Below are 71,358 nucleotides of genomic sequence, written 5' to 3'. Positions count from 1 at the left end.
CTCCTAGTGTTAGAAACAACGTCTTCCATTACGCCAGTTTTTCCAAAATTCTTAATGAACTTCAGTGCAAAGAAAAACCTACGAACCAAATTTAAAACAAAACATAAGTTTAAACCATTAAATATAGAACTAGAAGCAGAGCATGAAAAAAAAAGAAAAAGCTTTCTGAAATAAACAAAGGACGAAACAATTAAAAGCATTACCAAAATGCCACATCTTTGGGCCAAAAAAATACACGATCTAATTAAACTAACAACTTTTTATATTCTTACAAATTAGATACAGCTAATATCATTGATACAACATCTCCACAAAGCAATTCATTATTTCCATAAAAAAAAAATTAAAAAAAAACTTTAAAGTAAACAGATCTTTGATTAGACAATATCATCATTCATTACAGCATCACAGAGGAAAACAACAAAGAGATGCAATCCAAAAAGAAGACATAGGAAATAAATTCACTAAATGACCCTTTTCCTGAAATAAATTATAGGCATCCCAAACCATAATAATCAAGCAAAATCAGAACATGATAATTGAAAAATGAAAATTTTGATGTCAAATGAGTGGAAAAAAAGAAAAATTAATTACACTAAAAAAAATAATTGAACCCCAAAAGAACCATTGGCACTCATTAAATAAAACTCCCCAAAATTCAATTTTTCATGATTCTTCACTCAATTACTTGTGCCAATTTCTATCAGCCTTCATAATAATAAAAAAGTGTAATTGTAATTATAATTCTCACGCATCAGATCTCGAAAGATTGAAAATCCAAAAACAAAAAAAAATCAAAATTAAACATGTCGATGTTTAATTACCACCAACTTCTTGATCAACCAAATTACAGAAAGAAGAAATGAAAGAAAACAATTATTGGAGACTCAAAAAAGAATGGGTCGGTCATTTTATACGGAGATCTAATCCCAGAGACATCAATTTTCTATCTTTTAGAAATGAACTCAGATATGAATGAAAGTGCATGCATGTTTGTGTATTATGATTGGTCTTGTGTGAACAAAGAGAGAGAGAACCTTCAGAACCCACGAGAAGTGTGCGGGGTGGACGATGATGTGGTCGTTGTCGAGTGGAAGCGTTGATGAACCAGAGGTTTTGATATGTCTGTCTCGTACTTTGGTTCAATTCTTTTTTTTTTAATTAATACTAATTAATAATAATTAAGGAGCTTATACGGGTTTTCATACATTTATTCTTTAAATTAATAATTATTAATTAAAGAATTTTTTGTCGTCTTTTCAATTTAAAAAAAAAAATATTTCTTACAAAAAATATCATTACCTATTTATATTTTATAGTATAAATATTTAATATTTTTATGAGTAATAAAAAAAAATTTAAAAATAAAATGTTATTTTATTAACATTTTTAATAAATAATATTTATTTATTATATCAAATTTACTTATACAAATTGAATTTATTCACGATGTACAGAAAAAATTCTTTAATAATTACTATTAATATGATTTTATTACGATGGAAATCAAGTGAGGGAGTGGAGATGGACAGGGACAAAGACAAAGATGCCGATTTGAAGGGGGTATCTTCGGAATTGTGGAACGAGGCTTCCCTTAAAGGCTTCGACACCGTTTTGTTTTCGATTCCTTTCTTCCTAACTCATCTCATGTCCACTGTCATATTTACTATATTTATTTTATATTATTATTGAAATTAAAATATTAATAATTATTTTTCACTAATAGTTATTATTTATTATATTTTAATTAATTTAATTAAAGTTTAATAATCATATAATGCTGGCGTAGAATAATTTTGCACCGAAGAATTCAAGTATAAATTAATTTTATAACTACAATTTAAAGATAACTGTTAAATACTATAATTTGATAAACATTAAAATAATAAAATATATACCAACAGTGTATATCTTATTTTTTATTCGATTATTTTATCAATTACTATTCATTAAGATATTTTTATTAGAGAAAAAATAATTTATATTATCGTTACAAATTAATTTTATACATATATTTAATAAAAAAATTATTGATTAACTAATTATTTGTTAAATTTTTATTTATAAATAAAATTCATTTTATTATTAAAATTAATATAATTAATTATTTTTTAATAACCATAATTAAGTTAAATGAAATACTAATACTTATAATAATGATATGGAGAGACAAAAGTGTTGGCGGTTTCAAAGTTTATTTTGGTTAAACAGTTTTCATGTTGACTGCTCACATTAACAGCACGCCAGCCTTATGACCCGTACCTTGTTTGCCTATTGGCAAAAATATTCACATGTAGTGCTTACTACTATTAGTTGGGATTTTTTATTTTTTTTGTTTGAGAGTTAATGAAATCATTTTCATTGTCTTACTATGCTCAATGTTAATTTTTGTCCATTATTAAGTTTTAGATTAATTGATAAAATACTAATTATATTAGGTTCAACATTATATCTTATATTCAAATCTAAAATCTTGCAGTTGTATGTAATTTTTAGTGTCATTTAGAAACAAAATAAATTAGTTTTCTTTATTTTTTTATATTCGATTCTTACATTATTAGTGTCATCTAATTAAATATAATACATTTTTTAGGGAAAATTTCCTATAATAAGAATACATGTTTACAATTGCACTTCTATTTCAAAAAAAAAAATTATATTATATTAAAATTTAGCATTTCAACCACTTGAAGTTCGATTATTCTTACATTCTTGAGTAATTGTAGTGGTCCTCGTTTATCTTGTTTTGTTGCTTAATTTAAATAATAGACCGAATAATATTAACGGTTAATAAATAAATTAATGTTGATATTATATTTATATGTACAATCAATTATAAGTGATTATAATATTAGTTTATAATTATTTTTATTAGCTTCTAATTTTAATTGAATTAAATCAATTAGTCCTTTATCAACCATGCAAAAATTGACTGTGTTCTTTATTTTATTTTTGGTTTATTTACATTTTTAATCCTTTTATTTTATTCACGTTTGTAATGAATTAAACATTTTTCGGAACATTTTTGCTCTTTTCTTTACAATCACCAATAAAAAAACTTATAGCTTCCGGGCTTATTAGGTTTAGGATTATATTCTTGATTTATCATAGAGATGGATTATATAGATATCCAATAATAATATTATTTTTTGGGGTTACAGGATGATAATATCTTTAAAATGTCAAAGAATTTATAAACAATATCGTATGCTCTTTAAATTATCATTTACTTGTTGATATTAATTACATAAATTAATAAAAAATGTATTAAATCGGTTTTTGTGAAGGAGAAGTGAGGAGGCCAAGAAAATTCACCAAGTTAAATGAAATTTGGTGTGTCTTAGTCGTGACTTGGGTGGCTTAGGGTGCATAACATGCGAGCATTTATTATTGCTTTGTTATGAAAATGAAAGTGGAGGTTAAGGGTAAAAAAAAAGGTTTCTAGTATAAAGTTTTATCGCACAAATATGGTTTAGTTGAGGGCAAGATGGTGTGTCTAGAGCTGGTAAAGTGTCGTTGTGTGAAAGAATATTCAACATATTTGTGAGAATTCAGATGGTGGATCTAAGAATTGGTTTTCGATTAATCTTGTTCTAGTGGTGGGTAATGGTAGGTCTACTGCCTTCAATAAAGCCGTGACTGGTATTGAGGATGGATGAGGTAGGTAGAGATGGAAATAAGCTAGGCCGTCCGTTAAGAGCATATGGCCTGACCTATTTATGGATTGGTCTGGCCTAGCCTATTTAATAAAAATATTAGGCTCAGACTATTTTTAAAGCATATTTATTTAAATAGGTCAGACACAGCTTATAAAAAGCCTATTAGGCCTGACAGGCCGGTCTATATATATTTTATTATTTATTAATGTTATTTTTTATTATTATTTGTTGATAATATTATTTCTTATTTTAAAATTTATCAATTAGACAATCATTCATTAGTCGCTTCATATTCTGTAGACATTTCATATTCGGTAGCGATTCTATATTCGGTAGTGGTTTTATATCCGATAGTCGTTCAATTAAACAATCATTCAGTAGTCGTTCCATATTTGTTTGAGATGTAACAATTGGCGCGTTTGTTTCAGGAAAAAAAAATATTTTTTGAAACCAAAAATCATTTTTTAAGGTTTAAAGGGGGTTTGTTTCAGATTTTTTATATAAAGACATAGTTTAGCATATTTAAAAAAAATATAAAATATAACATTTAAATGTTTTCATGTGAATAAGACTTTTAAATAGACTTTCAGGTCAGACAAAACTTTTAAAAAGACCATGTCAAGCCGGAAAAAAAAAAACCTTATGATAGGCCGTAGTCCAGGCTTAGGCCTAAAAAATTAATTGTAGGTCAGGCTCAGGCCTTTCAACATTTATTTGTAGATTGTCCCTTTTTTGTGAATTGTCCCGTCACAACATTTATTTGTAGATTGTCCCTTTTTTGTGAAAGTGTGGTCAATGATTTTGAATTTGTTTGTGTTTTATGCTTCTTTCCCTGATCATATTAGCTCTCATACCTATTTTTCTTTGACTTATTCAATAGGGTAAAAAACTTTGAGATTGCTTGATTGTGGTGTGGCTAGCTAGTTTTTGAAGTATTTGTTTGATCATAATGTGGCTAGCTAGCCTATTGTACATTCTTGTAGATCATATTAAGTTGTTTTGGTTGTCTCCAATACAATGTCTCAAAGGTTTTCAAGTGGATTTGCACCAATGATGGATCAATCTCCTTTATATGTTATTTTCTTATTTGGGTCACATAATATAGTCTAAGTTTTAAAATTTAAAAAAATAATAAGGTATAATGAAATAAAAACAAATAATTAATATTTCATACATAGTAAAACACATGTAATATGATATTTGAGAGAATAAATAATATTATACCTATGGAAAAAAAATATCGAGCATCGAATAATCAAAGCATAGACGCAATTTCAAAAGTATAAACAAAGTAGGAAGCAAAGCAAATAATTTCTCCACCTCTATCTTTTTTATCATAGAATAGAAAAAGGACAATTTGATGTCATTTTTTTGTCTCAAATCACTTTTCTATGTTACTTTTCTTTTATTCTTTTATTTAAATAAATGATTTTTCAACAGATCTATTTGATTTTCCCTCCTTATTATAGTGTTCATTTTGTTCAAATTAATAGATTAGCTTTGATCGAGTGAAGACAGATTCAACCAATGACTTTAACGTTGAAGATCTAGATACATGGGCATTCAGGCTATTTTAATTGTCAAATTCGTAGATACTTTTCTGTTTTATGTTATTAACCTAAATGTATTACGTTTGTTTATACTCTTGAATGAAGGAATATTTTTTAGTAAAAAAACAAAACAAGGTAGGAAGGAGGCAAAGAAGCAAAAATTGGAAGGCTTAACTTCAAAGCATATACAAAAATGTTGATCAAAATATTATCTACATTATACAACACTAGAGGAGACCTTCTGAACCCTGCATTGACAAACTGCATGTCATCTCACTTATACAAACTACATTGACCTGTTAAAGAACAAGATAAATCAAGAGTTATGATGAAAATTTTGAAGCAACTGCTATCAGCAAGAACAAACCAATTAGTCAATGACTTTAATATAATTAAAAATGATAATATTATGCAATATTGGACAAGAATTCTGATGGTAAATATAATATGCAGATAATATATTACAAGTAAAAAAAATGAGTCAGAGATTTAAACTGCCTATCTTGTCACAACAATAGGAAAATAACTGACATATTAGTATATGATGATGAGATCAAAGAAGTAATTACAAGTGAGATACAAACATAGAGAAAGTATTGGCTCTTTTATAAAATATGGAAAGAAAAGAAAAGGGGGAAGGAGGTACTTCACCTGCTAATTAATGATTTTGCAATGCTTCTAGCATTCTCTAAAAGTTGAAAGCTTTTTGCATGGTCATCATCTAATATTGCAGCTTTTAAGTTTGAATAGAATTCCTTATATGCTCTACCAAATTCTTGACGTGGACAGTCATGTGGTTCTTGATCTTCATCAATAACAGGTGCATCCAACAACAACTCCTTTCCTGATCTACCATGTATTCTATTGTTTACTAGTGCTTCTAGTTTAGAAGCCATGACAATAGCTCGGCTAATGCAATGTGACGGTAACTGAAAAACACGGTGTTTACAATAATCTTTAATTAGAATCAATATATTAGAATCCAACAATTAAGGGTCATCTTACCTTGTAAAAATATTTTTTATTTTCATTTTTTAAAATTTGTGTTAATACTTTATTTGTTAACAATAAGATAAGAGAGAGACACTCGAAATGAATAATTGTATGCCTTTCCAAAAACACTAAAAATATCAAAAAAGAACTGTTTTCATTATTTCCGAAAAAGCATCACTGGTTGTAAACAAACTTCCTAGCCATAATGTTTGTTTGTAACGAATGAAGTGTCTTTAGGAGGGAAATCAGCTTTGACAAAATCAACCAATTGCTTTAGAAGCAGTACAAAGTACTTCGTGTGTCCCAAAGTAAGTGTCTTTTTAGGAAAGAAAAATTATCTCAAAACAATCATTTTATTTTATCAATGTTATATTAACTACTTTATTTCAACTTTACCCCAAAATTAGTATTGAATGCATCACTCCCAAATTTTATAATTCATTATACATCCATGACAATGGTTACTACCCAATAGGTGATAAGCATAATTTTATAAAATTATTACACAAACTCATTCAATTCTTTTTTTCTTAATCTACGTGAAAAAACTTTATATGAATCTTATTATGGGACAGAGGGAATACTATATAATGTTGTGAACTTACCTGTGCAAGTTGAGCAACCTTAAAACCAAAACTCCTTTCCGACACCCCAGGTACAAGCTTGTATAGATAAGTGACGTCTTCATGATTGTTGGAGTTTTTACTCGCATCATCGTGTGAGGTCAGATGTGACACATGATATGCTGCTACAGAGCCGGGAAATTCAGTTTCCAGACATGCAATCTTTGGATAATGAGTGACAAATAGGACCAAACTTTTCTTCTGCTTCAGAAGATAATGTAATGTCGCATAAGCAATGGCCATGCCATCATGTGTACTTGTACCTCTCCCAAGTTCATCAAGGATAACCAGTGAACGCCCCGTACATCGATGAAGTATATGTGAAGTCTCACTCAATTCTTCTAGGAAGGTGCTTCTCCCCTGCTGAATGCTGTCAGAAGCACCCATCCGGGTGTAAATCCCGTCCAGGACATGCAGTTTTGCTGATGAGGCTGGTACAAAGGAACCAACCTAGAGAGATCAGGACATGTTTCAATAAAGCAACAAACATAAGGGACACAGTTGTCAAATAAAAGCAGTAGGTTAAATATTTCGGACATGGAAATCATTCGACAACTTTGATGGTACTCAATTTCAACAAGAAACCTTTCCCGTAAAGGATAATTTCCCTTCAGACTAACGCAAAGAAGCAACGTAGCAGGCAGTGGGTTGATCCTACCTGAGCCATGAGAGCGATTAGAGCCACTTGGCGAACATAGCAACTTTTCCCCCCCATATTGGGTCCAGTGACAATCTGGCAGTACTCTCTATCGCCATGCATGCTTGTATCATTTGGGACAAAATTATTTTGTAAAGTAGTCTCCAAAACCTGATGACAAATGACTTACCATAATGAGCCTTTCGTTACTAATTAGTGAGAAATTTGAATCAAACACAAATCAGTGACAACCATTTGCAGGAAATAAATACAAATGACGGTGTGCACTAAATACACAAACAAGAACGATAGCAAGCATTTGCAGCTCAAATACATTCAAGTACACAACAACGTGAATTACATACAAAATATCAAACCGTGAAATTCATACCGGATGTCTACCAGAACAAATTTGTATCTGAATAGGCTCATAATCGTCTACAAAAACAGGGCGGACATAACCCTGCCACAGAAAGTAGAGAACCATGTTACAAAATGTGAAAAATATTTGGAGGCACTTGAAAAACCCTTCTAGAATAAACCTTATTTCTTGAAAGAATGGCAAGTGAATGGAGACAATCTAAAGCAGCTAGTGCTTGAACAGAAGCTTGGAACTCAGCATAGTGTTTACTGAAATCCCTCAGAAAGCTATCCCATGCAGCTCGGCAGGCAACAGTAAGCTTATCTTTCGCTAATGATAACCCATCCAATGCCGTCACTACTTCAGGAGGGTGATACCGAATTGTTTTCTTTGTGCTATTTACCTTAACCCAATTTGGAGGCACTTTTACATCAGTTGATAACTGCAGCCAAAATGAATAACAATTATAACTTCTTCACAACCAACCATTAATTCTGTATAAATATATGATGGTTTTGAACTCAATTGTTGAATTAGAGTTCCCGACGAGAAACAGATAATTGGAATTAATTTTGAAGTTTACTGTAGAAATGAAAACAAATTTTAGACACTTGGTAATAACTTAATATTTAGAATCAGTCAAACAATCAACAACCAAAAGATAGAGCATGTAAAAGAGAAGCATGACCTTAATTTTCCTTAAAACCAATATTTCAATTTTTCAGTTTGCACATGTTCGGAGCATTACAAATATCATAACGGCACAGCATGCATGCAAATGTTTCATATCAAACAGAAAAGTAAATGCCAAAAAGGCGGCAACTAAAATATGAGCAACAATGTAAAAAGAGCTAGAATACTAGAAGGTACTTTGTAACCATATTTCCAGCATCTGTAATGTTAGTATTAAAAAAATTACAATTACATGTCTCAGTTAAACTACCTCTATCAAGTGAGTTACACCAGAAACACACATATATTCCAAATTTTGCATTCCAAGCCGTTTGCGGTACAAGTCAATCAATGAATCTAATTGTTCCACTGCCATCTGAAAATCCTTTTGAGCTGTAATTACCTATTCATAGTCATATTTTCAACATAAATCAGATTTTAAGCAGAGAGTATTAAATGAAGCCCAAAAAGAAGCAAATTATAATGCGTAATTTTTTTACACAGAAGCATAGACAAACCTCTGGAAATTGTCCCTCAGTTGCAATTATCATATTTGTTAGATCTCCTTGATCAGCAGAGTCTTTATTTAAAGATGACAACATTTTTGCAGCATTACCAATAACACTTGCAGAGGAAGCAGTTGAAATTAACTTCTTTAGCAAATCAGAGCGCAATTTATTATTATCATCCCCCTCTCCTATGTTAAGTTGCTGAAGTCGTTTTCCAGCAGACAAAATAGCTTGAATAATGGCAACAAACTGTAAAAAGACAGCATGATTGAAGCAATCAATAGCTAGAAGATTCTGGTCAATTAAAATTTTTGAAGTGAACTCATACCAATTTAATATGATCTATTAAGAATCTGAATGACTATGAGTACAACTGTTCCGAAATAGCAATATTCTTGATCATTACTTCACTCTGCATCTAAACTCTATAGCCCTATGTAAGCAAGCTACCTTTTTTCTAAAAGACAAAATCACCCATAAAATATTGAATGGATGAGCACTCAAATCCTATAGCGAGTCTTGATATAGTCTCTTAAGTCCTTTCCACAATTCCTAATTTTAATCTCCATCGACCCATCCAATCTAATTCACCACTCAGTCAGTAGACACTACACTGGTAGGGTAGTCAGTTATGTAATTAGTAATTTAGAAACCAAAAACAATTAATCAAAAGGAGGAAGGATTTACAGTCCTTTAGAAAAACTTTTTGAATCCAAGATTTCCCAAGATGATCCTATTGGCATAGCGCAAACAACGGCGGGATCTCGGTGCCTTTCTCTTGCTTTTGAAATAATATAAGTTGAGTTTGAGTTGTTATCATGCATGCCAGATCAGAAAAGTAAAAAGACATACTAAGAGCCAGTGGGCCTGCTCACGGGATTCAGGTCTGTTCCCGGTCTGTTCTATAGTGGGCAGACGTAGCCAGGGCCATCTGAAAGAATTTAGGAAAAAGAGCCGCTGGATAAAATCAATTATGCCAAGTTCGCAATTCTATGGAGTATGTAGTGAGTTTGAACTTACCTGGTTAGCTACTCAAACAGTAAAAACATTTTCACCTAAAGAAATAAATTTATGACAGTTGATCACTTTCTTAACTTAACCCAGAAAAACTCAAACACGGCTTGAAAACAGTCTTGATCTTCATTTTGAATATCTTATACAAATTACTATACTGCCTATATTTTAGATACATTTTTGTTAGATAAGCACTATATTTTAGATACTTGAAATATACAAAGGGACAGTGCTAGGAACTAAAGAAGAAGAAAGAATGAAACATTTTTATTCTGTAGGTGAACAAAACAAGATAGTAAATCACCTTACAAGATATTCTGTAGGTGAACAGAACAAGACAGTAAATCACCTTACAAGGTATTCCCCTTACAACTGATTTTTCTCAGTTACTCAAATGCAATCTTCCACACCCCTTAACTAACCCCTAACTCCCTAACCTATATATTAAGCACTTGTACAAAAAAAAAAAACTCATATTTTAGGCACCTAGGCCTCATCTATGCCACATTCTTGTTGTGCATGTCGACACACTTGTACAACTTGGATGGGTTTTTAATCCTGCTTTTATCCGTGGCTGCTCTAACTCAGAATCAAACTATGTAATGTAAAAGCACTAACAACGTCCAGGCATGCTTATTATTCTTAAATTGAAGATGGACCAAGCACTCACATCAAACAGTTGAAATATAGGCATGCCCAAGCAGAGAATTTTGCCACTAAGTTAGTAGAATATGTTTAGCTAGGACAGTTGATTAAATTACATAATGTAGTGAAATATGTGAACATCCAACAAAAAGATATTTATCACCTCAGATGGGGTAGCAGTGCAATGGAAAATTCTTGTAATCCCGCGTTGTATATCAGATGCTCGGCCCAGGGCTGTCAAAACCGAAGAAAGTATGTACGCTAACCCAGGCTGCACAATTGCTACGTCAGAATCTTCTTCAAAACATCCAAGATTCTTCATGCTATTACAAGATCCCAAGGACTCTGCGATTTCAGATACAGCATTAAGACGAGCAGAAATCAAGGTTTGATCACACAATGGGTGTGATACCTGTATCATGCACAAGAACAATAATCAAACAAAGAATTTTTTCGGCTGGTAAAGGGAAGATAATAGAGAATTTAACACTCAATATCAGGAACGAAAGCATCCCATACCCAATGCCTAAGAAGCCTAGAACCAAATATTGTAAGAGTGCGATTCATAATTTGCAGCAAGGAACCACTCTCAGACCCATCACTGTTATTTTGTAAAACCTGAAAAATATAAGAAACACTCCTTAGCAGCAAGAATCTGAAAGAGAATTTTAAGCTGGCACAAGGGGGAAAAAAAGAATACTAGCTTATACAAGAACACAATATAGAATAAACTTTATAATAAGTTGTAAAAGAAATAGTGTATGATTAGGGAGTTTATACATGCCGCTGTCACCAGCCAACAAAGAAGTCGTGATCTTTAATTACTATACTTTAAATATTTTATATGAATCTACAAGAACTAAACTTGAACCAGAGAAAGAAAGGGCAGTTTAAGTGTATGACTAGATTGATAAATAGTGAAATTTATACATGTTCCACAGGAATGCCAAAACCAAATTATTGGTCCGAGACATGTTAACAGGATTAGTAATTAGTGGAGACTCTTCTGACACAGTTAATGAGGCAATTTCACTGGATATTTAGGCTTATCTAACTTAGTTATGACCACCTTTCTGATGAACTTGATAAAACTTTTTGCAGCTTATTATCATCACAAAATGATCGTGTGAACCATTTCCATCCACTACACATGATGGTTTATAATTGTCACACTGTCAAACAGAAAGAAAAAATTGAAACATCCACCATGGAGGTGTAAAGTATGTTTGTCTTTTTTTTAAAAAAAAAAGCTAAGTATATTTTGTCCTTAGTCCTTACTAACTAATCTCAAAAATGGAAATATAGCTTATAATTACCTCCAGTTGTTGAAGTGCATTGGCTGACAGAGTCATTTCCGTATTGCTTACGAAGGGCCTTAAAGCACCTGAGCACAGAATTCTTTCAAAACCGAATCCTTTTAAATGGCGAATGGTTAAGGCCAAAGCTTCGACAGCCAGATCTGGCAGGTCCATCACCTCCTTGATAATCAAAAGAGTAGAGATAGAACAAAGTGTGTAATCAATAGATATTGCAACAAAAATTAATGTAAAGCTATAATCTTCAAAGTAAAATTAAATTTGCAGGCATATGATTTTCTTGGGAAGAATTTTTTTAACCAATAAGACTTAATTAGAAAAGATAATATTTAAAACTTAGCAATTGATTACACTATCATAAATTACAATCCACTACAACAACAACAACATCCAATCCTTTTTGGAGTTCATTACCTGAATCAAGAGACTTGTTAATTGAGTTTGAAGATAAATCATTTACCTCTAAATCTCTCTTAATGGTCCAACATAGTTTTCTTTGGTCTGTCTCTACCTCTGACTAATGGAGTATCATCCATCTATTCTAGTCAACTATCTTTCCTGGTGCTTCTACACACCCATGCTTTTCCAGGTCTTCTTCACACATATCCAAATCACTTAATATGAGACTCTACGTCTCTACTTTCTCCTCTACAATGGGAGCTACCCTTACTTTTTCTCTAATGATTTAGTTTGTAATCATGTCTGTAGTAACCACTTATTCCTCTTAACATTTTCATCTTTGCAACACTAAGCATACATTTTTGTTGGTTTTTTACAGCCCAACAATAAGTGTCATACAGCATTATAAATAATAGCTGTGCGGTATAATTTTACTCTAAGCTTGACTGATGATTCAATATTACAAGTCACAACCAATCCAAAGCATTCCTCCCTTTTATCCGCCTATCTTTGATCTTATGGCTGATGTCTCCCTTTGTATCCTTTTCCTTTATCCACCAAGTTACTTAAACACAGGATTTATGGCATTGTAGGTTATCCAATTTTCACCTTTAAGTTATGATTTGTTTGTCCCTTACTAAACTTGTATTACATATTCCATTTTACTCCTACTTAGGCAAAGGTAAAACAGATTTTGATTCAAACTATACTGCACTATAATAACAAATTCCCATGACATAATGCATACTCATAATAATAATGATTTTAAACTTTTTGAAGCTTGCTGTAAGGATATCAAGTACTATAAATATTTAAATATCAGTAGTTGGTACCTTGGCTACTGTTTGCTGACTTCTATGTTCAACCAATTCATTGCTGTGCATTGAATCTGATGGACTGTCAACACACATGTTCTCATACAAGGTCATAACTTCAGCAAAAGCACCTCCATCAGTAAAGCAATCTCGTGAGGCATGCTCCACACGAGCATTTGATGAGGGTCCAGCAAAAGCCAATAATAACTAATAATAGATCAAATCACACGATTGGATCTTAGGGTTAGAGAATTTATATTGATAATTTATCAACTTCAGCTTTTGATCACTGTAAGTAATTTATGAGAACATGTCTCGTTGTAAGGATTATTACATGCTTTAACATAGGCATAAAATTTTCATTGAATAATATTAATTAACAAGAACAGGAATTATCTTACGGATTAAGAAATAAGCTTTCCAAGCATTAAATGATTTCTACATTCTTTAAATGGCAATGTATTGAATTACAAGAAAACTGAGAATGTTGTGAGGACAAACATGCACAATGCATATGGTAAGAAATTAAGAATAAATACTGAAATTGTTCATTTAAACATACATGGGATATGACGCTGGCCCTTCAATGAGTTGACATCAATTTGGTTAATTTAATATTTAAATAGACAAATAGATCTTGGGACATCAATTTAGTCCTAAGCTTATGCTTATTTATACTATGAAGGATTAAAATTGATGTTCAAAATTTTTTGTGACCCAATTTAAGTATTAAATCAAAGTTTGGATTAATTCATACCTACCATAATGAAAATACCCATGCATTAAATTGTGTTGATACATTGCTCTAATCAAAACATCCATTTCAATTTTCTAGCAACTCTGTCCCCTGTTCAGATAGTTCAAAATCTATTGTATTACAAGCTATATCAGAATTTCACACCAACTATCTGAATTCTGAACGAAGATAAGGGATTTGTATTGTATATTTTCCAAGCTTAAAATTTATGATAGATACATAGACCTGGACTACAGATCTAATCTTAGATGGTCTATGTACTATGATGTATGATAGATACACCATCCACTGCAGTATCAAGCATCAACATTCCAACAATCAAAATCGTTTCACCTAGATTCTAGCAAGTAGTAGCAACTACAATCTGAAGTTCTATTTATAACATAATGAAACAACATTACAATTCTTGAAATGTGTGGCAAGAATATACAAACGTTTCATCACTTGTTAGATTAGTAACTAAAATCATGGCAGATAAAACAAAAAACCAAAAACTACCTTCTCTGTTTGTTTGGAAAGAGGTTTTCCAAGAAGCAACTCGGCAGGAGACAAACTCACAACAACAGCCTCAAGTTCACTCCTCAAAAAATTATCATTAAACTCTCCATAAACAACATCACCGGTTGATATCTCCACACCAACAATTCCAATCCTCACATCAAAACCACCTTCCACCCCACAACTACTTTTCTCTCCCAAAATGCTCTTCTCCACAACACAAAGCAAGTAGTTACTCCTAGTCCCACACTCATCTTCCTCTCCTCCCAAATCCTGAGCCGCCTCGAGTGTGGCCTTGGTGTACAACGCGGACAAACCTCGACAAAATGGGCCGGACCGGTTCAAACCATGGGCCTTAATGGCAGCAGTCTCAGTCTGCTTAACAACACCAACTTTGTACCCTGCACTCACAAGTCTCCTCACATGGACATTTAATCGAAAAGTTGGTATGCTAGCAGTTAAAAAGTTATGATCCATGTGTGCATATATACCCAAAACTCTAGCAGCATTCTCAGCATCTTGGCCGAAAAAACGATACTTGTAACCAACTTCGATCATTAAAAGAACATCAGGATATTTGGCTTTGAGTTCCACTACTTGGTGTTCTAAAGGAGTGAACTTTACCGGTTTGGAAGAGGAAGGAAGCTGTGGGTGTGTGGGTTCGAGAAGCTTATGGAGGAAGCGGTTGTGGAGGGAAGGATTGGGTGGAGAGGGTACAGGGTTGTTGGTGTGTGGGGAGAGTTTGGGTTGTTTGTTAGGAGATGTTAAGTGAGAGATTAGGCGGCGTTTGGATGGAGAGAAAGTGACGGTGGAAGAGATTTTAGGAGTGGAAGAAGAAGGAGGTGAAGCGGTGGTTGATGAAGGTGTTTTGGGTTTTGGGGCGAAGAAACGAGAAATGACTTGTTGCTTTTGCTTTCCCATGTTTGCGGTGGTGGAGGGAGTTTCTCCGGTGTAAAGTTACGAAGATTTGGCGCGCTTTACTACTACTACCAAGTTACCATGATAAATCAACACCAACATATTAGAACAAGAAAAGAAACCCTTTATGTTTGGTAAATTAGGCAAATTATATAGTTGGTACATCGAGTAACGTATTTAAATGTCACTCCAAATTCTAACCACTAATCACAATAAATTATTACATATATGGTCAAAAGGTAAATTTTTAGACATACATTCATTTCTTCTAATTTTATTGAATTTATTGTTACAGTCATAAAATCAAAAAAATCGTGTCTTCAATTTTATGTGACTTTTAACCATTTAACATTGATTTATAGTTTTTTTTTTTTACAACATCCTAACTTTCATTTTTAGTTTTATAAAAAGATTCTACAAATTTTGAATCTTTCAAATTTTCAATTACTAATTTCAATATTTTTTTTACAAAAGTTCATATATAATATTTTAATTAATATTTTTTATGATATACTATTGTTCTGACTTATATCATTAATTTAATTGTTTAATTATTTAATCTTTAATTTAATAATTTAATTTTTAATTTAAAATTATAGATAAATTAATAAAAATTCAAGACTAAATAATTAAATTTTTAAACTAATTAAAATTTAAAATTTTATAAATAATATATTTTCAAAATATGTTAATTGAAACATGCGACATAATTTTTATTAAAAAAATATAAACTAAAATTGATAATAAAAAAATTAGAACGACCAAAATTAAAAAAAAAAAGATTAAAAAAAAAACTAAAATAAAAATATGATATTTAAAAGACAAAATATATTTCACTATTTTAAATATTTATGTTATGTATTTAATTTCAATCAAAATCACCCGTATATCATTTTCTTTCTTTCAACCGTATCATATTCTCTGCCTCCTATATTTATTCTTAAAAAACAATTATGGACTTATCATTAATTAGAAAACGAAACAAATATAATAAAAAAATACACACATATTTTTCGTTCTCTCAATTTATTGTTGGCTTAATTGCAGTTTTGGTCCTCCTATTTTAGTTGAATCGCGAAAGTAGTCCCCCATTTTGTTTCTCCCTAGTTTTGGTCTCCCAAACAGAATTTTGGTCTAAGATTTAATGAAATCTCATTTTTTAAAGTCGTACTACACCATCTATGATCATATATTTCAGGTACAATTTTTGCAAATGAGATCTTGAGGCATGGTGTGACTTAAATAAATGCAAAAAAAATGAAATTTCATCAAGTTTTGGACCAAAATTATGTTTGAGGGACCAAAATTGAAGAGAAATATAATGAATGAACTACTTTTGTGATTCAGTTAAAATAGAAGAATCAAAACTGCAATTAAGCATTTATTGTTTCATTTTCAAGTTTGAGATACTCCCCTGTGACATTATTAATTTTACATCATTAAATTATATTATTTAATGCTTGAAGAGTCTCATAATTTAAAATTCTTATGAATATTTTATAATTATACAAAAATTAACTTTTTTTTTATATTAAAAAAATTTGTCTGAAATCAGAGATGAAATCATACTATTTCTTCTTCTTTTCTAAATGAACACCGACATCGTAGAATTTCTTTTTTTTCAGACAGATACTAATACTTTGATGTTGTAAAATTTATTGATTGAATACAGCAAAAACAACCAACCATTTTATAGTAAAAAAATAATAATTTCAAGACGCATAAATATTTATATTTATTTATTACGTTATGTAAAATTGTATCTATTTTGCATTATAAATACCCACCTTTTTTTCAATTGGTATCAAATAATTATATTTTCTTAAAACATCTTAAATTTGTTTTGCATGCTCTTCCAACCTTGATTTTCAACCTCTAAAGTGAGACATAGGTGAAATGAGTGGATCAATGGTTGACATTATAATCATTTATAATTAATCGGTTGACATTATAATCATTTATAATTAATCATCTATGTGTACAAAATAACAATATTTTATCTAATGATCAATGATTAACATTATTTATTTTATTCTTTTAATTGAATTGTTCACTTTAAATTAGTCAATTTATTTCTACAAATACTTTCACGTTTTATTTTATATTATAAATTACATATGTTTGTCTAGATACTCTTTTCGAGTTTACACTAAAAATAAGTATCAACTATCGACCTTAGTATACTATCTCACGTCAAAAGTACTACATTTTGGAAAAATGGGTACTGTGTCACCACAATTCTAAGCTTTAAGTAGTTCTAAACTCCACTTTCGGAACAATTTTGAGTTATCCCTTAAGTGTTTTTAAAATTCAATTAATGTACAACTTCGTAATGTACGTTGATACTAACTTATATAACAGCAATGGGGTACATTTAAGTGTGATGTTGCAAGTTGTGTCAGTTGGCTAGGAGCTAATACTCAAGGTACTACAAGCATACTTCTCCAAGGTGACTTCATAAATCAAAACTTTAAATGTTCCTATAATCAAATCCTATGATTTCTATGGTTGATCTTACTCATTCATATACTTAAAAATTTATATAACTATGCACGAACTGTACCAAACAAGAAGAGGCTTAAAGAATTCTAACATTCACTTTCATTTCGAGTCAATGGTTTAAAGAATGCTTAAAGAAGGCTCTTGGTCATTGGATGTCTAACTGTTTTCCTAATTGTTCTGTCAATATTCGGAAAAAACATAAGGGACAAACTATTATGAAATATCCTAGTAGATTTAGAGTACAACACTTAAGGATAAAAAAAATTCATACTCATAACTTGGCATCAGCAACCAACACCTATGTGTACCTTATCCAACTATTATAGGTTCATATTTGAATCAAATTCATGCATGGCAGTAACCATAAACAATTTTTCCAACCACGTCCTGCACTCACATAGTCATAGAGTTGATACATGCAATTTTCTTCAACTCTACTTCCATATATTCCACCAGATCCCAATTTGCTTCTTACTATCCGTCTTCATCCATCATTAGTTCACCATACCAGAATTTATTCCCCTCCGGAACCAAATAAAAAAATATGGCATACACAGTAACATCTAGAAACAGTCATAAGGAAAGACAAATTACAAGCTCAAAACATAACTTGACTACTAACAAACAGGTATATACCATTTCTTTGGCACATATATAGCTTTTCAAACATTCCTCAAGTACCTAAAATACTTTTTTATCAGAACTTAACATTTCATGACAGTGACTATTTTCTTAAAAAAATGATTAGATTAAAATCAAATGTAGTTTTAGCACCCTTACATGCCATCAACTAGCAGTTTTTCTTTCTTCAAATTTTAAGTGATTGATCGATATTAAACAATCACTCAAAGACTATTATAGCAAAACCTCTTATCATACAGCAACCCTCTTAAGTCTTAACATATATTGATACACAAACTAGGCAGATATAACAAGGAAGTTTGAAAAATAAACAAAACAAATTGTGTAACATTGACCTATTTTTCATTCAAATACTGCAAGTTCAATAAAATCTTGAATAACAAGCTGTAAGGATTAATCAAACAACCATTACATCAGCCCAGAAGCGAACTTTCAAATTAAAATCCATTCCTGATGTGAGCCTCCGCACATTTTCTTTAAGTTTTACCGGGAAAGAACTACAAAATTTTGGCACTGAAATGGTACGTAAAAAAAACCTTTTACATACTATTCAAAAGCAAAACTAACAGAAAAATAAGGAAAGACTACAAACGATTTCTTATTGAGCTATCTCTTAAAACATGCCTTTTGTGACCTGATGCATGTCTTTCATAATTATTATTACTATTCATCTATCTAGCAGCTCCCAGCTTGGTTTTAATGTTTCTCTTTTTATTCAAACCCCCACACAACAATGTTGCTTCTTTGATCAAATACACATAACAAGTCAGCACGTACAATGCCACTCCATCGAGAAGCATAGAAAAATCCAATTTGGGAATCTACAAGTCTCTGGCAATGGTTAACACAATAAGTTAGATATCAGCAGTACAAGATCAAGTAAGCTGAAGCAAATTTGGCAACCAAATTGTTTTAGACATATGTATAATATATTCACAGGCTACAGATAAGAAAAGCGGTGCCATACTTGTAGGGAATTTCAGCCATGAAATTCACATAAAATAAAGGAAACCTAGCTAATTCACAAACCATAAAAAATTCTTAAACTGCACATTGGATACCGGAAGAATTTTTAATAAGCTTGGAACATAAATGAATGAAGTATATGAATTTTGGTGAGGAGTGAGGACAGCAACACCTTGGAGATTTGGTTTTCGAGAATAACAATATGACATCCTCAGACAACAAGTAGCATCGATTAGTGATAACAAATAAAATAAGTATTAGAAACGGCATTTCTTTCTTTCATGTATCTCCATTTTTTCTGGTTTGGATGAGGATGGAGATTGGGGGCGGGGCAGTTGTAGCCTTGTAGAAGCCACATCACATAAGCAAGAAAAAGTAAACTGAATTGTAACTCGGTATACTTGACAAGTTTGTAGTATGGTAAAAAAAATTGTTATTTTAAAGCACACATATCCTGTTAATTTAACAGAGTCCACTAATCTATTTGCTCCGGAAAGGAGATCCATTCAAAATTCAAGAAACAGTCAGAGATCAAAAAGTGCTTTGCATCATCACGGCCAACACAGATTATAAACATTTCCTTTGTTTCCTTGAGCAAAGATTCAAGACAAATGAATATTGTCCAAAGGTTTCAATTGATGCAACTGTGATATGAAAAGCTATATTTTGGGGACTATAACATCATCAATCACTATGACCATGAAATAAAACACAAGCGATCTATGAGTATGATAGAAATAGAACATATCTACCTACCTACTCACAAGCTACAACGAAATCAAAGGTGATCGCTACTAATAAGTCTAGCACCGACGCGATCGAGCTGCTTGACATTAGCAGAAGCCTTCAAGTTTCCTTCCTTATGAAAAGCCTGAATCATCTGTTTGGCAATGAGATGACCCTTTTGCTCATCATCTGTGATAGCAACAGCTGTAGGTCCGGCACCGCTGATGGTGCAGCCAAATGCTCCAGCTTCAATGGCTGCCTTCTTAACAGCATCCATCCCTGGAATCAACGGTGCACGTCTCGGCTCAACAATCTTATCCGACGACAAGGCTTTCCCCAATCCAACTACATCCCCATTCAACACAGATGCCACCAAAGCACCTGCCTGACTACAATTCCACACATGGTGTGGCATCCCTATCTCCAAAGGCAATGCAGCCCTCATCTTCTTCGTCGGAGCTTCGAATTCAGGTGTTACAAGTACAAAAAAAAGCTCTTTTTCAGAAGGGAATTTCAGCCTCAACAATTCCAACGGTTCATAATTGCTTATGAGAACGAAACCACCCATGATCGATGGTGCAACATTGTCAGCATGGTAACCTGAAACCTTCTCTTCTGATTTCAACGAAGCTAAAACGAGGTCGTCAACGGTTAATCTTTTACCGAATAACTCGTTGACTGCAACTGCGGCTGCAGCTGCGCTTGCCGCACTAGACCCCAACCCACTCCCTAAAGGTAAACCCTTATACAGTGAAAGTGAAAGACCAACGGATCGAATACCTAGCATTTTCATCGCTTCGATTGCGGCGATACCGGCGCAATTCCAGAGAGGGTTTTTGCTGAGTTTGCTGATGTTAGGTGAAATTTCAGAGATGGATATCTCGCCAGGGTGAACATTAGGATCAACCCTAATTGAAACTGTGTCGCCAATACCATCAACTGCGCAACCTAGGAAATCGAAACCTGGTCCTAGATTCGCTACAGTCGCCGGAGCAAAGGCTTTGACGGATGAAAACACTGGTTGTGGCTCATTTGTGAAGGTGAGTGTGACGGGGCTCTGTGCGTTGCTGCATCTGATTCTGAAAGTTGATGAAATCGTTGCTCTGTTTTTGCTGATGCCTTTTGAATTTGAATGGAGTGAAGTTGGGAACCGTGTTGTTGTTATTGCAGCCATTGTATTGAGACGATAGAGGTGGCAGTTAGAGGATCGGTTGTTGGAGGTAGAGCTCGACGATGGGGAAAAAATACGGTGGCGCTGGTGGACTGCTTGTGTGTGTACAAGAAGGAAGGAGTTCAAAGACGGAATAAATAAATGAAAAACAAAATAGAAAAAGAACTAATTAAATTATATACTATATTTGTTAAATACTCAAATGATATATATATTTTGTGTGTGTACGGTGTCCCCAAATAATTTTTAAGTATTTCAATGATATATAGGTTTGAACTATTTTATTACCATAATTTAACTAATATAAATTATTGGATAAGAAAATACAAAAAATGAATAAACTTAAGTTTGTTGGTCAAATATTTTTATTAAAATTATTTACGTGATAATATATTTTTTATTTTACAATTACATGTTTTTAAGTTTTGATAGAAAGGTCAAAGCTAGAGAATTAAAATTACAATTTTAAAATAAGGGGTAGAATTGCCGAATTGTGTAACTTAAAGATTCAAAATATATTTTAACTTAAAATATTATATCAAACATTAATTGAATGAATGAGTCACATCAACACCAACAACTATCCTCCAATTGGAAATTGGATTTAATGCAGTTGGTGCTCTTGCATTTACTACGATAAGGATGTTGGTGATTCTCAGATCTTGATCCGATGGTATGAAAAAATATTTTTATTTTTATTTTATAATTTAAAAACCGAGCTTAAATATAAAACGTTGGATCAACATCGAACGATAGACAATCACTAGTGTCCAACTATATAAATGCATGGCATTTTGACTTCTGCAAATCAGGATCCCCTCCAATTTGACATTATTATTTGATTTAATTCACAAATAATACATGGGATTTTCTTTTTCTTTTGGTTGGGCAAAACCAAAACAAAATAGTACAAATATTCTTCCTCTTTTCGTCGTTTTCAATTATTTTCATTCTTTTTCATTTTTTGAGGAGACACACCAAATTCGATTCTTATCTGCTCCGTTAATTTCAATTATAAAGTAGTAAATGACAATTATTTGAATTTGACATTAAATGGGAAAAAATGTAACTTTTTTTCCCAATAAATGCTAGTTTTAAGTGTGCAAGTCCATAGCTCATAGTAGTCAGGGGTGAAAACCCAGGAGGTCAGCTTGAAAGACTGAAATATGGTTATGATTAATTTTTTATGTCTAAATATAATATATAAAAGTGGCCTGAAAATATATTTAAAAATTTTATTCACGTTAATGATTTTTCTAACAAAATGATTTTTTAAAATCTAAAACAAACACTCTCTTAAACACTAAAAAATGATTTTTTGGTTCAAAAAATGAATTTTTTCCTGAAACAAACCTATCTATTATTGTCTCTGAAATAAATCATCTCAAACAAACTCGGACATATTCAATAATAATATAATTAATATTATTATCAACTTTAAAATACTTCTAAAGGGACTGCACCTATTTTATGCATTTTTTTATTTTACTTTTTTTTACAAATTCACATATATTGTTTTGATTTAAAATTTATTTTTATTTATAAAATCTAAAATTAGTAAAACTTCAATGAAGTTTCTAGAAGATTTTTAAGAGATTTTACAAAGACCTTTACTAAAGAAATACAAAGATAAAAGAAGAAAAAAAGATTTTGAAATAGTAAATATGAAATGTTACATATATAATAATATGAACGATTCAACTTAATAAAAAAATAGAGCAAAAAATAACGGAGAGAATATGGAAAGACTGAACTTAATAAAGAAAGGGAGAAGAAAAGAACATGATGAATAAGGAAATGTTGTTGAATATTAAACCACGAATGATTGATAGTCTAATAGATAGACTTTAAAATAGAAAATAATATTATTGATAAATAATAATAATAATAATAATAATAAATAAAATTAATAAATAATAATAAATAGATTTAATAATATATATATATATCGATCTGTCAAGCCTAATAAGTTTTTTTTATAAGCATGAGTCTAGCCTATTTAAATAAATAGATTTTAAAAATATTATGAGTCTAACTTTTTTATTAAACAGGTTATATCAGCCCATAAGTAGGTCATGTTATAGGTCATGACGGACGGTCTAACTTATTTTCATCCCTAATAGTAAAGAGTTTTGAAGTGAAAACAGTAACAATCATAGTAAATAAAAATTTGAAATGTATCCGTTTTTAAATTTAGACTTAAAATACTTTTCTAAATATAAACTTGGAAATTTAGGGATTGAATATTTTTTTTGTTTTACTAACATGGGCCAAGTTGATTCACAACATACATCTTTTTTCCCCTTTTATTAGTCTGATGTAAGATTCCACTTGAGAAGTTATCACCTAAAAGTTATATACGTAGTTAGAAGAATGTTTGCATCGAAGTATATGATCGTCTAAAATATTTTTGGGATCATATTTTAATCTCAAAAGTTGTTGAGCCTCTAATAAAAAGAAAATATAATTTTAATAATTAAAAAAATAGTAAACTAAATTTTAGTCTCTATAATATTTCATAATTTTATTTTTAATTTTTATAAAAGAATTATAAACTTTTTATTTACTACAAAAATGTACTTATTTAGTCTATATTTAAAAAAAAAATTGTAAAAAATAATAGTTTTAGTCCTTATAAAATCAAAATAAAGACTTGAATCATATTAAAAAAATTATACACAAAATATAAAGGTCATAATTTTGTAGAGATTAAAAATATATTTAATCCAAAAAAATTCACTATCATTTTATTATATTATAAAAATTAAAATATTTTTAGACCCGCACCAATTGAGATTCATGTGCTAATGGACTACTTGCACTGTCCAATAGTTGACCTTGTAGAAGTAGTTGTCTAAAGTTTTATCAAAAACTATTTATTCAAATAAATTATTTTCATCGTATATCGTTAATTGTATTCAATATTTTTATGCGTTGATTTAAGTGTTAGTCGATGTCTAGCTTACAATATCTTAGACGTTGTTCCACGTAGCTAGTTTGGTTGGTAAGTTAAAAAACATCGTAAGAATATTAAAAAAGAGGATTCAAGTTTAAATCCAAAAAGCTAACGTAACCACTAATTTATAACAATTGTTTATCATTTCCTTATGTTATTAGTTTGTTCTATCCATCAAACTATATATTATAAAATTTTATTATATTATATGGTCAATAACATAATAAGTGATGCTTTGTACATATAGCAAAAAGTATACATATAATTTAAATTTATGTTACGAATAATAATCTGTATAAAATAGATTGGTGTTAGAGTTTACAGTAACAATAAAACTCTCAAATAGTTTCAAGAGTCCCAAATTTAAATTTTTATTTTTATTTGTTTTGAGGGTTGAGGATTCAAGTTTAAATCCAAAAAACCAACGTAACCACTAATTTATAAAAATTGCTTATCATTCCCTTATGTTATTCCTTCTTAAGGTTGTTTTTATTTCAAAATCTAGTGAAAATTGTGGTGATCATTGTGATATGCACGTGTAGTTACAATATTTGTTGTTGTCACACACAAGAATACTATAAATTCAACTAACAAGACAAATAATTAGAAAATCTATTGAAATTTTAACATCATTCATTGTGAAAAATGATGCACAAATGTAGATAGATGGAACAAGTAATATAAAACTTGTTTGAGTCACACATATAATTTGGTAGTTAGAAACAGTACAAGAATATTTGGTCTTCGAAGCTCCCTGACGGTGTGTAACTCTGGGCAAGCTCGCAAATGTCAAAATATAAATTTGTGAACTATTACAGTAACCATAACCCTCATAATGGTCATATTTGTTCCTTCGAGCATCATAGCCCTCATAATTCTTTGATGCTTTAAGGCAAGAAATAAAATTTGGGTTCTTCCTAATGCTATGGCACTAGGTACAGACATGGGTGAGTTCCGATGGTTTAATTTAAATGTTGAAAAATTAAGAAATATAATTCAAAAATTTATTTTAAAATTAATTTCAAAAGCGGAAAAATCATTTAGTCAAGGATTACGTAAATAGAAATTTTTACTATAAGAGTTCATGTGATTACTTCTTGAAATGTTGATGAGACACATCACAACACGGAATATTTATCTTCAAGCATGTTTTAACTTTGATCACAAACACGAAAATTATTAGTGTCTCTACAAAGTCCATGCAATCACAAATCGAAATGCGGTACTAGTCATGCTATGAGGGTAATGGCATCAGGATTAACGTAGATGTGTTATTCTTCTATTTATAGAGAATGAGCTACTAAACTCTAATACTCCTATTTTGGACGCAATCTAAAATAATTTTTAAATTATTATATTTTAAATTAAACTCTTTTGATTCAATAAAAACAATTAATTAACTTAAATCACATTTAATTAAATTAATTGTCGACTATCTTTTATTGAATAAAATCAAGTTCAATTAAATAAATTATAAATATGTTAACGTACTAAATCATATTTAATAAGATCAACATCTAATTAAACAAAAACTTATATAATTTAATGATTTGTTCCGCTTTCAATAGTATTTGCATCTAACTCTTATGGATTCTCACTAAAATGATAATAATTTTAAATATTATATATAATTTGTATAATATAAAATATTATAAACAATTATTGACATATTAAGATGCATAATTGCTATCCAAATCATGAGAAAAAGATGATACGATTTAAACCTCATTGCGACCAATATTTATCGTACAATAATTGTCTTTTTGTTCAAATGTCTAATTGGACATAAGTCACAATATGTTTCATCCTTACAATGTTCGATTCTTTATATCCTGATCCTATAGTAGACATATAAAACCAATGGACCCAATATCACATATTGATTCATTTTAGCATGATCATGCATTTCCACAATCTCACTATATCAATTAGCCCAAGACATAACTCCCATTATGTATTATGTCGGATTCTAGCACGAGCATCCATTTCCACGGGCTTACTCTATCGAGTGGCCTAAGACATAACTCTTATTATGTATTATGTAGGAGAGACAAATTTTATCTACATTGCTTGTATCCTTCCACATTATTTATTACAAACTCAATAACCACTTTTATGATTGTCTTGTTATAGATAGTATTTGATGACCTTAAAGCCTACAACTCCCCATGTAAGAATCACAATGACTTCAAGTCAAATGATTACTCACTATGGTTGCACGAAAATCACTAATGACACTTACACAACAATTATGTAGCATTCTTGTGGTGGGTCAGTCCAGTATAATTATTATTTGTAATATTTATATCTATATGAATATTTGATATCTTATATCTATGACACGTGATACATGGTTATCAGTCTACTCACACAATAGTATCAATGTATTATTGTTGTCATAATTGAAAAAATATTTTGACTACGAATACATAAAGAATAATGTTTTAATGTACAATAGGGACTCACGATGAAATTACACTTGATGTTCTATCCAACAAACTATATATTATAAAATTTTATTATATTATATGGTCAATAACATAATAAGTGATGCTTTGTACATATAGCAAAAAATAGATATATGATTTAAATTCATGTTACGAATAATAATTTGTATAAAATAGATTGGTGTTAGAGTTTACACTAACAATAAAACTCTCGAATAATTTCAAGAGTGCCAAATTCAATTTTATTTATTTATTTGTTTTGAGGGTTTTGGTACTCTACATAGACACATGCTTTTACATATACTTATGTGAATTGACTTTATATAAAACTACTCTTTGGTGAAACATTAACCCCTTTAGAGTATTGCAATTTAGTGGTTAAAAAAGTATTATAAAGTGATTAATGTCATGCTCATACACCGTAGTGGAGAATTCTAGTTCAAACCTAAGCCACTGCATATCAATATCTTTAAAGCTACGGAGCTACCATATGAACTATACACAATTTTTTATAAAATATTAGCTATTAAATAAAATACTTAATTGAAGTTTTGGTCTCTCTATTACTACCAATTTACATAACTGATCACCCTATTTTAAAAGTCGACAATTTTGATATATCTTTTAGATTTTTGAACTAAACAAATAATAGTTTAACATATTTTTAATGATGTGACATGCAATTATATGATATAGAATCATTCAGATGCATTAATTATTCATATGCCATAAATTAAATTAAAAAATGAAAATTGTCCGATGTTGAAAGCTAAATTTTTATGATATTTTATTATAATTTCACGAGTGTTAATCATTTTATATCATCGTATCATATGTCGCGTTATTTAAAACATATTCCATATAATTATTTTGTAGTTAATTTTTTTTAGGGAGACATCAAAACTTTCGACATTTGAAATAGAAAGATCAATTTAATAAATCAATAAAAATAGAAAGACTAAAATTATAATTAAATATAAATTAACGTGATTTTTATTTTTTCATTGCAAGGTCCAATAGTTTGTATAGATTATGTATAAGATATTTGTGGATATCTCGTGTCTATGTCAAAAGCTGTATTTAATAATACAATTTTTATGTTCTATGGTTGAATTTATAATTTTTTGACTCTTGAATAAAATTTTGTTACGACTCGCATAGACGAGATCAGTCATTTATTTTGCAAGAAGAAGAGGAAAGTTGTCTTTTGTACCCCCAATTAACTCTATACCCCCACAATTTGTGTTTTCATGAAAAGTGAGTTCTGTTTAAATTTTGTTTTTACCGGAAATTTAAAGAGGAATCAAATTTCCGGTAGTAATAAATCAATACCAAAAATTTGAAATTTCCGATATTTGTTTTCAATATCAGAAATTTCAAATTTCCGATGGAACTCCCAAAAATTAAAAAAAATGAAATTTTCGGTATTGATTTATTACTACCAAAAATTTGAAATTTCCGGTATTGATTTATTACTACCGAAAATTTGAAATTTCCGGGATGTTCACCTTATTCACAACCAATAATTAATTTTAAAATTTTTGGTATTGATTTATATTTTCCACCTCTATCACAACTAAGAATTAATTTTGACTTCATTCCTCTCTTTCCAGTCTCTACGTCAGATCGAGTAAATGATAACTGTTACTCGATTTTGTCGGTCGACCTCTCTTGCCCATAATATAATAACTTCTCGTGATTCAAAAATTTGATCAATTATGAATGTTTTAGTCAAATCTATACACATTGGTTGTATTTTTTCTATCCCTATTTCAGAAATATCAGAAATTTAAAATTTTTGAAATATCCAGTAGTTACATTTTCTTTACTGGAAATTTCAAATTATTGAAATATCCGGTAATTATTATACTTAATCGAAAATTTCAAAAATCTGGTGTGTTATTTACATAATAATAATAATAATAATAATAATAATAATAATAATAATTATTATTATTATTATTATTATTTTTATTATTATTATTATGTAAATAACACACCAGATTTTTGAAATTTTCGATTAAGTATAATAATTACCGGATATTTCAATAATTTGAAATTTCCAGTAAAGAAAATGTAACTACTGGATATTTCAAAAATTTTAAATTTCTGATAAAAAAAATATAACTATCGAAAAATACTAAATTTTGGTATTGCACCAGATTTTAATGTAAAAATGTTTCGTGCCAGAAATTTGATCGAGAGAGTGAGATTTTGAAGTAGTTTTTTTTACTACTTAATCAATAAAAAATTTAAGAATAATAAATTTAAGAATAATTTTAAATTTTTAACAAATTAAAGAATATAAAGTTAATTGGAGGTATAAAAGGCAACTTTCAAAGAAGAGTTAGGATGGGGGAGTGGGCTCCCGGCCCATATAGAGCATGAATTTTGTTAAGTCCAATGAGTGATCGACTGTGTGGGACGGACAGACAGTGATTCATTTCACCTCAAATCAAATCAACTCAACACAACCAAACTCTTTCTGCTTCTCTTCCGTTCCCCATTTCTTCTTCACTTGGGTTTGGTTAGTTCCCTCAAATTAATACAACCCTAAAGAAGAGAAGAGAAGAGAGTTCCCTAAAAAATGGTATCGGCTCAGTCTCAGGTTGTAAATACATATCCGTTGTCAAGCTACACTTTCGGTACTAAGGAGCCCAAGATGGAGAAGGATACCTCCGTTGCTGACCGTCTCGCCCGCATGAAACTCAAGTTCGTATCTCTCTTTTTCATTTTTCTTGAACCCTTTTATTTATTTATTTATTTAAAGGAGGATAATTCACTCTACATCAACCCATAAACCCTAGAAATCCCCAAATCCCAATTATACTCTACTCTTTCAATATCAAATCTATTATTATTATTATAATTATTATTGTTATTATTACATGTACCGATATCAAATGTCACCAAAAACTACTAAAAGCACAATTTTCCAAAAAAAAAATGTAAGGACTTGGGTATATCAGGGATTGAAATGCAGAGAGTGCATTAGTAAGCCGAAATGGCATTACTAAGAACTTATAAAATGTTCCCAATCCACCCTGAAAGCTGTTTTCATGTGGATTTGGTTGTGTCCTGATTTTGATTAAGCTTAAGAAAAACTGCGGCTTCCTCTAACTCAGTTCATCAATTATAGATACTCAGATTTTCTCTGATTTGATTGAAGCAGCTGTTTTAGAACTTTATGGTGTCGTTTGATCTATGTAGCTGACCCTACTTAGTGGGATAAGGCTTAGGTGGTTTGGGCACGTGGAGAAGAGACATGTAGATTTTGTAGTGAGGAGAGTAGATCAAACGTAGGATAGTCAAATAGCTAGAGGTAGGGGAAAACCTAGGAAAACTATTAGGAAAGATATAGAGATTAATGAGCTTGAAAGAGATATGTTATATGACAGAATGTTATGGCGTCATTTGATCCATGTAGCTGACTCTACTTAGTTGGATAAGGCTTGGTTGTTGTTGTTGAATAAATCAGCTGATTTAGCCATGGCTGGTTCTCTTGATAATATTATTGTTGCCTTTCCTCTAACTTCCATCAACCGATCTGAGATCTCCCCCAACCTACCCGGTCAGCCATTCCACTCATAACACAACCTCTGTCACCAACTCCTATTCAAACCAGAAAAATCCTGTCGAACCAGCAATATTTTCAAATGCATCTTGACTCCCTTACATATCTCTTGGTCACTGGTTTTGTGTCTACCCCTAACTTCCAACAATACTCGGGGGTTTCTTGAACTGCTGAGCTTAATTCTTGGACAAGCTTGCCGTGCATGAAGTTGTGAAATGATCCATTTTCAACAAAAACCATCACCTTCCTTCCATCGATACTCTCCCACAACTGTAAAGAACCCTAATATCCAACATTTTTATACAATGAAATTTATAAAGATTACAGCATGTGTGCCTCCATGTGCTCCGTTGAGTCTTTTTCCTCTTATTTTTTATTGCAAATATGGCGGTTCTGGTTCCTGCTGTACAAAACAAACCGTTTTCCCTTATATCTTACAACTCAGCACCCCTCTCCATGCATATTATTTGAGCTGCTTCTATCTGAATTACTTTCCACACTCCTTTTCTGACCTTGAACCTGGTTGTTTCCTTCATATGTAGTTTTCCTGGCAGAAGCATAATCCCTTAATATTACTCCTATCTTTCCTGCTCAGCAAAATTTGTTACGGTTTTTGCTTCTTGGAAGGTTGGAGCTGCTGGTGCCGAATTACAGCAATACAAATAAATCTTGCCAAGATTGATTCGACATACTAGCTTCTGTACCCCAATGTATCTTTCCTTCCTATTTTCCTTCTCTTTCTTTCTTTTTATTCCTTGGTCCCCCAAAACTAACTCTCCCTCTGACACCTAACTCTTGAGTGCCTCTGTCGTAGTTATTTATGACAGCTGTCATTCTTAAAATACCAAGATAAACTCCTATCCCTATATCTCCCTTTAGGATGTCAAAGGTACACATTTTTAATCAAAGGGTGACATTCTGAATCCTCTAGGAAATTAGTAGTGAGTGGACTGTTTTTTTTTATTAAGTACTATTCTCTTGTAAGTATACATTTGAAGAACATTAAAATGTTCCATACAAATAAAATAAAATTTCACTTTCAAGAATGGCACTGGGAATGAAGAAGTAATTTTTTAAGATATGAGAATGCTTTTTTTGAATGTGTAATTTGTCATATAGACGTGGCTTGTTCTATGCGCTGCTCAAATTCATTATATACACTACTCAAATATTTCTGAAATATAATTATTTCCTTTGTTTCTAAACTTCAGTTACATGAAAGAAGGAATGAGGACCAGTGTCGAAGGAATTTTACTGGTATGTTAACTGATTGCTCTATTCCCCCTCCCCCCATTGTCTAAAGGTTAAAACTTAAAAATTTAATTTCGTTTCTGATACACAACAATCAAAGTCTTTTCTCATTGCGCGGTATCATGCATCAAATGACATCTTATTGCTTGTATCCAATCTGGGGCATCTTAGTGGTGGGAGCCTAGTGTATTGTGATGCCCATTTTGTGAGGGAGGGTCTTGGTGAAGCAATAAGATCTTCCCCTAGCTCACAACGATGGGAGCCTCTTTAGTCTTTACTAGACCACCCTCCCTCCTGCTTTTTTAAGGATGTAACTACTGAAGCGAGGTGCATGGAGACCAGAAGAACCCCACCAGTGGGGCTTCCATCATACATCATAATGGAAGCTGCCCTTTATACACTTCCTACCAATTCCATGCTAAGCTTGTCCCGGATGTTTAGCTTTTTTTACTTGTTATCATGATGTCTTGCCTACTATTTCTGTAGTACTTTCCTCTAGTGTCTCCGAAGATTATGTTTATTGTCATATCTCAGCTTTGTGCTTCAATTTTGTAGGTACAAGAACACAATCATCCTCATATTCTTCTTCTGCAAATTGGGAACACATTTTGCAAACTCCCAGGTGGCCGTCTCAAGCCCGGGGAGAATGGTAAGATCTTACTTTCTTGCTCCGAATGCGATAGTCTAAAAATAGCCATTTGGGGTTATGCTAAATGTACTCTTTTGATTGTTTACAGAAGTTGAAGGCTTGAAGAGAAAGTTGACTAGCAAGCTTGGGGCTAATTCAGCTGCTCTTGTGCCTGACTGGCAGGTATGGTCATGTACCTTTTAAGATAGATTTATATACTCAGAAATGTTGACTAGCCAGCTTGTTGTTCATATGTCCTTATCCTTGGCATCCTGCAGATAGGTGAATGTGTTGCAATCTGGTGGAGGCCAAATTTTGAAACCATAATGTATCCCTACTGTCCTCCTCATATAACAAAACCCAAGGTATTTTGTGATGGCAATATCATTGTAGGTCTTGTATTGCTTGTTCTCTTGGTCAATGTTTTCAACATCCATGAATATCTTTTATGCAGGAGTGCAAGAAGCTTTTCCTCGTTCACTTGTCTGAGAGGGAATATTTTGCTGTACCTAAAAACTTGAAACTGCTTGCTGTTCCATTGTTTGAACTCTATGACAATGTTCAGGTATGGTAATTATTATGATTTTTGTCTTCTGTACTCGATCATAGAATTAATTCTTTATAATGTAGAGATTTAAAATGGTTATAACTAATTAATGGGAAAACACGCTAATCAACTGAAACAATTTTCTTTCAAGTTTCTAAAATGTTTTCCTTTTTTTTAGTGCATCTTAGAAGTTTTAATCTTATGATTGGTCATGGACTCTAGTTTTCGATCTTATTGACTTTATTATTATTGCCTGTCAAAATATGCCAATAATTGTATGCTGTGTCTAATGAATTTTGTGTATCAATCGATTGCAGAGATATGGGCCAGTTATATCCACCATTCCTCAGCAACTTTCCAGATTCCAGTTTAAAATGATCACTAACTGACCGTAATTGGAAGCTTAGCTGCTGATAGAATACTACTTCCATTTGTCATTTTAAGAGCTAGGACTGATTTGATGCATGATTATCATTTTGCATAGACTTGTTAGAGAACTGAATTTTGAAGTGTGTTTCTAAATAGATTTGTAATTCGTGACACTGTTTGTCTGTATTAATTCATCCCAAGATTGGAAACAACTTGTAATATATTTGCGGTTATCAACCAAGATGGGAAACAACCAGTAGGCTATAGACCAGAAAAAGCCAAAGTTGAAATCGAAATGACGGTCATGGTCTGTTTTGCCGCCCTGCTCAAGTTGCTAATATCAGAATAGGAAGGCAAAGGAATGTGGCAATATTGGTTTTTCATTGCAAATTTTTCGGAGGATTAATCATGAAAGGAATTGAGAGGCTAAAATCATACTAGTACATTGGAAACACAACATAACCCTCATGTGACAAAATGTACAAATCAAATGTAAGACCCAAAGTTGAGATGTAAGACACTTCGGAAGCTGTTGCTAGTACAAATACATTGTATGATTCCTTGTATCGACAGTTTTATGTGTAGTGGCGCATACACCATTCACTTTTAACTTTTTGTAAAACACGTCTTTCTAAATCTATTTGATTATTCTCCAAATTACCGTTACTCACCCAACAAACACACCCCTTCACACACCCATCAGATCATCTCCTTCCTGCGATTTTTGTGACCACCATTCTCCGATGGTTATCTGCGAATACAAGCATTCTCCATAACTCCTCCATTAGGAACGTAACTTCTTTGTTAATATTCAGTTGAAGCGAAACATGATTTATGCAAAAGTTTCCGGATATTCTGTACTTTCAATTTTGATAAATTCAATTTTCAACTTGATTTCATAACCATTTCATCTTTCATTCATTCAACTTGAATTCATCACCTCCAAATATACTTGTACATCACCTCACAGGCATATAAGTGCTCACAAAATTCTCAATCTTAAACACATACTACACGTGATTGCGCTGCAGTTTTAAAGCCAAAATTACTCTCCAAACAATTTTGCTCAAGGCTTCAAAATCAAAACTTTCACACACATTCTAATCTCTTTAGAACCAAAGTGTCTCGGTAACAAGTAAGAACACTCCCGTTAATTAAAAATTCAAAAGATAACAAAACAACCACACCAATCCCTTTTTGTAGTACAAGATAATAAGATAACTCTTAATTCTTTTACATGAGTTTTGGACCAATGAAAAATAAGATAATTGTTGTAAAGTTCTAGAAGACTTTGGATATAAAATCCAACACCAGAATCTGCTCTCCCTCAAACTGAACAATGATTCAGTTATCATTGTTGAAAGATAGCCCGCGAGACAACAACATATGAACATAACCTTACAATAAAAACAATAACATAAGCATAGACAAAATTAAATAAAAAAAAAACTATACATGTAGAGCGTGCTTCAAGTTTTGCGAATACGCCTACAATTTTGTTGGGTTTAAGTTACAAGTCTACGAAATTAATTACAGCCTTAGACTTTTTTTTTTTTTTTTAAATTAAAATTAAAATTACAGGCTTAGACTTTAGACATATTAATTTGAATTCCTTCGTAATTTCTACCCTATTCGTCTATTTAAAAGGCAATTAGAGAAGTCTTTGTTTCATCATTATTGACAAACTGAATATTTTTTGCTTCTTAGGGTAAGCCGATTAACATACATGTCAACCATGCGTGACAATATAATTTTATATTCTGTTGGGTTTGTGTATTCAACGATTTTTTTAATACAAGTAAACTATATAAAGAGACTCTAGGAATTATTTAGTAGACATAATATGATGATGAGAAGGAATACAATGTTTGAATATATTTGTTCCATTTAAAAATAGTAAAACTAAATAAGATATTTTTGTTCCACTAAAAGCACTAATGAAATCAAGAAAAATAAACACGTTAACATTATCATATATACTTTTGTCCACAATTAAATATAAAAATAAAATATTTCTTAGTTTATTTATTGAAGAACCACGTTGTCCAATTCTCAACAATAATTGTGATTCCTTGTTGATCTAGAAAATCATTAATAATTGATTCAATAATCTCAAATCAGGAATAATGAAGTATTACAGTGAACCTTATATATGACAAACTAATTGAGGATCATTTTCTTAGTCAATGGCTTGTTTTGCTTTGGTATATGCCAGTAATTGAAGGGACACTACCAACCCAAAGATATACACAAAGACTTCCAAGATTCCATTTTGGAATTATAGCATCAAATATAATTATCCTTCCTAACTTGTGCAATTATCTGGAATAATAATTAAGTTAAGCATACATCATACATGTGCATGTGCCAACCTTATGTATCTTTTAATGTCATCATTCCAATATTTATGTAAGTCATAGCTGAACATATAATGGTTATATTTATGCATTTTATTCTGTTCTAACAAATACACAGAATTGAAGACACACATTGTGTGACCATGCTTTTTTCCCAAAACTTGGCTCCTGTAATCTTGAAAAAGTGATAGATTATTGTCAATGAAAAAAATCCCCTAAAAAGAGGATCTTCTTTCTCATTTTAGAAGTGAAAAGTCATTTGTTAAAATCAATTAAAATATTCAATTTTTAATTTATAGTACCATTTAATTATTATACTCCGACCAACCTAAACTAATATTCGACTCACATATAATTGTCATGTTAGCTTATATTATGTGTTATGAATTAAGTACTAGTGCAGCAGAAGTTGATCCTGTATCCATCGTGCTTAGCCATTGGGATCATTAGCCTAACGTTTAATAAACAAGATAATGAAATAAATTTGATTTTCTAAAATTAATTTGATTACAATTGAGTATGAAATAATGATTTACACTAACAATTAATTTGATCATGAATGTAAGTTGACACTAACAATTAGTGTACATTTGAGTAAAAAAAAAAAAAATTAGTGTACATTTTTTATCACTCTTATTTTCACTAAAATCGCATGACAATACGAAAAATAATCTCTTTTAGTACTTTCCACTATGAAATCAAACACACACTAAGTCACATACTACTTTTATTTTACTCTCATTTACCGTTTTGTGGAAAACTATTATTTTCGCTTGACAGAAACCCTATTGGGTTTTTCACCCAATAATTTACTATAATGATTAAAAAATGGATGAAAGTTTAGTATTTTCATCATGTAGTCTAGCTACCATTAATGCACTCATCGTATTTCTGCCAAATTGTACAAATGTTCCTTTCACCAGGCAATAATAAAAGTGTAATGGGTCCTATAGTAATTTCAGCAACACAGGCTTGTAAATTCTTCAAGCTTTCCAAATTTGCTGTTGTTGCTCACTATTTCATCACCTCCATACATCATCCACTGACACACGACAAAAACATGTTTCTTAACTGCATTAAATTTGTAATTAAGTTTTTTTACTACATTTTGCCTAATATATACTATGTTTATAGTATAGAACTAGTTACACTAAAAAAATTGTGATGATCAAATTTTAAACAATAAAAAAGGTTTGTTAATTGCTCTTGGGCGGCAGAGAATGTGTTGGCAAGAGACAAAGGTTGACTTGAATAAGCTAATTTCCATTATTACCTCATTATTATCATTAATCTACCTAACCTATAGCTAGCTAGAGAATATTAATTTATAATGTATGTGAGGAGTGAAGTCACTTTTCATATCTTTTTTAACAAAGCCTTTCACATGAAATAAGACTTTTCATAGTAATTAAAGGAAAAAAAAAAGGCTCAACAAATAAAGACACCACAATACATGTATTAATGTTTTACCATATGATTTAAGTTTTTGGTAGTATTGTTCTTAAAAATGTTAATAGTGGCCGTTTTGGTATAAAGACAAACTGAAACTATAGTGTATAAAAAATTAAATCATATAACTTTTGGGGTACTTTGAACATGAGTTATACTAATTTTGAAAATGATTGGAGTAGATAAATATATTAAAAAATTGATACATTAGGATCCAACATTTTTCATGTTGTCACTCTTTGGGTCTGCAAGGGTGAATTTCAGTAAGGGAAAACACGTTTTCAACTTACTAGGCAAGGGTACAAAATTATTATTATTTTATATTTTTGACAAAAATTATTTATTTATACATTAATTCTTTAATTATTTCAACTTCATTGATGAAAATATGATGGAAAAATGAACAATATATAATTCTTCCTTTATATATATTAGTCTACTTGTGCACTGTTTCCTTACCAAATATTATTTCACTCCTCTCTCTGTATCTGCTCTATATTATTGACAATCCAGGCTTAACATTTTAGGGAATTTTTGTCAGAAAAAACAAAATGGGGTTCCAGCCACAAGAAAAGACAAAGCCAAAACATAGGAAAGGTTTATGGTCACCTGAAGAAGACCATAAACTCAGAAACTACATTCTTAAACATGGTCATGGATGCTGGAGCTCTGTTCCAATCAAAGCAGGTTGGTTTTTTTCTTATTCTTCTTCTTCTTCTTCATCATCATGTTTGTGATCCTTTAAGGTGCATTATCCTCTATTCATGTTATCAAATAGGTAATCATATAAACTAATATATATAAAGGAACAATATATAGAAGAGTTTATCATATAAACTATTTTTATAACAAAAAATAAAATAAAATAAACTAAAATGTTTTCATATAAATTACAAGCTGATTTTTAGATGCTATCATGAATAATTTATGAAAATAAGCTGAAAACAACTCATATACATATGGTAAGCTGTTCCAAATAGTGTGATAAATATTTATGTTAATAGAAAAACTCAAGTAAATCCAAAAGACTCTAAAAATGGTTGATTTTAGCTAAGTTGTATTGAAGACTCATAGTGTATAAGATCATATTCAATTGTGCCAAGAACAATCATTAACATATATATGTACAGGTTTGCAAAGGAATGGAAAGAGCTGTAGACTAAGGTGGATTAACTATTTAAGGCCAGGGTTAAAGAGAGGGAAGTTCAGCAAACAAGAGGAGGAGACCATCCTTACTCTTCACCACATGTTAGGAAACAAGTAAGCTAGTACAGTTAATCTACTTTTACTTTTATTCAATTTTTAATTATTTCAAGTTTATCCTAAAGATCAAAGTTATAAATTTCAGTCTAAAATATTGCTACAGACTTGTCAAAAATAGTTAATTATCTTTTTAAGTAGTGCAAACAATGCAAGGAAAGATAAAGATAATGTTGTTAATTTGATGTTTGATTCTTATGTAAGTTATGTTAGAGAATGTAATTGGATTAAGGGGTAGTTTTATATGTAATTCTAGAATAAAACAACTTTTGCAATATTCTTTTCTAATGTTATCATGAAGAAATGGTCTCACCCAGATGTTTGGTGATAACAAAACACAATTTTAATTTCCTTTGTAGTGAAGCATTTTTATGAATAATTATAGAGTATTATTATTAGATAAATCTTTGAAGAATGGATTATTGCAAATACAAGGTGGACTAATATTGTTCAAGAAACAAGAATGATAAATATTAACTTCCCAGTAATGTTAAACTGAACGTTCACTTCATTTTTCTTCACATTCAAATCTCTATAAGGAAGAGGGAAGCTTATGTAGGTTGAGAAGGAAGAAGAATTTTAATGTGAAGCCTTTAGCAATGTCTGAAACATAGATTTTGTGTAGATGGGTAAAATATATCTTGGTCTCTTTGTCAGGGAGGAAAGCTTCAACGACATGTTTGATCTTCTTGTAGCTTTGAGATAGTATTGAATAAAGGTAGAAATATTTTAATTTTAAACATATAAAATTGAAGAGAATCGTAATGAGGTGTGTGAATGGGGGAAGAAGACTGATAGCAGGGAAAGGAGATAGGGAAGGGCCAAGTTAGCGGGTGTCTACTGAGTTAAGCCCCACATCGAGTAGTGTCTCTTTGAAACTAAACTAATCGTGATATAAAATGAAAGGATCTGCTTCACTTGAAAAGCACGGAGCCGTGTGATGAGCACATAGCGAACTATTCTTTCGCCTTTTACTAAAGAATACCGTGTGCGCGTCACATATTAGCGGCATACGCTAGTTTTTGGGAAGGGTTCTCTTTTTAGAGGGCTCTGCAATTTTAGTTAAAAGTTTACTAATATTTGACTCATAATTTTATTCTTTTTTAAATGTTTGTTTGTAGGGGACGGCATCCTCTTTCTTTATAATAATCAATGAAATAAAATTAATTATACTATTTCTCTATTCCGTATTTTCTAACTAAACCTATTTCAAGGTTGTGTTTTAAATTTAAGACTTTTTATATTATTTTATAAAGTTTTCCTTCATATATTTCAATTTGTTTTTCTAAAATTCTTCTGAATTAATTTTTATTTTTTTAAATGGAAACCACTTAGATAAACTTAAATTATATTGTTCAGGTGGTCGCAAATAGCTCAACATTTATCTGGACGAACCGATAATGAAATAAAAAACTATTGGCATTCATATTTGAAAAAGAGAGTGGCCAAAGCTAAGGAAATTGAAACTCATAAACAAATTCATTATGCTAGCTCAAGCTCAGACACCGTGCACTCTGCACCCTCTCTTCAAAAACTTGCAACTCAAGATCCACAAAATTATAACATCACCAAAGAGACTCATCAAAGCTCATTACCAAAATTGTTGTTTGCTGAATGGCTTTCGTTGGATCATGTACATGCTAGGAATACAAATTCAATTGACTCTATGGTCATAAGAAATGGATATGATCAAAATTCAGGTTTTCAAGAAGGTGCAATGCATGATGTGTCACAAGGACCATTCAATAGAGAATATCATAGTATTGTGACTAACATTTCAGCTTCTGAGATGTTCAATTCACAGCTTAAATTTGCAAACCAAATGGTGGGAAATGGATTCATTCATTGCATGCCTGAGGTTGATTTCAGTAGCAATTTCAACTTGAGCAATGATGCAATGTATACATGAGGGCTTAAACAAGGAAGAATAACTTTTGATAACATACTCCTCCTTATAAAACTGTACTTCCATGAGGCAAATGTATTCAATATATATACTCCTCCTTATATTTTATTTTTTGACAAAATTTATCATTTTTTCTATCAGCAGATGAAATAGTAAAAAAATATAGTATTCGGTTTAACAATTTTAACCGGTGTCTTACCATTTTATTTTATTATTTGTACATCCTTCATTTTTTTCATTTACCTCAATCAATATTTTTTTAATAAACCATCATTCGACAGTTTTATAATTATTTAAAAAATAGATTGTGAATTAAATTTATTTATTTTATAAATTAATGCTCTGAAAATAGCCTTCAATCAATATTATTATTTTTAGTTAAATGATGATATGAAAAGATAATAAATTATTAGATGTATTTAATGGGGTTTATATTTAGGATTTTAATTTGGCTCTATCATCTGCAGTAATACATTCGCATGCTTCATAATGAAGACATTTTATACTTATTGACATGCTTCCTAATGAAGACATTTATACATATTGGCATGCTTCATAATATTTCATTTAAAATGAAAGATGTCATTTTCAAGCTATAGAAAATAATTTCCTTACACATTAAATATACTGATTCACGAGTTCGAATTTAAAATATCTAATTTTTAATATTTAGAATCTGTTTAATAAAATTAACTTGTATTTTATAATTTATAGTTGATAGTTTTTAATCTAAATTAAAATACATAATATAAAATAATTTATTTATTATAATTTAAAATAAATAAATTAGCTAAATAGTTAAATAAAATATATACGATTAATAAATTATTCATTTATTATAATATTAAATAATTTATAAATAATTTAAGTTTTAAATAGTAAATAACATAGATAAATAAATAAAAAATATACCTAACCGATAAATTTAAAATTAATAACCAATTTAAATTACTATTTATAAAATATTTATAATAAAATTTATTTTTAATTAAGAATATAGCTTTTTTATTTTTAAAGAATTTTAATATGTGTTTTTTTTCCGTTAAAAAAAAAAAGCTCATTAACAAAACAAGAAAATCTCCAACAACTTTTTATCTTTCTCCATTTCTGAAATTGCAAGATTATCTCATGTGGTGGCCTGATGGGGAAGGGATTTGAGTGGCCCATACAAATATTTTTGTGTCTTTCCAAAATCAAAGTTGTAACATATTCAGTACTAGTGGGCCATAAAGTCTTTCTACTATTGAAGTTTCACTATTTGGAGTAATTAAATCATCATCATTAATCTTGGACAGAGGGATTCTCATCAGCCTCAAATAATACAGCCTTCTTGAAGTTCTAAGGAAACCCATAGAAGAGCAATTGAAGTAATGCCCGTTACCAAAATAGGCGTCCATTTCATAGCAATCACCTGTGCTCCAAATTAAACAATAATGCATAATTAATTTAGAAGCAAAATTCTAACATTCTATATTGTACTTCAAAATTATTCAAAATTTTAAAGATAATAAAATATAAGTTAACAAATTTTTCTCATATATAAGTCTAAGACGTTAACTAAAACTTGTTTAATAAGGTGAATTTTGAAATAAATATTTATTTTTCTTTTGTTTTTACTGAACTGACTTCAATTGAATTAGTATCTCAACCATAAAAGCTATTCAAATTATTATAAAAAAATATCGTTGAATTTTGTTAAAATTTTAAATAACTTTTAAACATAAATTTACGATAAAATTTAATTAATTTAGAGGACAAAAATCATAACCATTTTCTTTAGTTTCTAAATTTTGCATACAATACCTCAAGGCGTGGGGAACACCAAATTGTGGATTCAAGTTGAGGAGTAACTGCCAACCTTCTCATTATTTCTGTAAAGCAAAAGATATTTACCCATTTGACCCAAAAAATTCATAACTTGTTTTTCTTAATTTGCTCATGTAAATTTTTTAGTACAAATAGTCAGAAGTATCAATGTGAATATTTTAGGAGGGTGAAAAAATTACCTGAATTTCTCTTCCTTTGAAAAATGTTGCACATTTCTTCTGTAACAATATTTAGCTCTTGTTTCTTATTGTCATGAAGCTTAAATAGGTTGACCTGAGTTCTTGTATCAGTGTATTGTCTACTGAAATTTGCAATTATACCATCTGAAAATGAAATTGTGATTTTTATTTTTATTTTGCAAGGAAATATGATGAAAACAACAAATTCACAAAAGATGGACCTCTAATAGTTTCTAATTAGTTACCAAGTAGTAACTCCAAGTGCTAATTGAATTAAGAGTAAAATAAATTTTTACTCTTTTGAAATTTTATTTTTAGTCTTTACATAATTATTGTATAAACTATTTTAGTCTTTGGTGGAATAAAACATTCTTCAATTTTTAAATTTTTAAATTTTTAAATAATATTTTATAAGAATGTTTAGAACATTATTCAAAGTTCATCAACAAAAATTTAGAATTTTTTAACTTGAAATGAATCAAATATGAATTTTTTAAATAACATATGTTCAAGATAAAAGTCTTTAAAATATGGACTAAAAATCAGATTTTTAACTCATTTTTTGTAGATAAATTTTTTATAATTTCCTAAATAAATATACAAATAAATTTTTTATAATTTTTGTAAAGACTAAAAATTATGATTTTTTTTTACGTAAACTAGAAACAAAATTTTAAAATTTTACAAAGAATAAAAATTTATTTAACTATTGAATTAATAAATTAATGGTTACAAGAAAATTACCGAGTTTGACAAAGCTATATGGGTTTGTGATTTTGCGTAGGAGAGTTTCATCAAACTTCTCAACCTCTTTTTGTATGTCTTGTAGGTAATGAAATGCCAGTGTTCTTGGGTACGTGGACTCACACAAAACAATGTAAACAACTCCATTCTCTATCAAGTAGCTTAATCAAAAAAGAGCATAATCATAATAAATCAAATTTTGTTGAATTGCAGCTTGAGAAATTAGCTAGAGTTTTTTGTATTTAACTTTTTTTAAAAAAGTTTTATTAAATCAATAAAACTCATATATGGTTTATTTGAAATGTTAATATAATTCTATCATTCAACACAAACTCTACTTTTTCATATTTCTAATTAAAAATATCATCAAGCTGGATTATGATCATAAAGAACATGTAATTGAAGAATATGAAGCATACAAAAATTGTAAACATGGCAACAACTTTAATTAGCAATAAATAAATAAATAAATTAAGGTTGAATCTAAAAGAAATTCTGTTTGATACAATTTAATTATTTAAAAAAAAAAGCAATTGTTTTTAATATTTTTCATTCGTTTACTACTATCAAAATATAAAAACAATTTGACAACCATTTCAAATAAAAAACTGTTATGAGTAGTTTTTTTTTAAGAAAATCATTTTTGACAACCGATTGTTTTTATAATATGTAACAAATTAACCTAAAAAGAACATTAAAAAAAAAAACAAAGAAAAAATAAAGATACTTGATGCAGTGATGATCAATGAGAATGGTCATCATGGAAGCTTTCAATGCTCCTCTTGAAATTTCTTGGAGAATAAACTCTGCTTGTTGTGTATAACGTGAAAGATAGACATTTTCTTCATTCCAATATCTTAGTCCTCGTGCTAGAGGTAATCCATCACTTACCCTTCCAACTATAGTTACCTTAACCATTATTTATATGAATTCAAACCAATCTTTCAAAACTATTTATTTATATCTCAAAAAATGGATTCATTTGGTTCTCTTTTCTAAATTTGATTTCAACGACATGGATGGATTTTATTTGTAAATGTGAGACCTTTTTATAGAATATAATGTCAGGGGAAGGAAATGACTAATGAGAGAAGAAACTTGAACAATAAGTTATTCCTAGTTTGTGCAAAGGAGCCATTATGAGAATACAAAAATAATAATGGAGTTACCATGTGCAGAAGTTATTAAACATTTTTTTTAAAAAAAAGAATAACAATTTATTTTTCTCTGTACATATTCCATTTCCCTACTACATTGAATTATTCTTGTTGGAAATTTGACACATATATATCATTGTACACCTTTTAAAAAAAAAGTTAACATTTTTAGATTTTTTCAAATAGTGTTAAGTTAACCATATAGAGTAAAATGAAGATTTTAGATTGATTATGTTGTTTGAAATGATATTTATAAATTGAAGACTTTAGTCTAACTCTTATTAACTAAAAATAATATTTAAACAAGAGTGCTAATAGACTATGTTAGATTTTTAAAAGGTATGAATCTGAATTATTATTAATTTTTTAAATTTGAATTTGACCTATGATTTATGATAAATTTTTTTTTCATCTTGATAAATTTTAAAAGTCTAATGTAACATGAAAACATATTTTACATTAAAGTATTTACATAATATATTTTATATTTTTTAAGTTTTATCGTTAAACTAATAAATATAATATAAACTAATAAAATAATGTTATACTTTTTTCTACTCAATAAATACAATGTCACTAACGAATAATAATGTTAATAAATAACATATATTGGCCGATATTTATTAACTTTCCACATTTTATCTTGCTTCATTAATTTGACGGTGCATTCCTTCTCTTTTCTTGTAATAATTTTGAAAAATAGTCGTTCGTGCTTTATGTCTCCCTTTATCCAATAAATCGGTACATCTAGAAATATTATCAGCTCAGACTGTATTTGAATTCCATTTAACGTGCAAATAAATTATGGTGCAACTAAAAAAACTTGAATATAATATTCAACTCTCTATCAACTTTCAATTGTCTTAACTATTCTTTATCCTAACGCACACTAAATTCAATTGTTTGTAGTTCTCAATTAATAATCTAATATTTTAGATGTAAAGAAGAACAGAAGTTAAGTTTTTACTTCTATGCGTAAAAGCCGATTGTAAAAGTGGGTTATGTGTGATTTAACTACCTAAATTAGATATAAGATATGTTGGAATATTTTATTAAATATTTTATTTATTTATTTATTTATTATATTATAATATTATTTTTTGAACATATATCATTAGTTAATTATATTAACAATTTATCAATTAGAATATCACCCATTTGATAATAATGAAAATTTTAATTGGCATTCATTCTTTATATAAGCTATGGTCTTCGTTATATTATACATATGGTCTCTTCTCTTCATATAAAGATTTGAATCGAGTTTAAGTTAAAGAAGCACAAATTAATATGTGGCCGTCTGAAGATTGATTTTTTGGAGACTATTCATGATTACCACAAAACGATTATTAATCATGAATCTAGGTATTTCTTAAATCTAATATCTTTGATAAATCAACATGTCCTATATCCTAAAATAATCAAGATTTCATGTCATTTTTTATGTTTATAACATGAGTGAATTAGTGAATTTAATTCTAACAAGTGATATCAGAGCGAATCATCAAGTTTGATTTATTAGGATAATTGTGATTTATATTCGAGGAGTAACGATATGGATTTGAGTGCTTTCACATGAGATTGAAGATCTAACCAAGTGATTTCTTGAGATAAAATGATAAAATAAAAGGAAAAAAAAAAAACAAACATGGGTTAGATGGAGAAGATGCCACAATAAAAAATGATTGATAAGCCAATGTAGAAGCACCACAATGGTAATGAATCCATTGATAAAATTCAAGCAAGTTCTAATTCAATAACTCAAAGAGGAGACACATCTCACTCACAATTCTCATTAGAGAACTTCTAATTTATTTCAAAATAACTAAAATGAGACTCTTACAAGATATTTAAAGAAAGATTTACCTTATTCCTAAAATAAGTCAAAAATCAATTTTCTAGATCCATATTGGCCTTACATCACTTAACTAAAATTATTACAACTCAAATTATACACAAATAAAACTAAAAACTATTATAAAGTCGTGACTTGAAATATTCTTTATTTTTCCTCATAATTAACTCATTTTAGATCCTCATCAAGTAATCTTATTTAATTTTATGTTTTTCCATTGTGTGTTGGCTGGATTGAAATTATATGGTTTGTGTACATAAAAGGATGAAAGTCGTATCGATTTCTTTTGCTTATGAACGATATATGTCTATATAACGATTTTTTTTCAAAGTTGTAAATGAATTACAATTGAAATCGGCATATGATTCTCTTTAACTTGGGGATACAACATATCGTTTGAATCAAGAAGTTGTTGAATTGGCGTTATTTTAACTATTTACCTTTCCTTTGGCAGCCTATTTTTTATTTTCTATTGAATTGGTTTGTTGAATTTTAACAGCCTTTCACACATTTATGTGATTCATTTGACAAATGTTTGGTTTCATTCTGATAATGCATCCAGCCAATAGTTGGCTGATATTGGTTTGCTTGAAATTAATTGGTTTCATAGTAGAATCAAATATTAAGATTTTTGTTTTTTTTTTGCTTGAATTTTTATCCAGATTTGTGTTCCCTCTAGACCATCCCTATATATCAATTTCATTGGAAAATAATTAGTTTTCCTTCAAAAGGGTTTGATTAGTTTTCAAATAAAATATTTCAGATTCAGTTATGACGGGAATGCATTTGAACAAATATTTTAGTGAGACTATTATATGAATATCTATGCTTAATGGTTGGTCGCATATGCTACTATCAAATGCAGTTGTGATCGATAATTAATAATAAAAATATCGAGATAAGGAATATGGATTTTTTAACTGTGCTTTTCAATTATAATCTATGCTAATTTTGCTTGCATATGATTTTGTATTTATATAATTTTGTTTTCATTTAGTTTTAAGACTATCAGGTGATATCATAAATAAATTTGGTTTATATGTGTGAACATTGTTTTGTAAATTTAAAACTTTTTTTATTTAATTTAATAAATTTGTTTAATAATTTTAGTTGCGTTGGTTGAAACAATAAGACACACTTCAATCGAAATTATAAAAGACTTAGTGTGAAATTATTCATGTGAGTTGTTGTTAGTTTAAAGGAAGACACAATTTGACCGGATAGTTATATATTTGTAATTTATTAAATTATCTAGTTAATTTTCTTGAATCAGCTGAAATAACAAGTTGCATAAAGTATCATTCGCTGTGTAGATTTGTTTTAATGAAAATTACAAAAGAAGTAATTTGGATTTATTCACGCGAGTTGTTATGTCGGTCAAACGACAAACACAATTTGGCAAAATAATTTTATACATTTGATGTTAAATGTGTATTAATTATCAAGTATTTCCATGCGAGTAATGAGGATATCAAAATGAACTTACTATTTGACAAGACTTATTACCAATATTTGATTATTGTGTTGAGATTATCGCTTGTAATTAATTCCGCAGTCAAAAGATTGTAGATTAATGGTGTGTTTGGTATCTTCTTTGAGTCTTTTTAATTTATAAATAAAGATAAGTTGTGCATATCTCTATAACTAATTTTTGATGTGCCTACTAATGTGTGTTATTAAATGATTCAATTATAGTGTTAATTGTCAATGTTTGATCTTCGTAACAAAATACCACTATCAATTAATGTTATTGTCTAAAGATTTAATATTAATGTTGCATTAGATATTTTGGTGAACATATTTTTCTTTTGTTCTCTTTAAACTAACTTAGTTTATGTATATGCTATTGAATTATGATTTTTTTATTTAAATTATTACTTTTAGGATAAAGAAGATTATCAATATTGTCATTTAATCTAGAACTTAGATAGGGATGAAAAAACTTTAATTCTCTCACAATTTTGTATTTCTAAAGTGAGAAAAATTTGTATTTCTAAAGTGAGAATTAAGTCTGAAAAATGAGTTTTCTCTAAAACACATAGGTTATTTGATTATAAAGCATGATATTGCAAATATATTAAAAGTGTTAATTAAGATGAATATTTTGTTATATTTTCTTTGCATAACTTAAAGCGATTTTAAAGCGAAATTATAACTCTTTGGAGAGCTAGTTTTTTTATTGAGATTATTAGGTAATGAAAACATAAAAAATACATTGCAAATACGATTAAATTTGGACGGTTAGATAATTTGATCAAAACTTTAGCATTCTTCTAGGATTGTTAAAGAAAACAATTGAGTTTATGTTCACAAATCAAATATCTTACAATTTGGAGATCGTTAATATGTTTGACTCTAAATTTTTGGATGTCTACCTAAAGTGGACATTTTAATTCAAGAAATTGTTGATTTATTTATGTCACTTGGTTGCTTATAGTTTGAGGGTTTGAAAGACGTACCACTCAAGTTTTAATACGACACAAGTCAACCATATATTGCTTCAACAAATTTTGGTGTATTGACATACATGTTATTGTTGTTGAAGAATAAAACATATATAGATGAACTCTATGATGGCTAACTCATTAATAAAAGATTTGACAAACAAATGTATATCATATGATTGTTAGGGATGAGAATAGGTTAGGCCGTCCGTCAGGGGCCTATGGTCTGACCTACTTATGGGCTGACATGTCATGACCTATTTAATAAAAAGGCTAGACTCATACTATATTTAAAGTCTATTTATTTAAATATGTCAGACTCAAACTTATAAAAAAACTATTAGATCTGACAGGTCAGCCTATATATATTTTATTATATATTAATATTATTTTTATTATTATATTAATAATATTATTTCCTATTTTAAAGTCTATCAATTATACAATCACTCAACAGTCATTTCATATTCGGTAGCGATTCCATATTTGGTAGTCATTCCATATTCGGTTGCCGTTCAATTAGTCAATTACTTAGTAATCGTTCCATATTTGTTTAAGAGGTAATAATGGGTGCATTTGTTTTAGGAAAAAATCTATTATTTGAAACCAAAATCATTTTTTAGGGTTTAAAGGATGTTTGTTTCAATTTTTTTTTAAATCATTTCGTTAGAAAATTTATTTTTTGTTTAATATATGTAGATATGTACATTGGTATTGGTATCTGGAGATCATCATGTGGTATGAGTAGAACATCATGTAAATTGGTATGGACATAACATGTAGCTTGATATGTGTATAAGGAGTAATTATGAATTCATTTTGTTTTTTTTGTTTTTTTGGAAGGTTGTTGTAGTGTTGTTAGTTATTATTTTATTAGATTTGATTATAATTTTATTAGTTTCCCTTTGATATAAAGGCATAGTTTAGCCTATTTAAAAAAAATGTAAAATATAACATTTAAATATTTTAATGTGAATAAGGCTTTTAAATAAGCTTCCAAGTCATGCCAAACTTTTAAATAGGTCATACCAAGTGGAAAAAAAAGTCTATGATAAGCCGTAAGTTAGGTATAGGCCTAAAATATTAATCGTAGGTAGACTCAGACATTTCAAAGTCTCGCTTGGTGATGTGGATTCGAGTGCTTCCACATGAGATTGAAGATTTAACCAAGTGATTTCTTGAGATAAAAGGAAAAAGAAACAAACAAACAAGGGTTAAATAAGAGACTCTTAAAAGGTATTTAAATAAGGATTTACCATATTTCTAAAATGGGCAAAAAGTCAATTCTCTAGATTCATATTGGGCTAACACCGCTAAACTAAAATTATTACAATTCAAATTAAACACAAATAAAACTAAAAAAATATTATAAAGTCTTCACTTGAATTATCCTTAGTCATGTTACACGTCAGTGACGACAATCACAATGCTCTAAAATTGCTAAAATTCCAAAATTAAAATTAAATCATCAAATTATGTTCAAATTGATTGACACAAAAAATAGGTTAAACTAAAGAAGTAAGCATCATTGTTCTCAATTTCGTTGTTCTACTAAAAAATCAAAATTATGTAGTATTGAAAGAGAGAAAATCTGAAATCAAGAGTACAATCTTACAATTTCGTAAGCTTAATTTTACATGTGTTATTTCTTTAATATTTGTTGATTGATGTATTTTGTACCATACAAATTGAGCTCAATTTCTTTGACACGAAGAGTGTGTGCGTGTAGGGTATTTGATTTGTTTCCTGGATGATTTGCCTTATTTTTATTGTTGTCTGAAAGAATATGACAACAAATTTAGAAACCTTAGCATTCAAGGTCTTTTTCATATTGTGTAATTTGGTTATTAATCAGGTAATAGTTTATAGATGGGGAAATTCGTATGTGCTAATTCTTCTCAATGTTTTTTTATTTGTCACAAGTATAACTTTTTGGAATCAATGTTTTAAAGTAAATCAATTGTGAAAAAAAAATATTCATTGCTATTAATGGTGAGAATCTTTCCGTCAATACATAGTTTACACCACAAGAGAGTTTGACCAATTTATCTAACAAAAAACAAAGATTAGTACTACCTCATTGAAACTCTCTTCCTTGCATGCTTTTTGATTCAGTTTTCGTCTTTACTTATTCTAACCAGCTTCTATTAAGAGATGGTTCTAAAGCAAAAATGCAGTTCAACTTTTCGACATGCTTAGAGCTTAGGATAAATCTCACCATTCAAGAGTGTTGCATGGTTTGGTGGATGTCTTCAACTTTACACTTCAAAAGTTTATAAAGTTGGATTCACCACCAAAGAAATTCATTCTTTTGGTTAATACTATAAGTAATACTTTGTGGGTTAATTGCAAAACTTGTAGGAATTGCCCTAACTCTAGTGCACTCAGGGTCAGGATTTTCAATCTTCATCACTCTTTTTTTTTCTACCATACATACTTATTAATTAGTTATACTTACTGTCAATGTAGTGTTTTTGTTGTTGCCTCGAGAAAAATATGTTATGTCTAACATTGTTCATAGCATCAAGAGGATAATGAACATGATTTGATTAATTCTACTAGCTATTACATTAGAGTAACAAACCAACAAAGATCATTATAAATCTAAAAGGGTTATTAAAATTTCAATTACACAAAAACCAAAATAAAAATAAAAATTAAATCCATTCAGTTTTCTCTATTTCATTGTTCCACAAAAAAACAAAATTACATAGTTTGAAAAACGAGAAAACCTAGAATCAAGTGTACAATGTTGATATTTCTTTAATAGCAAAAAAATAAATTTTAACTTTTTGGATTTGATTTTGTCTCTTGTAATTTTCCATGAGTGTAGTGGTTTTTTTATTTTTAAATTATATTTATGACTTGATGTGTTTTGTATTCTACATATTAAGCTCAATTTCTTTGACGCGACTGCTTCATCTATAGTTGTGTTGGTTCAATGCTCGGACATCCGATGCCTCCTCGGAGTTCGAGGTGCGAATGCTCATTTCTCTATTCATGATAATCATAATCAACACAGTTTTTCCTATGTTTATCAAGATGAGAGTGAAACGTCGGGTGTTTTGGGTGAGAAACCCATATGTTTATTTATTTTGGACAAATTATTGGTGTATGTGTGTATGATCTGTGTGGGATTAAATTGGTAATGTAATTTTTGTCATTAAGTTGATTTTTCAAAAAACAAAACAAACAAAAAAAGAATTGAGAAATTGTGGGATTTACTTATATTATTTGGTAATATTTGCATTTATTCCCATGTTTTTGTTAATACTAGCTAGTACTTAATATGAATTTTAGTTTAAATATAAATTTTATTGGATGATTGTTTTGGCAATAGGTGTAGCACTAATCTATTTAGAGGTTTGACTGAAACACATGAAACGCTTTTTTGGTGAGACATGTGAAGAAGAAATATAAAGATATATTGTCTAAGTGGAAGATTATTAGAATATTTTATTTATTAATTATATTCTAGTATTATTTTTTGAGCACATATATTTAGTTAATTATATTAATTATTTACTAGTTTGAAACCTTAGTTGACTAGAGATCAAATTAAGTAATAAAGCTTTTTAGATTTCTATTTTGATAATTAATTATTTAATCAATTGATATGAACTCAAATATGAGTAGATGTCACTATAGTCTCCATTATACCAAACACATTGTATACCGTCGCTTCTCCCCATATGAAGACTTAAGGCATAAATAGTATAAGCTGAGAAAGAATCACGTTAGTTGGTACTCGTCATTCGTCTCTGTTTCAAAGTCAATTTTTATAGAATCTATTTTCAAGATTACTAAAAATAGAGGATTAATCATATATCTAAGTATTTTGAAAACCTAATATATTTGATAAATCACCATGTCATCGATCATAAAATAATCAAGATTTGATGTTTATCTTGATGTTTATAGCATGCTTATTTGATTATTAAGTTTTCACAATATTATATAGGTAAAAACATGTCTTCAATATTAAATTAGTAAATTTAAATTCCAACAAAATATGTATTAACATATATGAAGTTAATATGAGTATATCAAATATAAATAAATAAGAGTTTTAAATTAAATAAAAAAAATCGACATTGAACACTATATTGAATGTGTTGTCCAATTGACATATATAATTATTCTGATCAGTTTAATATAATAACTTATTGAATCCTTCATGATCCAAAAGTCTGGAACACTTTTTTATGATTAAAAAAAAAGCGCAATACATTTTTTTCTTCATATTTGAGCCTCAAATATATGGTCTTATTTCACGAAAAATATAAATTCACATAAATAAAAAGATCAGAGTAGCAGTTTTATTATGATAACCTAATCCAATTAAAAAGCTAGGCTAAATGTTAATACGTGGCCTATTTTAAAGAATTAAATATACGTACATTTCATCGAATTCATAATTTTAATTATTATTTTTAATATAATATAAATTCTATTAAATTTATAATTTAAATATTTAAATAAATTTATATTTTTAAATCTAATAATATCAAATAATAAATGAAAATATAAATTTATTTGAAAATTTGAATTACGAATTTAACGAAATTTATGTTATATTAAAAAATATAATTAATTTTATAAGTTTTATTTGAAAATTTTATAAAAAATAATATTATTATTAATATTTTAAAATATAAATAATTAAATTATTATTTAAAATTAAAATAAATAATTAAATTAAAAATAAAAAATATAAAAAAGTAAAATATTAACTGAAATAAAGTTAAAGGATGACGCTGTTTTTTTTTTTTATATATTTTTAAAATTATAATAATTGATATCTCTAATTTTCTTAGAAATAAGCGAAAGAGAATTTTGACCGAGCCTCACCACCATGTTTTGTTGCCAAAAAAATGAAACAAAGCGATGAGTTTTGTAGAAGACACGTTGACAAATGATTTGACACGTTAGGCATTCATAAATAAATGCAGGTTTTGGTCTTCAACACTATACACCTTAACCAATAAACATTCATTACAAATAAAATATTTTTGCTAACTAGATCTTAGACGAACAGGAAATTATATTTTAAAATTAATAATTAATATTTTAAATAATTAATAGTGTATTTAAAGACAATAGTTGATTTAATTTGGTTTATAATTGTTGAAAAGTTCGATAATAAAATGGGTTGTGTTGTCTTGTCTGTGTTGATTGTGTCTCCAATAGATCCACCGCTTGAAAGTTTTGACAGAATCTGTGAGCCCTGAACTCTGTTTGAAGACTTCTGCATCAGTCCAATTTGACCCTCAAAGCATGACATCATCACACACTCAAAATGCATTTACTTTCACACCCTCCTCGTTTTCTGTATCTGAAACTTAAACAGTCTTCATGAATCATGATCATCATGACCACCCTAACCCTAACCCTTTTTGTTTTGGGTCCATTGTCAATGTCTTCTCTCAGTGGGGCTTCTCTGCAACACTTCACTTTCCACCTTCCACCATCATATTCTATATTCTGTCTTTTTCTATTTCTACTTTTTTTTTAATTCTTTTGCATACTTTTAGTATCAATGTATGTGCTTTTCAATGTCACATTCATTTTCACTCTTTAAGCCGCCTATTTGTCCTATTTCTATACTATGCATTTATTTCTTTTACTCGGTTTCCTTCTACAACACTCCTCTTCTTCTTCCTCTTCCTATCACCAATAATAATTATACACTTTTATTTTCTGTCTCTCATTAATGGGTAAAGCACCATGTTGTGATAAACATGGTGTCAAAAGAGGAGCTTGGACTCCTGAAGAAGACCAAACCTTAGTTGACTATATCAACAACCATGGCCATGGAAGTTGGCGTACTCTCCCCAAACATGCAGGTTCCTCTTTTTCTTTGCTTCTTCTTTTTCTTTCTGGTCACTTTTGGAATATTTTGAGGCTAGGGAAGAATATCTATGGCTTTTTATTATTATAGCAAAGCTACTTTCTGTGATGTTGATAACTTTGACTCACCACTAGGTACTTATTTTTTTTCTTAATTTAATGTGTATATGTTTACTATTAGGTCTCCTACGATGTGGTAAAAGTTGCAGGCTTCGATGGATAAACTATCTTCGTCCTGGCATCAAGCGTGGACCATTTACTGATGAAGAAGAAAGTACTATTATTCAACTTCATGCCATGCTTGGTAACAGGTACCTCACTGCTCCATTTTTTCATTTTCTTGAAAAATTTATACATATACATGTATATATTATGTATATCAACTCATCTTGGTCCTAAAGGTTCATTAAATTTCACTCATAAGCTGCTTAGTAAATGTGTTGCAGCATGCTTTAGAAGTATAAAAAGGTACAACAGTTCAACCTTGGTAGTTTTTGTTTTTTAAATTCTTGCAGTTGCAGCAAGCTAAAATGTGATCACTTGTAATACATTTTCCAGAAAGTTTGTGAAGGAGGTTAAAATATACTGAAGATGACATTTTGGTTTGTGGGGACAGTTGATATTAGTACTAAAATAAGTCTGGCTGGCATATTTCAAAATTTCAATTTCAGTGTTTGATATTCTCATTTTGTTGTGATTCTTGTATTCCTCCTGTGTCATCATTCATCAAGGATCCTTGTATACTATAATTCTAGAACTTCATTTCATTTGCATCAAGGAAAATGATAGCTTTGAATTTGCATAATATGAAACATCAACACATTTTGTTGCATTGATCTCTAAACATCAACTATGCAATCTTTTAGGTGGGCTGCTATAGCATCCCAACTACAAGGAAGAACAGACAATGAGATTAAGAACTATTGGAACACCCATCTAAAGAAGCGCGTCCTTCGGTCTTTAGAGGCAAAACGGCCATGTGTTATGGCTGATAGGATTGTCCAGACTAATTCTCCATCTACGCGCCACATGGTACAATGGGAAAGTGCAAGGGTTGAGGCAGAGGCAAGGTTGTCAATGGATTCCACATCACTTAATTCAGCTTCTACAACTAAAACATGCCCTGATTACTTTCTTCAACTTTGGCATTCTGAGGTTGGACAGTCGTTTCGCAAGATCAAGGAAAAGGAAGGAGTAGTGTCTCAAAGCCAAGTCTCACAAGCATCGTCTTCAAAATTGGAGGATTCATGTTCAGATGTCTCATTGCAGGCAAAAAACACTGGAACACAGAGCCTGAAGGTGTCACCAAAGCTTGAAGGTATTGACATGATTCAGGAACAATCAACAAGTAGCTACAAACCAAAGCTTGAAGATGATAGAGCTTGGTCAGATTCAGGCAATTATGAATTTCTTGATTCTTCTGATTCTGCACTAAAGCATCTTCTACATATGCCTGATGATATAGGATTCTTGGGACAGACTGATAATTTCCTGAATCTCCTTGATGGTAGATACGACTAAGATAGTCTATTAACTGGTAGAATAGTTAGTTTTCTTTGCCTTTTATGATATCTTCATTTTTGTAAATGCAGCCACCATGTAGATGGCTTCCAAAAGTGAGGTCAGGTCCATGTTTGTTTGCTGGTTGCTAGTTGGTTTAGAGGGGAAAAGGGATGATAGAGAAATGGCTAGAGTTAAAGTTTGCCTACCACTTTATGGCAGTACCAAAGAGCTAACATTAATGGATTCACAGTTAATGATTTTGTTCATGAACAACTGTTGATTATGTGTATATATACTGCTCTAGGCTTCTTCGTGATATGTGTTTTGTTATTCACAAAAGTAGTAGGCTTCAGATGTGTCACTCAATGTGTAGACGTTGGTGTTTCTCTCTTTGACAATATCTAAGAATGAAATGGTTTATTAGTGGCACTAATGCTACAAGAAATTTATATTGCACAAATTGAATAAGAATTAAATTATTTTTATTACCAAAGTAATGGATATATACACAAGCCAATATATATCATTATGCACACAGAATAAATTAACATAGACTAAAAAGAAACCAAACCACACATGAAGAAATTGCAAAATAGTAATAACACATGATTTTTGTTGATGAGGCTTGAGGATTGTGCATTAGAATAAACCAAAGAGTTTCTTTGGAGCTGTTCCAGTTGCCCTGTGTTTTGCAGCTATCTCCTCTGCTTTGAGGAGATCTTCCCCTTTCTTGGCCTCAATCATTGCCCTCTTTTCTTCGGCTTGCTTGTGAAGAGCTGCTATTTTGTTTTTCATTTTCTCTGCATATTCTCCCTTTTTCTTCTCCAGTTTTTCCTATTTACAGGAGAAGAAATAGTTAATTGTTTTTCCATATTTCGTCACATTCAATGTTATAATTATTAATGCAAATAAATTCTTACCTCAAGCTTTCTCAATTCAGCTTCTGTAGCAGCTTTCTTACTGTTCTCCCATGCTAAAATGGTTGAAAGCTTTCTATGAGCCCTGCTCATCAAATTCATTTAAATTAGTATACAAAAGTTTGTTGAATAACATAAAAACTAGTCGTGATAATTGATAAAATAATGAGTATATGATGTTATAGTGACAAGCTAACTTGGCAAAACACAGTTTCTATTTGAGCTGAAAATGAAATGTATTGAATTTCTAGGCAATTTGGTATTTTATATTAGAAGTTTAGCGATTGTAATGGCTTAGGTTCTGTTTGGATTGTTAAGTGAAACTGTTTAAAAGAGTTTACAAGACAACTCATGACATAAGCCCTTGTATGATACGCGCTTGTACTATAAGCATTTCATTAAGCTTATTAGTGGTGTTCCCTTCATGGCTACATAAGTCATTCATGTTTTATGCAAAGCTTTGCTTCTTTCCTTATCTGCATTGCTTCCCCCCTTTAAGAATGGACAATAAGTTCAGACACTTCCATAAAGAAGCATTAGATGGTGAAAGCACATACTTGTTTTCTGCTTTTGATTTTTCACTTTCTTCCCATGCTTTGATTAGTGAAAGCCTCTTTTCTGTTGCAACTCTTTCAAGCACAGCATCTGAAGAAAAATGAAAGGTCACATAGCTTGTAATGTCAGCACATTAAGTGCATAAGAGGGAAATACAGTGCCACAATGACAAGAGGACATACCTCGGTTGATAGAGCCCTCTTGTGGTTTCTCTTCAACAGCTTCTTCATCAGTCTCTGATAGTAACCAAATTAACCAGAGAATAATGTCAATTTGATTATCATCTTTCTGTTATAACTTCTTGGTGATAACCATGATGATTAAATAAGAAGGGACATTTTATTTGCTAAGAACCGGGGATACACAATGATACATCGGCATTGATAATAATTTAAGTAATTAAAAGCTATAGAATGTAACCACGTTTTTTGGTGTTGTGTCGGTGTCGTACACTGACATGTCACATGTGTCTAGACACGTCTTTTATTCAAAGTGTCCATCAATGCTTTATCCAAAGTCACCAACCATTTGAGAATCCATTTCCATATTTCCAGGGTGGTATCTTTGGAAACTCCACCCTTTACATGATAAAGAAAAATTTCGTGTATATAGCTTTGTTAAGTAATACATGAATTTCAAGGCCATGTGAGGGTGACATGTAAACAAATATCATATATGGTTAAATAAAAACAAAATATTAATATGGATTGTCCTTAAAACATGAAAATGGTAACAACACATAGATTACAAGACCAAGCTAAACTGTTTCTTTTCTTCCTTTGAATTCAGTTTTTCACACAATTAGGGTTTCAATATGCAAAAATTGGATCTTTACTTAAACCCAGAACCTTAATAGATTGAAGTTAGATGGTAAACACAACAATTTGAAGCTATAATTCTTCTTATTAAATAAAAATACAAGGAAACTGATAAAAATACAAGGAAACACAAAATAATCAACCATATCAAAACTCACATAAAACTTGATTATTAAATAATCAATAATGAGTTTTGACTTTTCTTTGTTAAAACTTTGGATAACCCCTTCAGGAAATTCAATAGGACAAGTTTCACTTTTTTTGTGAAAATAAAAATATTCCCTGCAATTTAAAGTAATTTACTAAAAAGTGTTTAAAATTGTTAAAGAAAACAGAGACTAAAAGACAAAGAAAAACAAAATTTAGACCTTAAATCAAATTGACCTTCAACAGTCCAAAAAAAAAAACAGAAAAATATATAGATAAATCATATAACATAAACACTGACAATTTATTTTCTTGAATTACTATTAAATTGTTTCCTTAGCAACCAGAAAGAAACAATATCACCCAATTGGAAGCAAATAATGAATTATATATATATTTGACAACAATAAATAAATAAAGGACATGTATATAGAAATAGCAGTTTGATAATTATATAAATCATACTCTGAACTAAGACAAGAGCTTTGGAGTCATCGGTAGGAGGAGGAGGGTTGTGGTCTAGGGGGGGGAGGGGTTGTGGAATTACAGATTTCTCCTCAGCAACATTTTCCTTTGGAGTTTCATGATGAACAACTGGGTCAGGTTGAGGTTGAGGAGGGGGTGTAGTAGAAGTAGTAGTCTCAGTTGAAGTAGATGCAGCTGCTGCTGATTCAGATTCCAACTTTTTTGGTTGCTCTTCTGTCATTTTTTTTCTAAAGACTTGGTTGGAAGTAGTAATTGTTTTGCAGAAAGTGATGATGATAAGGAAATTTGTTGTAACCAAATTCTGCTATTTTATTTCTTCTAAGAAAGATATAGAGGGATAGGGTTGGTTGGTTGAGATATTATAGTTGTAGGAAGGTAAAGTAAGTAACTGTTAATTAGTTTATTAAGTAATTAGTAGTACCCACTCTAAATTCTAAAACTTTAGTTTATCTCTAAATCGAATTTAGATTAGTAAAACTCAATTTTCAAACTAAAAATAAATAAAAGCTTAGCTGGGTGGGTTTTATTGTTTGGTAATGATAGGTATTAGGTACTACATGTATGAGTTGGCACAGCGCACCAACAACACCTTATTCTGCGCCCCAAAAATATCTTCCACATTTTATTTTTACTTTTTTTAACGGATATATCATAACGTCATAACGTCGACATTACTTTTCAACTTATCGTCGACATTACTACATAATTCAATTATTATCGATATTAATTATTAATTGTTTGCTTTTCTTTTTTAGAATAATAATAATTGTGTGCTACAAACTAAAATAATTAGACTTAGATACCTAATCAATTTTATTTAATGACAAATAATTCAGAAAAATCTAAATTTGATATATGACTAAAATAATTCTTAATCAAAATTTTACTAATTTCTCAACTGAATTTGAATTATTATGGTCTAGTTCCAGAGTTAAAAAAAATCATTTGATATTATTTTTAAAAGGATTGATTGGTAGTATATTATTATACTACTTATTAATTTATGCTATGAGTATATTATTAGTATAAAAAAGCAATTGATGCAAAGAGACATTTCTTTGTTTCTTCAACAAGAAAGTTAAGCCAGCGTATACCTAATAAGCAAAGCAAATGAAGTAGGCATGACAAATTGACCGGCAAATGGGTATTTTACTTTTAGAGTTACGGTCTAAAAAAGAGAATATTGATATCTGCTCCGAGTTTGAACACGTTCTTGCAAATAAAAGATTCTTTCTAAATTTAAAATATGCTCTTAATTGAAAAATACTTTGCATGTACATTATTAATGGTATAAATTATTTTTTCATATCAAAATTTCTGAAACTTCAAATGATATTGAGATACTCAATTGACTGACATATCAATAAAAAAGATTGAACAAAAATAATAATATATTAAGACTACATAATCACTAAAACAAACACAATAAAAATTATATATATGAATAAAAATCACTTAGTTAGACTAAAAAAAATTGATTTAGAGATGTGATTCTTTACAATAAAAATTAATCCTAAATTATTTTCATGATGAAAAAAAGAAAAATAAAACACGGAAATTTTTTTATAAATACTAAATTTAAATGAGAGGAATTTTACAAAGATTAAAATATAAGTTTTATTATATTTTTTTTCATTATTTATCTTTTTGTCTAATATTCGTTTTGATCATTTATCGTTTTTATTTATTTACTTTGATTCTTTATGTTTTTTTTTTATTTGTTTTAGTATTTTACCTATTATTTGTTTTACTCTTTATTACAAAAGATAAATAATTAAAATAAAATTACATAAAAAATAAATAATACAATAAAAGATAAAAATATTTGTTTTACTTTTGAATGAAATGACAAATTTATATAATTTTACAAAAGATAAATAATTAAAATGAACATTATATAAAACATAAATAATACAATAAAAGATAAAAGATTAAAATAGATATTATATAAATATAAAAAACGAATAAATTATTTTTAAGCGAGTGATAAACATTATTTAAAACTTATACACACATATGAAATCTTATATTTGAATTTAAAATATAATATTTAACTTAATAATATTAATATTTATCAATTCAATTATATCTTACTTATAACTATGTCTTACGTAAAACAAAATATATTTAAGTGTTTCATTTTCATTTCCTTGAACTCATTTATTTAAGCTTCTTGGAGCCATGTCATATTTTATTTTAAAAAAATTCATATAACATCTCAATATGTTAAATTTACCAACTATTTTGTTTTTCTCTTTTCCTACTCTTTCTTACATTTTTCTTTTTTACTGATTTTGTGCTGTGTGATTGGTGAGAGATTCTTTTATTTATTATTTGAGAAGGACAAAGGAATCACTTGACATGGGACCCTAGCGTTAAAGATACTTGGTATCTGTTTCAATCAATCACGGCCACTTGCATATATTTCTTAGCAAAATATTTAAAAGTTTGTCATGAATAAATAATTATATTCTTAAAGTTTAAATAAAATTCTGTGGTATAATATTTTTTATACTTTCAAGTGAGTGTTACAAAAAAAATTAAATTATCAAACTGATACATTATCAGTAAAATTTAAAGGACCAAATGATGCATTTTATTTGTTTTAAAAAATTGTGATGTCATTAATTTCATTTTCGATTTGGAGTGAGAGTTAAAACAAAGTATTTTCTTCTTTGCCTTCACTTATAAAACCGTGGAAATAGATTATAATATGAAGTAGATTACAAGGGTGATGAGAAGTAATTAATTGTATAAAGTGGACTATATTTATAGAAATTGGCTTCAAGTTTAAAAGAAGAGATATTCATCAGCATAGGATAAGATAAGGGATCTATCTAGATGGTTAGGATTCCTATAGTGCATAAGGCTATAAATAAAAAGAGAGAAAAGAACAAGAAAACAGTAGTACAAGGTTTTGTTGGTCGAAGGAACAAAACAATGCTAAATGTAGAAGTGGTGGCAAATGCCAAAGAGTCATAATCGCCACAGCCCATATAACAATTTCCGTTGGTTATTTTCTTTCAAAATTCAAATGACAACAAAAACCACTTTATGGTCATTACTCATTCCAAGCATATGTCATTTTTGGTGAGGTGAAATGTCACGTGAGGCCATTCTTCAAGTTCCCTAACAATAATTCCTCAGGCTTATTTTGTAGTTCCATCAACTATTTATTCGGAGATTTAAGATTTTTAAATTAAAGAAAAGTTTGTAATTAAATTTTTGAATTCGTCGGTAATTTTGTAATTAGATAATTGAATTAAAAAAATTAATTTATCCTTAAACTTTTAACTAATTTATAATTAGCTCTTTAAATTTAGGGACCCAAATATAAATTATTTAAAATTACAATGGCCTAATTAAAAATCATGTAAAAAATTAAGAGGATCTAATTATAAATAATTTACAAGTTTAGGAACTTGATTATTGTTATTTTTAGTCTAGGGATCTAGTTAATTTTTTTATAAGTTCAAGACCCGATTACATACTTTTTTGAATATAAGGACTTATTTGAAAATTTTCAAATAGTTCAAGACTTATAGAATAGTTAACCATTTTTAGAATTTCTTAGTTAAACATTGATAGTATCCCAACAACAACAAAAAAGACAATATTTTTTACAAAGATAAAAAGAAAATGATCGAATTCCTTAGTTTGAGTAAACAACCTTAATCTGACATATATAAAAAGAAATGGATGTAGTATTATTAATTATTGACCATTCAAGATTCGCAAGATGGGATAATTCGTCATGTAATGTCATTTTACAATGGTTTTGTTAGATGAAGTTTTGTGGCAAAGATGAAACAGCAAATAGAACATTGAAGAAGAAAGGAAACATGTAAATCCTAAGCGTTGTGATCACTAAAGCCACCACCTGTTTGTCTAAAATAACTGCAATGGTCGCAAATCTAGTTTAGGATAATTTGAAGTTAATTGATTATAGATTACACATTCACTATCAAAACATATGATTTAATGTCAGTTTAGAAATCACTTTTTTTAACTTTACACAAACAGACAGTAAATTATACCGATCCAAATCAATGTATAATTTCATGTTTCGTGGATATAATTAACAATAAATTACAAGCTGTGCCCAACCATATATATATAAACAAGTAGTATTCCCTTGTTCTGCCTACTGCAAATTAATAGCAGATATGACATTAATTAATTAGTTAATTAATTAATTAATACATATAAAAACATGATGCCAATAAGAGAAATCTATATGGGTGCATAATCCTCTGCAGCTGCAGGAGCTTCAGAAATGGCAGATAACACAACAAAGGTACCAAATAAGATAGTAATCAAAGCAGTGAAGTTGACAAGTAGAGCCTCAGAACCATATTTTGCCAATCCTGAGTTCTCCAGGAATGTGAGCTTCTCTAGAAACCCAAGAGAAGCTGTGCCAATAGCCAAAATATACACAAACAGCCCAATTAATACATGCCAAGGAAGTGACTCACGTCTAATGGATGAAGTTCCACCAGGGTAGAAAAATACCACAAACCCAAATATCCACTGCAAGTATAAAAAATACAATGTTACAAAATGTTGGAAGGTAACTGTGTTCTAATACACCTGATAATCAATACTTCGCGTCATGCCTGCTGATCAAATCTAAGCCCTAATTAGAACTTAGCTAGTTATGAGTTGGGGTGGAAATAGGTCAAACTAAACGGCAGGAGTCTGTGGCCTAGCCTAAATCAGACTCAACCGCTCAAGTCAAACCAACTTTTTTTTTCAAATAGACAAGGCCGGAACTTTTTTAGAAGCCTAGTTCACTTGAAATATTAGGCTACCGATCACCAAAAAAGTCTTTTAGACCTATCAAGCCAGCCTACTTAAAGAAGTATATTTGCAAAATCACGGTGGTTCGACGATCCCCGTGAAAACAAACATGCAATTAGCGTGTGTTTGAAAACGCGGTAGTTTATCAATTATCACGTTTTAATGCAGTTTTCACTGTGAAAACTAGAAGTCCCAATTTGTAGCTTTAGTCTCACCGTGGTTTTCCGCCGTGAAATCACCAACCACACCGTGTTCCCAAACACACACTTAATCGTTTAACGGAATCATAACTAACTAACTTAATTAGCCAAGTCCTAAAAACCCAGACTCTCATATAAGTCAAGCACTCCAGTGTTATCCACAACTGATGGTGAATTATGTCAGCCAACCTAAAATCCTCTTTATAAATATGGTGTTTGCAGCCAATAGCAAAAACATAGCAGATATAATAGGCATTGGCATTGCAGCTGACATAGAATCCACCATGTCTCAACGTCATGGCGTCAATTTGACAACACTGATACATTCAGTGTAAACAGCAACATCAATGACAACAAGAAACCATAACCATATCCTGATAACGTGCTTTCAAAGAATAGTAGAATATACTAGTACTATCCAATGGTTTACCTGAACGCCATAAAGGCTAATAACTCCAATTCCAAGCCATGAATGCAAGCTGTACAAATTGGCAATCCCACTTTCATTGTGATTCTTGAACGCAGCGGAAATTCCAACTATTCCAAGTATTAATGCAATGGCGTGGAGAATAAGGTGTATCAATTTCTTTACTTCCTTCTTCAAGGGAAGAGATTTGTAACTTATAATGGCTGCAATTTTTTTACAATTGTGAAACAATTTGTAGGTCAATAAAATCCAATGACAATGACTCATAAAGCAGTAAAATGTGAAGTGTGAACTTATTTTTCTTACCTTCACCTCCAAATATTATTAAGCCAATAAGCATAAGAACAGGATGAAGCTGGATAAAGAAAAAATATATGTAAGATAAGGGAATTCATAAATGATACTACTATAGCACATCCCATGAACCCAACAATAAATTTAATTATTCTGCAGGTGCATGAACTATTTGAGAATTTTTAAATAGATCTCCAAACGATCAAAATATTGCAATTGAATCCGTGGATTTGTCAAAAATATTTAATTAGACCCCTAAACTATTTTATGTTAATCTAGTCCCAAAACTTTTAAATAATTTATAATTAGGTCCCTCTAAACTTTTTGAATAATTTTAATTAGATCCTTAAACTTTTAAATAATTTGTATTTGGGTCTCCAAACTCAGGGATATGATTACAAGTTATTTCAAATTTTAGAGACAACTGAAAATGCAGGGATTCATTTACAAATTTTTTAAGTTCAAGGATCTACAAAGTAATTAAACCTACTTTTTTTTCTATATAGTTAGGATAACAGCATGTGACTAATATTAGATAATCAATCAACTAGCCTAATAAATTATTCTTCATAGATTTCTTTAACTTCATGACATGATTACAGATCATGACTTGATGATTATTTATATTTGAAGGACCATATCTCTGATGCCACTTTATTAAAATTACAAACCACCTAATCAAAATAAGCATATATTAATTTGAATCTTAAATAAAGGGACATATGCAAATGGAATAGTCAATTACTTATAAGTGCAAGACACTGCAAAATTCCAAATTCATATTATCTTAAACTACAAAATAAGCAAGGTGTTTCATTGTCTTAACATCCACGAGAATCGATAATTCAAAGGCTAATAATAGCAGTAGTGAACAGGTGGAAAAATATCATTTATCTAAGTCTAGTGCTAGAGCTAGCACCACATAGAAGCAGTACCATTAGGAAAATCCATTTTTCATTCAACTACATAGATAAGAATGTGTTATCTGTATGTCCATCATACACGATAGAAAATTTGGACCCCATCAATTATTAAATTCAAAAGGAGTAGGTACGGAATGGGACAAAAAATGAAATAAAACATATTTACAACTAATATTAAGATCTTCTAACAACTATCAAATCTTCTTGGGTCCTAAAATATGCTTGATTCATACAATGAAAAATCCACATAAAGAAAACAAAATAGTAATTTTTTTAATTCCCTTCCCTTCTCCTATATTTTTTGTAAAAACAAGAACAAATTTACAAAAGAATTGGAGACGTAATGAGAATTAAAGCAAATGAGCAAGTTCAATCTCTAATTTTGAATTATCAATGTACTTTTATGTGAAAAGTGAAGGGTTAAGGAAGAAAAGAAAAAGCAAATTTTTGTTTGTTGTAACAACCAGAGCACATCATGAAAAAGTAAAGGGGATCGGATACTATAATGATGTGAATGACTGACTTTTGAGTATAAAAACAATACCCCATATTATTTTTATTTATAATGAACAATGTCCCATATTTAATTGATTACAAGTGGCAGCAGCCTCATTAATATAGTAATAATATTACATAACACGAGATACATGTATACTGACTTTCTCCTAAAACAAGTTGTTATTGAGAGGCTCCTAAAAAAAGTTAATAGAACTGACTTTGTAATTAAGGAGTCATACCAGAGTTGTTAAAGTGTTTGAAAGTAGAGATAAAAATTATAGTACATAAAAAAGTAGAGAAACAAATTTAATTGATGCACTGGTAATAAAACTATTCTATATGATTCTGTTAAAAAAAAATCTTAAATCAGTTGCAGATTTTGATCCAAGTCATTTCTTCATTTTCAATCTATACATGATACAACTAGAATAACTTTAGCTTTTTTTGTAACAAAATCTCTCACAAGGGATCGAACCCATGTCCTTAGGAAAATTGAAGACTTAGGAAAGCTAAAAATTAAGCATAACTTTATCCTAAGGGGAAATTACATTTACCTCCCTCAAGATCTCTTTAAACCACACTTACATTCTCTTTAGTTTTCAAAATGCACTTACTTACCTTAGTCTTCATAATGCACTTACTTTAGTTTTCAAAATGCACACTTACTTACCTTCATTAGAAAAAATTATGCATAACATTTTTTTCTGGCACACCTACAACTCTACATGACATTTATCAAAAAGACACTAGAATATACACTCTAATTGTGTCACTAAAAACATAATAATATCTATCAAAATTACAAATATTAGATGTATGATTGTATCTCTACAAATAAAAGCAAAAATTTTAATTGTGTGATATAATAAATGACAGAAATAAATGTAAGTGTAACAAAAAAAATTTTAGTTGATGCAATTTTCTGGGAGAATAGAGGAGGGGTAGGAGGGAGTGTAAGTTTCATTTAAAGACAACTCGTACAATTTCTCCTTACCTTAATTTTTATTTTATTAAAAAAATACAGCATTTAAATCAATTAATAAGTCGAATAAATTCAGAAAAAAGTTAGTTAGCCAAATAAACCACATTTTTATTGCGTATAAACACCATTTATTATTATTATTATTATTATTGACTAGACTAGATTATTAGGTGAGGTAAATCTGGAAAGAGCATTCGTATTCAAACATTTCCACAAGTTATTAGTCAACCAAAAAAAAAAATCACCCAAGTTCTGGCGTTCAACAATCAGCTAAATATAGTAAAACAAAAAACAGCTAAGTACACGTTAATCTGTATAATTGTACTTATTTATTAAAAAAATTGCAAATTAACTAGAGAAAAAAAAATTGGAAGGAAATTTCAAGTTAAGTTATGAGTGAATAACATTCAATTTTGCAGAACAAGGAGAAACACAAAACCTAAAAACGGTTAATACGAAATCGACGAAGTTAAAAAAGAATAAAGAGAGAGAGAGAGAGTAGTAGTACATTGAAGATGAGAGCCTTGTTGGAAGAATTCCAAGCCAAACCACCCCTGAAATGTAAGTTCCAAAGCAACACTAATACGATGGCGACAAGACCAAGAAGGTGAACACCGTACGTGAAAGGAACAGCAGGAACAGCCAACGCCATCTTCTTGTATTCGTATGCTATGCACGGTTAGCGTTTGTGTTTGTTTTTATGTCTGTGAGACTTGAGACTAGATTGATTCTGAGAGTGGGGGTAGTTAGTTAAAAGAAAAGCACACAACAACTCATCGTATTCGTATGCTATGCACGCTCTCTGCATCTAATTACCTTCCCACCGTACGATCTCTATCGAAATCTTTCTTCTCTTTACCTACATGCTCGCCACGTCGGTCTTTCTCTTACCACTCTTTTAGCTTCTTCCACGACTACCTATAAATAACTTCTACTTCTAAAATATATAAATTATTTTTTACTAAATTATGTCTGCGATCTATTATGTTCAACATTTTTTCGATTAGTATTTAATTTTTTTTATTAAATTATTTTTTCTATATTATATTTAATTTGCACCATTAATTTTTAAATTATATACATGTTCATTTAAATTCTTAAATCAATTAATAAGTCGAATAAATTCAGAAAAAAGTTAGTTAGCCAAATAAACCACATTTTTATTGCGTATAAACACCATTTATTATTATTATTATTATTATTGACTAGACTAGATTATTAGGTGAGGTAAATCTGGAAAGAGCATTCGTATTCAAACATTTCCACAAGTTATTAGTCAACCAAAAAAAAAAATCACCCAAGTTCTGGCGTTCAACAATCAGCTAAATATAGTAAAACAAAAAACAGCTAAGTACACGTTAATCTGTATAATTGTACTTATTTATTAAAAAAATTGCAAATTAACTAGAGAAAAAAAAATTGGAAGGAAATTTCAAGTTAAGTTATGAGTGAATAACATTCAATTTTGCAGAACAAGGAGAAACACAAAACCTAAAAACGGTTAATACGAAATCGACGAAGTTAAAAAAGAATAAAGAGAGAGAGAGAGAGTAGTAGTACATTGAAGATGAGAGCCTTGTTGGAAGAATTCCAAGCCAAACCACCCCTGAAATGTAAGTTCCAAAGCAACACTAATACGATGGCGACAAGACCAAGAAGGTGAACACCGTACGTGAAAGGAACAGCAGGAACAGCCAACGCCATCTTCTTGTATTCGTATGCTATGCACGGTTAGCGTTTGTGTTTGTTTTTATGTCTGTGAGACTTGAGACTAGATTGATTCTGAGAGTGGGGGTAGTTAGTTAAAAGAAAAGCACACAACAACTCATCGTATTCGTATGCTATGCACGCTCTCTGCATCTAATTACCTTCCCACCGTACGATCTCTATCGAAATCTTTCTTCTCTTTACCTACATGCTCGCCACGTCGGTCTTTCTCTTACCACTCTTTTAGCTTCTTCCACGACTACCTATAAATAACTTCTACTTCTAAAATATATAAATTATTTTTTACTAAATTATGTCTGCGATCTATTATGTTCAACATTTTTTCGATTAGTATTTAATTTTTTTTATTAAATTATTTTTTCTATATTATATTTAATTTGCACCATTAATTTTTAAATTATATACATGTTCATTTAAATTCAGAAATGCAGTGATATATATATATATTATAAAATTATAATTTTGATTATTATAAATTGTTATGTGACGCAACATTGACTATGTGGGATGAATTTAGACAGCAATCGCAACAAAATGCAGCTTTGATTACATGTTGTATGCTGATCTATGCAATGACGTTTTGTTTTGTAAGAGAACAAATAAAGAAAGAAATAGAAAAATAAAAACAAAAACGCAATGACTCATCTTATCCTTCTTCAATGAAGAAAGAGACAGTGAAAAGTGGCTAACGGAGAAAATTAGACCAAACACATTATGTGGTCACGTGACCATCTCTCCGTGCCCTGTCCCGTGAGCAATCACGTTTTCTTTCTGCAAATTAAAATATCATTAACTTTTATCTAAGGCTAAATTAGACATATTCATAGCTAACTTCTAATTTCAATAAGAATATAATTATCATTTGCTGATATTTATTTTTGAAAAAAACAAACAAAATTCAAGTCATATTTAGAGGAGCTTAATCCGAATTTTGTGTAGGCATGTAACAATGTATGTATATAATACATGAAATTGTTTTTTTGATAAAAGATGAAATATATATATTAAATTAGAGTGAAGAGATGACGTCATAATTATAAAAAAAACAAAGAAAAAATATTAAAATTCGTTAAATACCTATAACGAGATTTTTCAATGAAATGTTTAATGTTTGTTTAAAAAGTTTGAAATATTTAAATAAGTGTACACCCCGTCCCAATTCTATCCAAGATTCTTCATTTTATTGTTAGTTTTTTTTTGTTGTTGCTTATTTATAGAAAAAGAAATTCATGACCAATAACATATGACCAAAAGATCGTCCCAATAATGCACCTATCCATTTGTTTTTTTATTTTTTTATTTTATGAATTAATAGTAGTTCCCATCACTTTGATTGCTAATTCTATAAATTGTAGTAATTTGGAGGCAATTTCTCCCATAGAAAAAAACAAAATTAAGAAAAAGAAAACAAGTTAAGTTATTCTTCTTGTTTTGTGACAACAATTCAAAGGGTTAAGGTGTTGGAAAGCAAGGCTATGCTTGTCACAGGAGATTGGAACGCGATTATGAACCTGAAACAACTTTGCTTTTCATGCTAACATGCAATGCTGCAAAATTGGTCTCGGAAAATACTGGTTTATGGCTTAAAGTTCAAGCAATTATTAATCACTTTATTGATTTCAAATTAAAGGGTTGTTTTTTGAGCTTTTGCATCTGCTAACTAATGAGAATCAAATGATCTTCTCTATGTGTCTGTGGAGCTTATGGAAATCAAGAAATGAGTGTACAAATGTGAGGCACATTCAATAGAGTTTGAACTAGACTGTAAAACCGTTGTGACATAGCAACAAGAATGATTTATCTGAATTTGGGCACATTATTACTCTATCTAAATACTCATCAAAATTATAAAGTGACTTATGAGACAATCGAGCATGGTGACTCATCACTTGACTACAACTTCCATTTCATATGTTAGTTCTCATCTTTTCTATGATTCTCTTGTAATGATTGAATAGTTATTGATCAATAAATGATATTGATTGACATTCCTTAAAAAAAATTATTATAAAAAAATGTCCATAATCATATTTAGTAAATCATTTTTAATATTTGTGAAATATTAAATGTAATAAATAATATTAATTAACTATTAAAACATTTATTAATTAATAGTAATGGCATGAGATTATATATAGAGATGATATGACACTACTTTTATCTAATTCAACAAAACTACTTCAATATCATATCATTTGTGAGATTGTCACGTTATAAAAATTGAATAATGACCAACAAAATTTTAAAATTTTAAAAATAAAAGATTACAAAATTAATTTTAAAAATAAAGCTATTAAAAGTTAAATTTAAACAAAATAAGATGACAAAAATACATTTAAAATTTTATTATGTTAAATATTTTATTTGTCTTCTTATTTTATATGCCCATACATACATTAAATAGTGGGACTACTATCATTTTATGACACGTGTTGTTAACAAGAAAATCGTTAATTAAAATGAAAAAAAATGAAAAGATTTGACATGCTAGAAGACTATTTTGGTGTTCTTTTATTTGACCAAAGACTTATAATTAGCCACATGTGTAAGGCTCCAAAAAGTTATATTCCATTTTCTAATTGTAACTCGATCAATACGTTTTAAGGGCAAACTTTGGAATGAATAAGCATGGCAATTCATTCAAAGCAATGGAACATGCGTGAAAAGCATTTGTGGTATTGTTTCGAAGACAAACCTTACTACATAGGTGGTTAAAATTCTAAAATGATTAATGATTTTATTTAAAAATAATATAAATTTACGGTTCTATTAGTCTTTACGATTGACATAAATTAACGTTAATTCGTTAAAAACAAGAAAATAAATATTTTATTATAAATTAAATTCATTAAACCAGTACTAATTATTGTCTTAATAATAAAGATAAAGATAATCATTAACTTTTTT

At 29.7% G+C, this 71,358-nt stretch overlaps 9 protein-coding genes and 1 non-coding gene across 12 annotated transcripts in view; 4 read left to right on the top strand and 6 right to left on the bottom strand.

The window, feature by feature from the left end:
- The window catches only part of LOC101502550 (F-box/LRR-repeat protein At3g48880), a 2,997-nt gene extending 1,824 nt beyond the window's left edge, over positions 1-1,173 (bottom strand). Inside the window, exons 1-2 of one of the 2 annotated variants that reach the window (XM_004496525.4) lie at positions 1,038-1,173; positions 1-78 (exon numbers count right to left, since the gene is read on the bottom strand). The exon at positions 1-78 is cut by the window's left edge and continues 330 nt beyond it. In XM_004496525.4, the coding sequence (XP_004496582.1) occupies positions 1-29 (29 nt within the window). In that variant the 5' untranslated portion in view covers positions 30-78; positions 1,038-1,173. Of the gene's footprint in view, positions 79-824; positions 972-1,037 lie in introns of those variants that run through there. The other variant, XM_012714635.3, reaches the window with a different exon arrangement.
- A 4,174-nt stretch (positions 1,174-5,347) lies between these two features.
- On the bottom strand, positions 5,348-15,491 carry LOC101502126 (DNA mismatch repair protein MSH3). Its single transcript, XM_004496524.4, has 13 exons — positions 14,449-15,491; positions 13,212-13,400; positions 11,980-12,141; positions 11,183-11,281; positions 10,827-11,075; positions 9,014-9,253; positions 8,767-8,898; positions 8,005-8,265; positions 7,854-7,925; positions 7,484-7,633; positions 6,808-7,275; positions 5,861-6,138; positions 5,348-5,505 (listed from the first exon to the last, which is right to left on the bottom strand). The coding sequence occupies exons 1-13, from the start codon at positions 15,367-15,369 to the stop codon at positions 5,496-5,498; spliced, it is 3,231 nt and encodes a 1,076-aa protein (XP_004496581.1). The 5' UTR covers positions 15,370-15,491; the 3' UTR covers positions 5,348-5,495.
- Positions 15,492-18,830: 3,339 nt separating this feature from the next.
- LOC101501799 (homoserine kinase) lies at positions 18,831-21,528 on the bottom strand. The gene is made up of 2 exons (XM_004496523.4): positions 20,233-21,528; positions 18,831-19,341 (listed from the first exon to the last, which is right to left on the bottom strand). Exon 1 carries the CDS (start codon positions 21,374-21,376, stop codon positions 20,255-20,257), a length of 1,122 nt encoding a protein of 373 aa, XP_004496580.1. The 5' UTR covers positions 21,377-21,528; the 3' UTR covers positions 18,831-19,341; positions 20,233-20,254.
- Positions 21,529-29,185: 7,657 nt separating this feature from the next.
- On the top strand, positions 29,186-33,711 carry LOC101501485 (pre-mRNA cleavage factor Im 25 kDa subunit 2). The gene is made up of 7 exons (XM_004496522.4): positions 29,186-29,488; positions 31,562-31,607; positions 32,157-32,250; positions 32,339-32,412; positions 32,508-32,594; positions 32,684-32,794; positions 33,094-33,711. Exons 1-7 carry the CDS (start codon positions 29,364-29,366, stop codon positions 33,163-33,165), a joined length of 609 nt encoding a protein of 202 aa, XP_004496579.1. The 5' UTR covers positions 29,186-29,363; the 3' UTR covers positions 33,166-33,711.
- Positions 33,712-37,383: 3,672 nt separating this feature from the next.
- Positions 37,384-40,298, top strand: LOC101501365 (transcription factor LAF1-like). Its single transcript, XM_004496780.4, has 3 exons — positions 37,384-37,638; positions 38,082-38,211; positions 39,571-40,298. The coding sequence occupies exons 1-3, from the start codon at positions 37,503-37,505 to the stop codon at positions 40,118-40,120; spliced, it is 816 nt and encodes a 271-aa protein (XP_004496837.1). The 5' UTR covers positions 37,384-37,502; the 3' UTR covers positions 40,121-40,298.
- On the top strand, positions 39,143-39,260 carry LOC113786393 (U5 spliceosomal RNA). The gene has a single exon (XR_003472676.1). It is a non-coding gene; the product is annotated as a U5 spliceosomal RNA (small nuclear RNA).
- An 886-nt stretch (positions 40,299-41,184) lies between the features above and the next one.
- Positions 41,185-43,868, bottom strand: LOC101501053 (25.3 kDa vesicle transport protein SEC22-1). Its single transcript, XM_004496779.4, has 5 exons — positions 43,595-43,868; positions 42,868-43,028; positions 42,124-42,267; positions 41,921-41,988; positions 41,185-41,528 (listed from the first exon to the last, which is right to left on the bottom strand). Exons 1-5 carry the CDS (start codon positions 43,783-43,785, stop codon positions 41,430-41,432), a joined length of 663 nt encoding a protein of 220 aa, XP_004496836.1. The 5' UTR covers positions 43,786-43,868; the 3' UTR covers positions 41,185-41,429.
- A 9,591-nt stretch (positions 43,869-53,459) lies between these two features.
- Positions 53,460-55,949, top strand: LOC101500843 (transcription factor MYB17-like). Of its 2 annotated transcripts, XM_012714711.3 has the most exons (4): positions 53,460-54,169; positions 54,355-54,484; positions 55,040-55,680; positions 55,766-55,949. In XM_012714711.3, exons 1-4 carry the CDS (start codon positions 54,037-54,039, stop codon positions 55,774-55,776), a joined length of 915 nt encoding a protein of 304 aa, XP_012570165.1. In that variant the 5' UTR covers positions 53,460-54,036; the 3' UTR covers positions 55,777-55,949. The 2 variants fall into 2 exon arrangements, with proteins under 2 accessions (XP_012570165.1, XP_004496577.1); XM_004496520.4 differs by having other exon boundaries at positions 53,462-54,169; positions 55,040-55,949.
- A 187-nt stretch (positions 55,950-56,136) lies between these two features.
- LOC101501168 (remorin-like) lies at positions 56,137-59,068 on the bottom strand. Its single transcript, XM_004496521.4, has 5 exons — positions 58,579-59,068; positions 57,331-57,384; positions 57,151-57,238; positions 56,597-56,678; positions 56,137-56,510 (listed from the first exon to the last, which is right to left on the bottom strand). The coding sequence occupies exons 1-5, from the start codon at positions 58,817-58,819 to the stop codon at positions 56,316-56,318; spliced, it is 660 nt and encodes a 219-aa protein (XP_004496578.1). The 5' UTR covers positions 58,820-59,068; the 3' UTR covers positions 56,137-56,315.
- A 3,562-nt stretch (positions 59,069-62,630) lies between these two features.
- LOC101500328 (transmembrane ascorbate ferrireductase 1) lies at positions 62,631-67,642 on the bottom strand. The gene is made up of 4 exons (XM_004496518.4): positions 67,232-67,642; positions 64,333-64,381; positions 64,030-64,229; positions 62,631-63,129 (listed from the first exon to the last, which is right to left on the bottom strand). Exons 1-4 carry the CDS (start codon positions 67,373-67,375, stop codon positions 62,833-62,835), a joined length of 690 nt encoding a protein of 229 aa, XP_004496575.1. The 5' UTR covers positions 67,376-67,642; the 3' UTR covers positions 62,631-62,832.
- Positions 67,643-71,358: the final 3,716 nt, after the last annotated feature.

This window comes from Cicer arietinum, chromosome 4 (assembly GCF_000331145.2).
Source record: "Cicer arietinum cultivar CDC Frontier isolate Library 1 chromosome 4, Cicar.CDCFrontier_v2.0, whole genome shotgun sequence".
NCBI lineage: Eukaryota > Viridiplantae > Streptophyta > Magnoliopsida > Fabales > Fabaceae > Cicer > Cicer arietinum.
This window is presented reverse-complemented; position numbering and strand designations above follow the sequence as displayed.

Coding starts and splice junctions, on each gene's coding strand:
- LOC101502126 (XM_004496524.4), bottom strand. CDS start 15,369: ATGGGAAAGCAAAAGCAACAAGTCATTTCTCGTTTCTTCGCCCCAAAA. Junction 8,266..8,766: donor GTGTAACTCACTTGATAGAG/GTAGTTTAACTG, acceptor TTTTGGCTGCAG/TTATCAACTGATGTAAAAGT. Junction 6,139..6,807: donor AGGTTGCTCAACTTGCACAG/GTAAGTTCACAA, acceptor CGTGTTTTTCAG/TTACCGTCACATTGCATTAG.
- LOC101501168 (XM_004496521.4), bottom strand. CDS start 58,819: ATGACAGAAGAGCAACCAAAAAAGTTGGAATCTGAATCAGCAGCAGCT. Junction 57,385..58,578: donor AGCTCTTGTCTTAGTTCAGA/GTATGATTTATA, acceptor GGTTACTATCAG/AGACTGATGAAGAAGCTGTT. Junction 56,679..57,150: donor AAATCAAAAGCAGAAAACAA/GTATGTGCTTTC, acceptor TTTGATGAGCAG/GGCTCATAGAAAGCTTTCAA.
- LOC101501365 (XM_004496780.4), top strand. CDS start 37,503: ATGGGGTTCCAGCCACAAGAAAAGACAAAGCCAAAACATAGGAAAGGT. Junction 37,639..38,081: donor CTCTGTTCCAATCAAAGCAG/GTTGGTTTTTTT, acceptor ATATATGTACAG/GTTTGCAAAGGAATGGAAAG. Junction 38,212..39,570: donor CACCACATGTTAGGAAACAA/GTAAGCTAGTAC, acceptor TATATTGTTCAG/GTGGTCGCAAATAGCTCAAC.
- LOC101500843 (XM_004496520.4), top strand. CDS start 54,037: ATGGGTAAAGCACCATGTTGTGATAAACATGGTGTCAAAAGAGGAGCT. Junction 54,170..54,354: donor TACTCTCCCCAAACATGCAG/GTTCCTCTTTTT, acceptor GTTTACTATTAG/GTCTCCTACGATGTGGTAAA. Junction 54,485..55,039: donor CATGCCATGCTTGGTAACAG/GTACCTCACTGC, acceptor GCAATCTTTTAG/GTGGGCTGCTATAGCATCCC.
- LOC101501485 (XM_004496522.4), top strand. CDS start 29,364: ATGGTATCGGCTCAGTCTCAGGTTGTAAATACATATCCGTTGTCAAGC. Junction 32,413..32,507: donor CTCTTGTGCCTGACTGGCAG/GTATGGTCATGT, acceptor GGCATCCTGCAG/ATAGGTGAATGTGTTGCAAT. Junction 32,595..32,683: donor CTCATATAACAAAACCCAAG/GTATTTTGTGAT, acceptor TCTTTTATGCAG/GAGTGCAAGAAGCTTTTCCT.
- LOC101501799 (XM_004496523.4), bottom strand. CDS start 21,376: ATGGCTGCAATAACAACAACACGGTTCCCAACTTCACTCCATTCAAAT.
- LOC101501053 (XM_004496779.4), bottom strand. CDS start 43,785: ATGGTTAAGGTAACTATAGTTGGAAGGGTAAGTGATGGATTACCTCTA. Junction 41,989..42,123: donor TCAAAGGAAGAGAAATTCAG/GTAATTTTTTCA, acceptor TTTGCTTTACAG/AAATAATGAGAAGGTTGGCA. Junction 41,529..41,920: donor GGTGTTCCCCACGCCTTGAG/GTATTGTATGCA, acceptor TTTGGAGCACAG/GTGATTGCTATGAAATGGAC.
- LOC101500328 (XM_004496518.4), bottom strand. CDS start 67,375: ATGGCGTTGGCTGTTCCTGCTGTTCCTTTCACGTACGGTGTTCACCTT. Junction 64,230..64,332: donor AATAATATTTGGAGGTGAAG/GTAAGAAAAATA, acceptor AAAAAATTGCAG/CCATTATAAGTTACAAATCT. Junction 63,130..64,029: donor TTAGCCTTTATGGCGTTCAG/GTAAACCATTGG, acceptor TTATACTTGCAG/TGGATATTTGGGTTTGTGGT.